The sequence below is a fragment of the Callorhinus ursinus genome, unplaced genomic scaffold, assembly GCF_003265705.2.
Source record: "Callorhinus ursinus isolate GAN/ISIS: 27379988/994484 unplaced genomic scaffold, GSC_fseal_2.0 scaffold7, whole genome shotgun sequence".
Classification (NCBI taxonomy): domain Eukaryota; kingdom Metazoa; phylum Chordata; class Mammalia; order Carnivora; family Otariidae; genus Callorhinus; species Callorhinus ursinus.
In genome coordinates, this window is record NW_027397069.1 from 53,255,267 (window position 1) to 53,327,355 (window position 72,089).

Genomic DNA, 72,089 nt, shown 5'->3' on the forward strand with positions numbered 1-72,089 from the left:
TAAACTGCCCTATTTTTTTAGAGAGGAGGGGGAGGGGCCGAGGGAGAGGGAGAGAGAGAATCTCAAACAGACTCAGCGCTGAGCATGGAGCCAGATGTGGGCTCGATCTTATAACCCTGAGATTATGACCTGAGCCAAAATCAGAAGTCACACGCTTAACCAACTAAGCCACCCAGGGGCCCCTAAACTGCTTTTAATAAACCAAGTTATTTCTGGTAAATCCAACTGGGGCTGCTCTACATCAAGAGAAGTTTCACAGTCTGAATAAAGCCTCTTATCTCCTTCACCCCCTTGTCCAAGTTACATCATGGAGCCTTCATCAGAAAAACTTAATCCTCCTCATTCTAAAACACAACACAACAAAAAACTTCTACTGTCCAAAATTTCTCAATGTTAGTTAAAATCATTAGCTCCATGGAAAGCATGGCATTTGTCTTTAACTCCCTACATCCTTAGTCCTTGAGAATAAAAAAAAAATAAAAATAAAAATAAAAAACCAGTTTAGGTTAAACATCTTATTCTCTTTAAATATTTGTGGTGTGGTTTCAATGGAAAGGTTTTCTAGAATGAACAGACCTTCTATAAATAAAGTCTTGTCTTCCTGAAATTCCCCAGGCATCACTGAAAACTAACTACTTCTTAGTAACTCAAAGGAAAGGTGGGTAACATTATTGGCCTTCTTTCATAGATTCATTTATTTTTTTCAACAAATATTTATTAAGCCCTGTTTACATGCCAGGGACCACACTACATGCTGGGCCTATAAAGGTGAACAAGACAATAGTGGTCAAGGAAGTCTTCCTGGAGGAAGTGAAAGCAGAAACTCCTAAGAAAGCAGATGGGGCAGAAAGACTGGCAGGTATCGATAGAGGAAGGAAAAACTAGAGTAAGGAGTTAATGTCAGCTAGAGAATGGTTAAAATATCTCATCAACTTTTTTTAAATTTAATTTAATTTAATTAATTAATTTATTTGTGAGAGAGAGAGAGAGAGGGCAAGAGAGCAAGCTGTGGGGGGTGGAGAGAGGAGCAGAGGGAGAGGAACAAGTAGACTCTGTGCTGAGCGTGGAGCCTGGCGCAGGGCTTGATCTCAAGACTCTGAGATCACAACCTGCGCTGAAACCAAGAGTTGGTCGCTGAACCAACTGAGCCACCCAGGCGCCCCTGGTTTGTGTCAATTTATGACAGCAGTCCTAGGGAACTCATACAAGCTGGTTTGAATGAGTAGATGTTTTCAATTCAGTTCTAAGGAGATAGGAGTTCATTTCTTCTCATACAAAAAGCCACTTGCTAAGTGTTTCTTGGGCGCCTGAAGATTCATAAACTGAGTGCATTCATATTAGCAGCATTGATTTGTGCATCATGAGCTGAAACAATTAAAAACATGTTGTGCTCATTAGTAGAAGCCCAGGTTATGGAACAAAAGCTGAAAGAGACCTGAAGCCATCTGCTCTAGTCTGACCCCAGCCTGGGATGAAACATTTTCTGGTGGAGGAATGCTAGCCTCCTCACCCATCAGCCATTTTCATTTATTTTGAGCCCAAAGGTACATGAAGATAATTTTCACACATTGGGCTTAACCTGTCTTCAGAGTAATAAGTAATACATAAGTATTACATTTAATCTGTCTTTCACAGAACAGACTGTCAAGGTCTTTTTTTCTTTCTTTCTTTCTTCTCAATGTGAACTGTATTTATAGAATTAACAAGGGGAAAAACGGTTATGTTTTCAAATATGCATTTCGAAATTCTCAGTTTTAGATTTCAAAATAAAACCTGAATAATTCACTTTTTTAAAAAAGGGGCTAAATATTATGCTGGATATTTATATATAACTATTATTTTGTTCTAGTTTTATTGAGATACAAATGACATATAATATTCTATAACTTAAGGTATACAACATAATGATTTGATTTTTGTATATATTATGAAATGATTGCCAGAATAAGTTTAGTTAACTTCCATCACTCAAGTTTCTCTCTCTTTTTTTAAAAAGATTTTATTTATTTATTCATAAGAGACAGAGAGAGAAAGAGAGAGGCAGAGGGAGAAGCAGCCTCCCTGCTGAGCAGAGAGCCCAATGCAGGACTCGATCCCAGGACCCTGGGATCATGACCTGAGCCAAAGGCAGACGTTTAGCCATCTGAGCCACCCATGCCCTCAAGTTTCTCTCTTAACTATGATCTCTTAAAGTGTTTTTTCTTTTATTATAAAAGTATAAAAAATAAAGGCAACCCAAAAGAAAAACATGTTCGTCTTTAAAAATCTGGAAAACATAAAGAAAAAATAAAATTACTTGTTAACCCACCATTAATAGACACATATTGTCACCATTTTACTGTATTTCCTTCCCACCTTTTGTTTTCCATACCAATCATCCCTAGTTCCTTCAGTAGCGCCTCATTTAAAAGGGTTTCTGGGGCGCCTGGGTGGCTCAGTTGGTTAAGCGACTGCCTTCAGCTCAGGTCATGATCTCAGGGTCCTGGGATCGGGCCCCGCATCGGGCTCCCTGCTCTGCGGGAAGCCTGCTTCTCCCTCTGACCCTCCCCCTGCTTGTGTTCCCTCTCTCACTGTCTCTCTCTCTCTCTGTCAATTAAATAAATAAATAAAATCTTAAAAAAAAAAAGGGTTTCTAGATGTTTCAGCACTCTGATTACTGTCTCTTTCGCATGTTCCAGTTGGCCCTTCATAAAATGTAGCAATTCAAAGTGAAGATGATGCTCCAGCTAGTTTGTCTACAGCTGAATAAAATGGGACTTCTCTTATGCTCTGGAGAAGCACTGCAGTAAAGTTAAGGGATCAGAGCCTTTGCAATGTTGTAGGACTCAGTTCAAATCTTGATTCTATTGATTTATGGCCTGTGCATTTCAGGTTCTCCATCTATAAATGTTGATAATTTTACCCATTTGAAAGCTTGTTGGAAGGCATAAAATAATATATATAAAGTGCTTGTTACATGATATGTGGAAACATTGTAAGTTATAATAATAGCTAACGTTTATCAAGCCAAGTACTGTTTAATGCTCTATAGGTACAATTATTCTCCCTGTTTACAAGAAAGGACGCTGAGGCCCAGAACGTTTAGGTAACCTAGCCCAGCTCACACATCTTGGGAGGTCACAGTCCAAATTCAGAGCCTATGTTCTTCACCACTATGCTATATTGTACAGCAACTAACATTATAACTGCTTTACCTCTCTCAGTGCATACTAGAATTGCAGTAACTTTTTTGGAAGTCATAAAATTTTTGCTGACTCATTTTAAGTTTGCAATTTATTAAAACAATTTTTTAAAATTTTATTTATTTGTCAGGGAGAGAGAGAGAGAGAGCACAAGCAGGGGAGTGGCAGGCAGAGGGAGAAGCAGGCTCCCCACTGAGCAAGGAGCCTGATGTAGGACTCAATCCCAGGACCCTGGGATCATGACCTGAGCAGAAGGCAGACGCTTAACTGACTGAGCCACCCAGGTGTCGCTAAAACAATTCTTAAGTGGAAACAACCAATATGTCTTTCAATATGTTGAATAAGCAATAGAATAAACAAACATTGGTATATCCATATAATATATTACTATTTATCAATAAAAAAGAATGAGCTATCAAGCCAAGCAATGACATGAAAGAATCTTAAATGCATATTGCTAAGTGAAAGAACCCAGTCCAAAAAGGCTACATTCTGTATGATTCCTTTTATATTACATTCTAAAAGAGGCTTAACTATTGAGATGATAAACAGATCAGTGGTTGCCAAGGGCTCAGGAAGTGGGGAGGGTTGAAAAGGTGAAGCACCAAGGATTTTTTTAGGGTTACAAAACTATTCCCTATGATGTTGCAATGGTGGATACATGACGCTATGCTATTGTAAAAACTCATAGAACTTTAAGACACGAAGAGTGAACCTTAATGTATACAAATTTAAAAAGTTGTTTAGGAGGTTGGCAGACCCTAGGAGGGAATGCAGAATGTGATAAAATCATCTAACTACATTATAAATGTATGAAACAACCTCACTGAAGGGGGTGAGTATAAAAGGTGCTGATTTAAGTAACTTTCATCTGGCAAAAATAAATGATATATAAACACTGTAGTCTAGTTAATAAAGGCTTTTTTTTGTCAAGTGAGTATAGGTTAACAATTCTGATACCACTATACACGTATATTGGAATTGAACAGGTAAGTAAATAGAAGGCAGATGTAGGAGCCAAATTTCTCACTATGGGGGTAGGATGTTATAAACAAGCAAGGTGACAAGGCTAGAATAATCCATATGGTAGTGGATTAGAGCGGGACACGTCAGTGTGAACTCATGTTTACTTAACAGAGATACAGATGGTTAAAAAGAGCAATATTTGTGTGTGTGTGTGTGTGTGTGTGTGTGTATGTTTGTGTGTGTATTCTGATTAGTACATACACATATATTTCCTTGATCCGTCAGCTGGAGAGGGCCTAGAAAGCAATGATCCCTTTCCCCTGGTAGCGACAAGCACACTTAGGGTCTAGATCTTGGTTCTTGGTTTACAATACCATTCTTCATTTCCTTGGAGAAATGGCTGATTCTAACACTGGGACAAGAAATATACAACATGAACCTGGGCATCTATTTAGTGCCAGGGGAATTGTTGAAAAGAAAAGAAAAGATCTACAATGGTGAGGTATGTCAAAGGGTCATAAGAGCCAACTGAAAGAGTTCCCAGTGACGAAAGGTGGAAAAATTTGAGTAACAAAATAAGTAACACAGTATTGAGTTATAACCTAAAATATAAAATAAGTATCCATGAGTCCATGCTGATGTAAATAAATGATTGGATAAATAAATAAATTGGAGAGGATTGACAAATCTCTCATGTAGAATTCTAAGTAACTTACGTAGCTACTCTACCCTCAAGGAGTTGGTGCATAAACTCCCTGCTCCCTCAGTGTATGCTATTCATGGAAACTTCCTTCCACACAGTACAGTATGGAAAGGGTTGGGGGGGGAAGAAACCTCACAGTTGAGAAATCTGACAAATACTATTTCAGCCAGGTGATCAAAATTAATATCAGCAGTAATAAGTCGAGTAGGTAGTAAGTACCCTTGATATAATGTGATGAGAATGGCATTTTACTGTTGTGAACTTCCTCCAAACTCATAACCTCATCAAACAAATCCAACTGAGGGACATTCTACAAAGCAACTGACTTCTCCAAAATGTCAAGGTCATTGGAACCAAGGAAAGTTTGAGAAACTGGCACAATCAAGAGGAGCCCTAGGAGACATGACAACTAAATGTAAGGTAGTATCCTGGATGGATTCTGGAACAAAGAAAGAACACAAGGTAAAAACTAAGGAAATCTGAATAAAGCATGGGCTTTAGTTAATAATAATGTATCAGAATTGCTTCATTAATTGTGACAAATGTACCAATATAAGATATTAATGGTAGGGGAAACTAGTGTGGAATATATTGGAATCTTTCTACTTCTGATTCATAATATTTTCTGTTAGTCTGAAATTATTCTAAAATAAAAGTTTATTTCTAAAACTTCTGGTGGTGCCTGGGTGGCTCTGTCGGTTAAGTGTTCGACTCTTGATTTCAGCTCAGGTCATGATCTCAGGGTCCTGAGTCGGGCTCTGGCTGAGTATGGAACCTGCTTAAGATTCTCTCTCTCCTGCTCACTCTGCCCTTCCCTCCCCCCGGTCAGCCCCCCCAGGGGTGCTACTCTCTCTCTCAAAAAAAAAATTTTTTTTTTCTGATGTTTTTCAGGTAAACTACCATTAAACCATGTTTAAGTGCTCAACAATGTTTACAATATCATAATTTATATAATTGTCACTCAGAGCAGAACAAAGCAGGATATTAATGTCATAATCTCTTCTTATACAGCTTTTAGTTTTTCCAGTAATTTCTATTTCTTTTTCTTCTTGTAATCTCTTACAATAATTCTCCATTTATTTTTACAAAAGTTCCAATGTATCAGATAGTTTTCATGCCCCTTTTTTTTTGTGGAAGCCTTGTCTCCCAGAGCCCTCTGGGGCCAACAAAGACAATTTTGTGAGAGGCTAACTTAATATAGTCTTCTGGTGGTATAACCTGATTTAAGGATAGAATTTAAGGTAGCTGGAGGAATGAATGAATTACATACACTTTAAATGTTCTTTCCTGCTTTTCTCAGCTAGTGTTTGCTGAATAAAGTCAATATAATTTCAATCCAAAGCAAAGATATGTGATATTTCAGTTAGCCTCAATAGCCTTAATGCATTCAAGAATCTTCTGGGATGGGGTGCCTGGGTGGCTCAGGTGGATAAGTGTCCAACTCGGTTTCAACTCAGGTCATGATTTCAGGGTTGTGAGATTGAGCCCTGCATGTGTCGGGCTCTGGGCTCAGTGGGGAGTCTGTTTGAGATTCTCTCTCCCTGTGCCTCTCCCCCCCTTCCACACACACTCTCTCTCATAAATAAATAAATAAATAAATAAATAAATAAATAAATCTAAAAAAAAGAAGAATCTTCAGGGATGCAGCTGCCATCATTCAACAAACCAGTGCTGCTGGGTATGGCCAATTAACCAGATACAAATCCACCTAAATATACCATTACCCACATGGCTTCAGTTGGTACACAAGGAATCCATAATAGATTTTGCCAAATTCATGAACTTCAAATATAACATTTTTAAAAAAATTCTTCTATATCTAACATCACTAAACAACAACAACCCCAAAAAATGTTTGAGGACAAAGGAATATTTTTTTGCTTGGAATAATATACGTTTAAATTTATTATTTATTATGTTGGCCATGTCTTTTTAACCTCATAGAACCAGTACCTACCACATAGTAAAGTTTCAGCATTTTTATTGAAGTTGGTTGACTTTCCTAGTATCTTAATGTGAAGATCAGTTTTACGTTCATTTTAACTTTTCTTTTCTCCAAGATCTAAATATTTGTTTTGGCTAGATTAAGGGAGATTTCCCAGAAAAGTTTCCTTTTTGGCTGTTACAAAGTTAGTTCTCTTCCTGTCTCTAACTGTGGAGACAATTCAGAAAAGATTAACTGTAATCTCCATGCTGCCGGTTTGTTTTTCATTTCCTTGCATTTCAAATCCTGTTCATTTTTGTGTGTTAGCCCCTCGTATGATAGGCAGATGCTTGATAAATATTTACTGATTTGATTTAATTTAGGAAAAAACCTTATGAGCTAAACCCTATAGTTCAATTGGCAAAATTGGCCTCAGATCACCTTAACCTTGTCTCTCTGAATGTTTATCACAATCCAGAGAGTACTGTATGACCCTGTGTGCAAATGAGTCACTGTATCCCCTGCAAAGGCAGAGTTAAATATCAAAGTGCCAGGAAATGAAGAATTGAATCCACCTCAAAACCACCAAATTTCTAGCCCGTTGAGCCTTCTTAATAGAACTACATCATCATTCTTTCCCATTTTTCCATTTACGTTCAAGTACGTTTATCCTTATATTATCTGATTTCAACCCTGGCCAGAAGATTTTTACCATTAAAGGCATATGGATGAGTTTTCTGCTAAATGTTTGAATAAAAGCAATGAGGTTAAAGGAGGTTTCTTGGCTACTCATCAGGGCGGAACAGTAGCTTCTTTGTCTTTTCAGATTCTCTGGTGCTTGGCCCTTGCCTCTTCTTGGATAACTTGTTGCTCTTGGACATGCTGGGCCTCAGCCAGGTCTGGTCCTCAAACCAACCCACAACTTATTCCCTTCAGGCAGCCCAAAGCCGGCCATGAGCACAGAGACCCTCTGTCCTCAGCAGTCAGGCTTCCAGAGTGGCCGGCCCATTTTGTGAATCTAACACCTGATATAAAATTTCTAATTACAGACACCAAATTCTCTTGCCTAGGAGATCTGAAAACGCAAGCTCCGCTCTTTGTTAGGACGTTTTATTTTCATTGGAAAGCCCCTGCCAAATGTTGGCCACATTTCACTCTGTCTGATCCATGCTTTTTATCTCTTCTCAACCAGACAAACACATAATGCTTCATTTGCTGGATGACCAGGCAATCCATCCATTTCCGAGATCAACTGGTACGCAATGCTCCTGCCGGGCCACTGTGCTGTGCAAAGTGCTCCAAAGGTATTTCTCAGGTTCTGGCAGGACTATCATTCCTCAACAAAGGCCTTACAATTTCAAAGGGAATTGAGATCATTCGGTTTCAGCTGCATCAGTGGTTCTTCCCTGAGTCTTTAGACACCAATGCTAGATTTAGAGATAAAATGGTGAAATGGGTTTGATGCCAGATTTAGAGATCAAATGGTGGAATGGTGGTATATAAACATTTGACAAGTGGCCATTCTGACACATGCATATTTAAATCTTTTTGCAAAATTGTACCTTTTTGGATGGTTTACATCCTAAGATATTGGTCAGTCGACTTTCCATCCACAGTACTAATGGAGAGCCTGGCCCATGTCTGTGCATCAGGGACAGTGAGACAGGAAGAAGTCCAAGGATTATAAAGCTCTGACTAACCCTCTTTCTTATTCCAAGTAATGCTTGATATTCATGCAGCTTCTGTTGCACGTGCACCCCAGGAACCTGGGTAGTACTCAGAATGGCCCCAGCCAACGGGAAAAAAGAGACTGCTGAGGTCTGACACTGCCCTGGGCTGTCAGGACAGAGGGTCAAGGTCAGAAGTGGGTCAGGGAGAGATGAGGGATCCTGGAGGAGTCTGCTGGGAAGAGCAGATAGTGTCCAGGCCTCTGTCTGGGATAGCTGGCATACATTTGGCAAGACTGTCTCCTTCTTGTGTTTCTTTTGGGAAACAGTATAGTAATGGAACGCTGAAGAGGATTCAGATAAAAAAAAAAAATCCTGCATCAACTCTGGGCCCAAGCCTTCACATTCATCCATTCATTCGTTCATTTGTTCAGTGATTTATTGAGCAACTATGGTCATAAGTACTATTCTAGATTCTTACAATACAGCAGAGAATGAACCAAATGAGTCCCCTGCTCTTTTAGAGCTTACCTTCTAAATGGGGATGGCAGAGAACTGACAAGCAAACATACCAGATAATTTTAGTTTATGATAAGTATTATGAAGGAGTGGGGGCCATTTTACAGGGAAGGACTCTCTGAAGAAGGTGATGTTTTTGGTAAGAACCAAAGGACGTAAAGGGGGACCTCACTGTGCAGTGATCTAAGGAAGAGAGCTCTAAGCAGAATGAACAACAAGTGCAAAGGCCCTGAGATAGGAAACATCTGGGGTTATTTGAGGGATTGAAGAGGCTGGAGCAAGCATAGTGAGGGAAACCGTGGCTGGGATGAGCTGAGAGTGTCACACAGAGGCCTCATCTGGTGAGCGCTTGCAGGCCATGGCAAGGAGTTGGTATTTTAGTTTTGTTACAATGGGAGGGCAGAGGGCAGTCACTAAGTTGCTTTGGGTTGAGCTTCCCAGGATTCCCACAACCTACTAGTCATTTAATCTTCTGGGTCACAAAGACAAATTAAATTTTGCGTAACTGTGTTAAATGTTTCAGTCATGTTGTCTAACAGGACCACAGCCCCTACTAAGGGAAGCTCCCCTTCTCACATACCTGCTTAAGACACATTAGTTAGAATAAAGGTACATCCATATGTCATGAACTGACCCTGCTCCCAATAACTGATAGTATCAGTTACCTGTGGTAGGCCCTACACTCATTTATCGAATGTTTATTAAGTGACTGTTATATACCAGGAATACAATGGTGAGCAAAACTGACACATTCTTTGCTATCATGTGTCTTACACTTTACCTAGAAAGCCTGACAATTAAATAGGCCAGACATCAATTGTTCTGCTATGATAGGGAAAGTTATGGGAGCATCTAGCAGCATAGTCAAGTAACCTGATCAAGGAAGACTTCCTGGAAGAAGTGATGTTTAAGCTGAAGGCTGAAGACTAAGTAAGAGAAGGACAGCTGGAGAAGAGGAAGAGTTTTCCAGGTGGAAGGAAGAACATATAACCAGAAGTAAGAGAAAACACAGCCTATTTTAAGCAACTTAAATAATTTCAGTACGAGGTGAGGGAGAGTACGAGATTGAGAAGTAAGACATGAGGCTGGTGAGGTACCTAGGGACCAAGTCATGAAGCTAGAACATGAAGTGTTTTATAAGGATGTTAAAGTAGCTGTACTTTATCATGTAGGCAATGGGAACTCTCTGAAGGATATGGAAAAATGGATTGGGATTGGAGGAAGATACTGGCAGGAAAATCATTGTACTGATTCAGGTGAGAAATGATAAGTCATTTGGCCAAAAATAGTAGTCATAGAGATGGAGCAAAGTTGACTAATTACAGATACATTTATCCACAGCTTAAAAAGATAATGGGGCGCCAACTCTCTTTCTGAAAAATTAGAGGGAAGTGAGCAGAGAAAGAAAGAGAGAATGAAACTAACAGAGAGAAAAGCTGAAGAGGCCATGATAGATTGTGTAAGCCAAATTTATAATGCAGTAAGAATATGTAGATGCTATGAAGAAAAGGAAAGATATGCAGAGTATAGGGAAAGAAAAGTACGTGTGACCCACGAGAGAGGGAGGGAGGGCTGGCCCAATTCCTGACAGTTCCCTGGTTCAGTTCCCAAAAGCTTCAGCTTTCTCATAAGCTCTGTTCCATGAATTCCCATGATCTTCAGATCCCTTAATGTTGCACCTAAAGGATCCTCCCCCTGCCCCCACACAAGCTAGTTTGATTGAGTTATAGTTCTTGCAACTTAAGGAATCTGAATAAATCAGAAATAGTTATACAAACTAATTCTTCAAGGGGCGCTCGGGGGGCTCAGTCAGTTGAACCTCAGACTCATGGTTTCGGCTTAGGTCATGATCTTGGGGTCCTGGGATCGGGCCCTGCACCAGGCTCCAGGCTCCGTACAGATTCTGCTTGTCCCTCTCCCTCTGCTCCTCCCCCTGCACTCTCTCTCTCATAAATAAATAAAAAATCTTTTAAAAAACTAAGTATTCAAGAAGCTAATTAATTAATACAGAATACAAATTAATGCAGTTATAATGAAAAGTATAACTTCTGAGTGATCATAGATGTTCTTTTTTATGGATCAACTACTTTTCAATATAGTAAATCCAACAACAATCAAAAAGTGGCTTGACGAGCATAGATTCAGAACAAAAAGTATTGAATGGCCATGATGTCTGATGGGCCCATCTCTCTGCCACTCAGTCTCTAAGGGGTGATGCTGAATCACAAGAAATCACTTCTGAGGCAAGAGAACACAAACCCTGAGGTGGTTACTCACAGAAGATGAGGCAAAAGAACCTGGATGAGAAGCTACCTCTTGGTTAAGAAGCTCTCCAGTTTATACCGGAGAAGTCAGGTCAAACATCCAGGGCGAAGTGAAGGGATGATGGAAACCCAAGATGATCGATCATGTTGGACATCAGGAGGATGGGTTAGAATGGGACAAGGCTCCAAGTGTGGTGACCACTGGGAGTCCAGTTTGGTTGGGTACAGTACAAGAAAATTAAGTAAACTACCATGTTTCAGGCCTGTGTGGGAACAAAAAAAAAATGTGAAAATCTGGCCCATGTTCTTTTTTTTAAAAATATTTTATTTATTTATTTGACAGAGAGAGACACAGCAAGAGAGGGAACACAAGCAGGGGGAGCGGGAGAGGGAGAAGCAGGCCCCCCGCCGAGCAGGGAGCCCGATGCAGGGCTCAATCCCAGGACCCTCAGATCATGACCTGAGCCGAACGCAGACGCTTAACCGACTGAGCCACCCAGGCGCCCCATGGCCCATGTTCTTAAAGGACTTATGGTCTAGTGAGAAACACAGACATGTACACAGATAACATAAGGTGGGAAGTGAGAAGACAGGTAAGTACAGGTGGTAGGGGTTTACAATGAGGTTCAAGATAATAACAGCTGAGCTCAGATAGGAAGGTCGAGTCATAGTTATGTAGGAATGTCAGGAAGTGCAAAATTTTAAGTATATTTGGAAGGAGCTGAAGCACCAGAAGCAGGCTGTATTAGTGGTATGTAAAAAGAAAAGTAGGGACTAGCAGAAGAAAAGCCTGGAGAGTTAAAGGGAAGTCATATCATGAAAGACATTTTTATTTCCAAGACTTTTTAAAAAAAATAAACAATGGTAAAAAGTTTTTCAACAAAGAAGTTTGCTCAGTTGCAAAAATGAATGCTTAAAATATATCTTAAAAAACCTAAAAAACAAAAACAAACCAACAAACTAGAAATATAAGGAAATTGACAAAACACCATTATAACATAGCCGTTGGTAAGTAGATTTTTGAATTCTAAATATCAAGTAAACACAAAATAACAAACATTCTGCTGAAAAAAATAATCGAACTCAATTTAGTAGAAACATGTTAAGATATGGACACTACAAATAGGGAATATAAACTTTTCTCTTTGTGAACTGGAGACAAAAAACATACACTCTTTCCTATTTTGATGTAGCATCTCTTAATAGTGGTCATGTGTTTAGCTACAAAGAAAATCTTAGCAAGGTATCTTACATAGAGATTTTATAGATTTTTTTTCTGATTAGATTCAATTAAGCTAGATATCATAATAAAATTGGACTTGGTTTTATAAGAAGTCACTGAAAGATTTTTAAGCAAGAGAGTGACACAACCAACCATGTAGCAATGGGTTGGAGGGGAGTTAGGAGAGACTGGAGGAGGGAAATCAGGTAAGGAAATACTGCAACAGTCCTGGAAAGAAAGAATGTGGGTCTGAGGCAAGATAGAAGTAGTGGGGAATGGAAAGAGTAGACAATTTAAAATACATTCAGTAGATAAAGAACAAGGACTGGCTGGCTGATTGAATTTAAGAGAGAGAGAAGTGGGGGTGGGGGGATGGAGAAGAGTTAAATGATTAAATTAGGTGGTGACCTGGTAGAAGTAGTGTCATTAATTTAGATGAGGAAGACACATGAAGGAACAGGTCTGGGGAAATGGGGAGTTCGTATTTGGGCTTGTTGGATTTGAGCCCATAGTCCAGTTTAAGGAGACAAAGAAAATTGTAAATTGACATTACCAGGAAGGTTATCCTTTTTCATAGAAGAAATTCAGAACTAAGGCCATGATTGGGGCGCCTGGGTGGCTCAGTCGGTTAAGCGGCTGCCTTCGGCTCAGGTCATGATCCCAGGGTCCTGGGATCGAGCCCCATGTCCGGCTCCCTGCTCAGCAGAGAGCCTGCTTCTCCCTCTCCCTCTGCCTGCCACTCTGCCTACCTGTGCTCTCTATCTCTCTGTCAAATAAATAAATAATAATAAAAAATCTTTAAAAAAAAAAAAAAGAACTAAGGCCATGATAGATGGGAAAGCATCAGGGTTCCTCTTTTATTTGGTGCCCAGTAGGGGATGAGGGTGGCTTATCAATAGTATTTAATAAGACTTAACACCGCCTACCTCTTACACCCAGGAACAGTTAAGACATGTTTAGGAGTATCTTAAGATGGGACAAAAAATGTCCAGTCCAGTTGGGAAGACAAGACTAGGGACTATACAGCCAGTGCCACAAATGTCCACTAAAGCAAATGTCCACTATTGGAAAAGGGGGCAGGACTGTAAGTGAAATGAGAAAAGGCCTTGCTTTTAATAAGTCATGGGGAGAAACCGACCGCTCTCCGTGCGCGCACACGCACACACACACACACGCACGCACGCACACACACGAGTCGTGGGGAGACACAGAACGGGCATGCTGGGGAGCAGGAGGGATGGAGGAGGGACCTGAAGCCTGGGAAGGAGTTGGAGCTCAACAGGGCAGACAAAGGGCGATGTGGCAAAGATTGTGTCAAGAAGCTAGAGTTACTTCATGGCTCTTACGTAAATTAAAGCCATTAAAACTAATTTTGCCCTGTAAATTTTCCTGAGAATGTTTCTACACTTCTTTGGATAATTGATATCCAAGACCAATGAGGTTCAGGAGAGACTTTTATCTAACACAGACACAAAGATAAAGCCTAACTTTTTGCTTTCACATTTGAGGATTAAAGGATCTTGATTACTTGAGGGGGCTTAGTAAGTGTTGATTACAATGATTTAGAAAATCCTTAGGGCGTCAGATGGTGATGCGACATAAGCCTTCTCAAAGAGTATATTTAACGACTTACTGGTCTAAAGCACGTGCTACAGAGGGCCCGGACAGGGGAGAGGCAGACCTGCTTGGCCATTAAGTGGTCTCGAAACGACATGACCTCTTTCATCTGTGGTTTTCTGACTGTCTTAGGGTCTGTTTTCTGACTTTCTTACTGTCTTTTTCTGACTGCATCTTTCTAGACTGTATTAAGATAGGAACTGTAATTTCTTCATTCATTCAACAAGTGTTCTATGAGTGTCCACTGTGTACCAGGCACTATTCTACTTACCTTATAATATTATTTTGAGAATTAAATGAAATAACATAAGTGAAAATACTTAGCAGAGTGTCTAGAATCTATCAGGTGCTAATTGTAATCATTCTTCTATACAAGAGGATTTTTTTTGGGTATTTGAGCCATTATTGGGTCAGGCCCACAATGGGCCAAGACACTCAGGGTGTTTATTACAAATACCAGGGTGTTTTGCAGAGCAAAAGAAATGACTAAATCGGGGATCCCAGAATGAAAAGACATTTAACTTTATACATTTTTGAAGCAGTAGGATGAAGAGCAAAATTTTGCCCTTGGGAAAGTGAAGCAGGTTTAAGTCAAGGCTATTCTGGGAAACCTGTGGAGGGTGCAGTGAAGCAGCAGGGGTGCTCCAAGTTAAAATCCATTGGAAATATGAATGCCCTACTAGGTCTAGAACATTTAGAAAGAACTACAAGGTAGTTGCTTCATCAACATGTTCAGAGTTAAGGTGCATGACAAAATAATTGAGACATCTTTAACTGTAAACACTGCAATGCACCCACCGAAGCCTGGAATGTGAATTTGCAATTCAGAATAAATATTTTGAATTGACCGGGTAAGGGCCTTGATAACTCAGATATTAGCATTTCCCAGTGCTCCAAATAAGTCATTTGAAAAAAGAAAGGAAGACAGGCTGACTCAAGCTGGAAAACATGTTTTCTCTCAGTATTACTTTTGCTTTTGAAGTGAGCTGGTTTCATTATCAAAGAGTGTGGCATTTGCCACTTCCCTTTTATAAATTGACCTTTAGCCCTGACCTTGAAGAGCCTAATGAGGTTGGTCAGAAGTCACAATGAGATGGAATATGCCTGATTCCCAAAGAGAAAATGGCAAGATTAAGGTTATTTACATGTTCCCCCTTAGTGCCCAGAAAGGCAATAACATTACTTATTACAATATGTGATAACTATAACTGTCTATTTATTTTTCAGTCTTTTCCAAAAGACTAGAAACTCCTTAAGGGCACAACCTGTGTATTATTAATCATTGTAACCCCAACTGCTTGAAAATCTCCTTGGAGGAGAGGCTCTGTAAATGCTTTATAGTAAGCAAGCGGATCAATGAATGGAGAGAAAGAGGGAAGGAGGAATGAATGGATGGATGGATGGATGGATGGATGGATGGATGGATAGAAGGATTCCTGGCTGTAAAGAAAAATGCCATAAAAATACAGGAAATGGTACTGAAGTAATGGGAAGACAAGATAGCCTGATTGACTTAGACCCGTAAGAATCACTGATGAGGGATCTCATCCTAGAGTCATTGGGAAGAAGAAAACTTGGATTCGTTTTTCCTGTAGTTTCTCCTAATCCATCATCCCAAAATTCTGCTCTGTTCCTCCAGCAAAGCAAGATTCTATTGGATAAATAAGGCTACCTTGTGAGGCCCAAGAACACGTAAGAGCATCAGGACTCTCTGAGAAGGGCACAAAGTTTATCTATCTCATTCCTGTCCATGGAGTAGCTATCCTGAGAGGCAAGGGCTCCATCTGCCTGAACTAGACTGGATGATGGGTGTCTTGGGCCACTGAGATGGATAGACTCATAATGGATAGACTATGGGGGAGTGAGGGGTGGAGGAGCTTTAGGAATGGAGTCAGCGTAGCCTTGCTTGCAGATTTCAGAGTGTCAGTGGTGAGTTCCAGGGACCATATTTGCTATTTAGGGATTTGGTAAGGTCAGCACCATAGGACACCCACAGCAAAATCCATCTCCTGCCAGGGCAACTCAGACTGAGACTGACAATATTATTCCATCCTGGAATAATAAGAGAACAGTTAATTCATTGACCCCCTCCAAAAGATGGAGAAATGGCTCCCTGGCAAAGGCCTCTGCAGACGTATGAGCAGCCAGGAGGAGACAGCACATCCAGGAACTGAAAGAGCTGGGGGGATGGAGGGGCCTGAGGTTCCCCTCCCTGAGCAATGCTGACCTTCGGGAGGAGGTTGTAGCACAAGAATGGTCATCAGACAACGTAGTCTTTGCCATTCTACTGGCCTGTGGAATTTGGGAACTCTCAACTAACTGCATGGAAAACAGCCCGGGGACTCACTTGCACAAGGGTGCCACCTGGGGACACGATTCACACAAATTCCAAGCTTATAATTCAGGCATTCATCAAGGTGGGTATGTTGGGAGGGAGGGCCAAACATATGGTACAAAGGGAAAGCTTGATTCGTAGAAGATTATTCTGCAGCAATTGCCTCTGACTGTTAAGGAGGTAGCAGAGCAGGGTGTTGGGAGCATGGACTTGGGAGCCAAATGCTAGGGCTTCAGTCTTCTCTTGATTTCTTTTGCTCCAAGACTTTGAGTGAGTTTCCTCATTCCCTAGGTCCCTGCTTCTTCATCTGTTGAAGGGGATAATAAGAGCGCTTACGTCACAGAGTGGGTAAGAAGACTAATTAAATAATCCAAGTCAGAGCTGTCATATAAGTACTTGATAAATATTAGCATACATGCAAAGTATAACCTGACATATAAAATGTGAATCATATCTTATGTATCCAAACACAGGGAAGGTTCCTACGTAATTGCCTGTAGAGCAATAGTTGGGTATGGAGTGGTGACTGAAGAAGATGAACCGGGACATGAATCAAAAGCATACTTTGTGATACACTCTTTTTTTTCTAAGATACTAAAAAATCCCTTGTTAACCTAAAGTATTTAAGGAACATAGTTTGGAAACCATTGCATTATTGGACCAAAAATAAAAGCTCTATGTCCTAGGGGCGCCTGGATGGCTTAGTTGGTCAAGTGTGTGACTCTTGATCTCGGGGTTGTGGGTTGAAGCCCCATGCAGGGTGTAGAGATTGCTTAAAAAATAGAATCTTAAGGGGAAAAAAAAGCAATATATCCTAAACCGATTATAGTGAGGTCAGGTGTACTGCCCATTCTTGCTGGAATAACCAGAGGCAACGTTTAGAGCTGGGCCCACTGAAGACATTCCTTCTGACATTTGGGGCCTATGCCAACAGGTGTGATCTTGATTTTATTTAAGGGGTTTATGATTGACAATGCCAAGGAAAACATTTAACAGGACCCCAGCTTAGAGGAAATAAAGATCTGTTATTTGAGGTTAGTGAATACACACAGAAGCTTCTAAAACATGTATAATAGGACGTTGGTGAGATAGTGAGTAAAAAATCTAAATCTAAATGCCTGTGAGTTTCACATACTAATACAAATAATAAAGTTTTAAACAAAGGACACAAAAAGAGTAAAGAGCAAGTTAGGAAACATTGACTAAGAAATTAACAATCACCTCAAATTTGCTCCGCGCCATAAGAAGTGGCCAGGGTTTTTGTTAAGTTATTTAGGTCATTTAAAACTGCCACATGAACTGTAATTTCCATTTCTGTTTAAAAAAAAAAAAAAAAAAGGCTTTGAAAGGTAAATTGTCATTTGAAGATGACTAGAGCTTAAATCTGAGAATCATTAATGTTTATGGCTTGTGGTTTTTTAAAATATTACCCCTAGGTGGTGACGTTGAGGGAAAGGCCTGGGGGAAAATCATCTCTGGCCTCTGGGAATTCTTTGTCTCATCTACCCTCCCCTGGTCCTTTCTCCTCTCCATTCCTTACCTTTATCTCCCCGGGGTAGCAAAGGATTAGGAGGTGAGCTTCATGTATTTAATTACACACACCTGGCAGGAAAAATGCCATGGACAAGGCTGTGATCAAATGATAAGGCTACAGTCAGCGACTAATTAAGAATGCCAAGCATGGGGCGCCTGGGTGGTTCAGTTGGTAAACGACAGCCTTTGGCTCAGATCATGATCCAGGATCCAGTCCCGCATCGGGCTTCCTGCTCAGCAGGGAGTCTGCTTCTCCCTCTGACCCTTCCCCCTCTCGTGTGCTCTCTCTCTTTCTCAAATAAATATATAAATAAATCTTAAAAAAAGAAAAAGAACACCAAGCATATGAGATAGTTTCATTATTTCCGAATAGTCTAATAAAGTCAATGTTTTATATATTTAATAATATAAACTCTATATGATTATGCCGATAGAGAACGAGGCATAACTGGTATATGCAAGTTATACTTTCAGAGTTTAAATCTTCTCACTTTTGGTCTGCACAACAGTGTCATCAAGGCAAAGCAGAGTTGGGGCGAAGAGAACCAAGGCCAGAAATGGCTGATGGAGCAGAAGACACATGAAAAAAGGCCCTGCGTTCCTGGTAATTAAAGGTCTTGGTCTAGAGTAGGAGGAAATAAGGATAAAATACTAAGGATGAGTAAAGGAAAAGTTGTTCGTGTTGAGATGAGAAGGAACAGACTAGGGATGGAGATGGATTTTAAAAGAAGGAATGGGTTCTGGTCAAATAGGTAGACCTGTTCTTAAGCAGAAGACAAGCTGTAAATACTTACACGCAGGTTCCTTCATATATTTTTGAGGCTAACTGAGATTTTTCCTGTTCTCATCTCTCACCTTCCCCTACTCCCTCAAAATATTTATGGTATCCGAGCTTCTTTGAACCGAGAATCAAGTTTTCCATTCCACAATTAGAGACAATGCTTGATAAGCAAACTAGCTGGCCCAGGTAACATGAAACTCTTTCTCACTAAAATGTTAATAGCTGATGCTGGATCCTTTGCTCTTTTGATAGGAAGAGGAAGTAAGAATGGGAAGGCCCTGGCATGAAAAGCCTTCCCAAAGAAGGAGAGGAAAAACAAGAGAAACAAGTCATGTTTATGACATACTTATGTGTCAGGTGTTCTAAGTGCTTTGCATGAATTAACTTGTCTAATCCCCACAGCAACATATTTGAGGGACATCCTATTACTAATCACCATTTTACGGACGAGGAAACCGAGTCATAGAGAGGTTAGGAAACTTGCCTAGGGTCATACTGGTAGGGCCAAGGTTTGAATTCTGGCATTTCTAGTCCTAGTACCCATACTCTTGGCCATGGCGGAAAAAAAATTGGCTCAGAGAGAAGATGGCCCAGGAAGCAAAACTTTCCTATGTGAATGATGTTCCCTAAAGTCAGCTTGTTTACTCCTAAGTGTCAGGGGTAAGGAGGAGTCCAGTGCAGAGGTGGTTTATGTTGCCACAGCATTGTGAATCTGCTACTTACAGGAACACCAGCAGAGGTTACTACATTCAGTCCTATGGAACATTGTGACACCCTCTCGGTCCCATGTGTGTACTGGTTTGCCGCCTGAATTAGTGATCCTGTTGCAGTTATTAAAGCTTCCTGCGCCTCTGAGTCCACATTTGGAAACTGGGTTATTTCCACTTGTCAGCTCTCTGACTCAGGGGAATGCAGAGGGCTAATGGGCTGATAACATGCAAAGTGCTTTGAGCCATAAACCAGGACTAACTGAACTTTTAGAGAATAGTATGACTTGGAAGTGGTATTTAAATTGACATAAATGGCAGAATATTCTCCTAGTAGCTCCTTTGGATGTTCTTGGTTGAGCTGCCTGGTCCACCATGGCTGCCTGAGTTCTTCTCTAGACTTTCACACTGAGCAGCGTTAATGGAAAACTGTCTGGTGGACCTGGACAATGCCCCTATGGCCTGGGATTGTACAAATTATGTGGAGATAAGGATTCCTAATTCAAAATAACAATCTTCCAGTCAGGACCTTGACAGCCATTGCTTATCAAAAAAGATAAAAAGAACTGGATCCACTCCAAGGAAACATTTAACTTAATTGCAAACACCATAGCTTAGCATTTAATGCAAATGAGAGTGATCTAACTGACACCACCAAGGGCAGAACCAATTGCAAAACTTTAACAAAAATAATGATTTACAAAGAGATGTGGGTAAGGAGATACCTGAGACTAAATGAATGGGGAGAGAAGGAGTCTCAGCTGTAGCTATGATTAAGGACCAACAGGCACAAAACGAAATATAAAGCTAGGGTTTTTTAAAAAGAAAAATGTGTCTGATTAATCCACACCATCTAATGGAATTTCCCTCCCATTTTTTTACAGCATAGAAATATTAGTTGTCAACCTATGTTTTCAAATAAAACAAATGACAACAGAAGGGTGATCAAAATATTTTTAATAGATGCAGTCACCAACTCAATGATACTTGTGTCTTGTATTCATGTTTTTTAAGGGTCAGAGTCATACCTGAGCACAGTTATGCCCTTCCAGACCTGAGAAAGGAAGCAATCACTGTGAGCCAATAAATAAACACGACCAGCGGGAATCAAGGGGGAAATTCAGGAGCAGAAATGGGACAGCTTAAAATAGTTTGCAAAAGAGTTTGAGACCAAAGAGAGGACATTGAACAACGAAAGGAAGGTGGTAGATGGTCAAGACCATACAGTATTTAAGAAACTACAAATCCAAAACAAGGAAAATAAAAGACCGTTTTCCAGAGCGCAGTTGTGATTCAAGCCATTTCAGATAAAAGCTATGACAAATTTCCAAAAAAATTTAGGAGCAAGAAATTTGATTTTAAGATGCTAAGCCTTCCTTTTTGGCAGCATTTTCTCATATCTGCAGACACTTCCTTTTAAGTACTCAAGGCCCTACCTATTACTCACCAAAGGGAAAATATTGATGCGGATTCGTTAGTGTGAGAGTTAAGACAGGCATAATATTCCCAGGAGAATTTACAGATTAAAGCTCATCTCTAAATGAGAAGGAATTTTTAGATGGAAAGCTTGTGGAAGAGGCATGAGACCCTTCCTCACGTCCCTTCTCCCAAATCTCACTGAAGGTACATTTTGTGTTTGCCTCTGTCTTCCTTGGTCCCATTTATGACAGTGGTTGTTATCCCGTTCATAAACACATCTTCACGTTGTCTTTGCCCGGATGGAAAGGGTTTCCTTTCAACACAGAACAATGGGATTTGCGTAAGGAAAAAGTCATTTAGGTAAAATTGTGCTGTGATATTTTGCTATGTCCAATCTCTGATAAGGTCACTGAAAACCCACTAATGAGCCATAAAGTGTAAGGGAGACCAGTAGTCATTTAACAGTCCCATTTCATGTACAAATGTTCATTGCTTTTGCTGAGAATTGGGGCGTAGGGCTGATGTTCCAAGTCTCTGCGCCAAAGCTTGTTTACAAGGGGGGGAAGGATAGCTTCCTTGGCCACACTCTGCGAGCCGCCCTACTCTGCACTGCACTCAATAGGAGGAAGGGTGGAGTTAGGCACACAGGGTTTGGACAATGCTCTAGTTCTTTGCACCCCAAATATTTACTGAGACAGGTCATTCTTCGGAGATGCCAGGCCTAACCTACAAAAGGTGGCAGAGGGACAGGAGTAGAAAGAAGAGCTCCCTCTGTTCGGTAAAGATGTGCTCACTGGGTCGGGCGCCTGGGTGGCTCAGATGGTTAAGCATCTGCCTTCGGCTCAGGTCATGATCCCAGGGTCCTGGGATCGAGTCCCCCATTGGGGTCCCTGCTCCTTGGGAGCCTACTTCTCCCTCTGCTTCTCTCTCTCTCTCTCTCTCTCTCTCTCCCTCTGTCTCTCATGAATAAATAAATAAAATGTTTAAAAAAAAAAAAAAAGATGTGCTCACTGGGTCTACAGTGATTGCCAAAGCAGCAGTATAGAAATACAAGAATTGTCCAACACACCCTCTTCAAACCGATCACCCATTTAAAAACTCAGCTTCAGGGCCACTCGCCTATGCACGTCCCACCCAGGCATTTCTGAGTGTCCAGGCAGCTGTTCCTGCTACCTGGAAAAGTCTTCTCCTCATCTTGAGTCTACCTTTTCTTCTGGATTCCCCTCTAGCTCTCTCCACATCCCACTTCCTGTTTCAAGCCTCTCCCGGTATCCCAGCGCACAGTAATCACTTTGTGCTTCAGCCTCCTACACCACTCGCCCAGCACTGGTAATTCTGCGGCCGTTACCTGTTTACTGCTTCAGCTCCCCATCCCCAGCACCAGACCTGCCACGTAATAGTCAACCTCCACTCTGTGCCTAGAAACGGTGACACATTCTTATTTAGACTGGTGTAAGCATCCCTGTCTCGAGTTCATGTTTATGTAAATTTTATGTAATTTTTAAATGCCGATGAAAGGTTTTTCCATGGTCAACATGTTTGAAATGTAGTACATCCTTGATATGTAGTCATTTTCAGACATCGTGGGTTTTATTAGGATGCATAAGAAACAACACTCTGCCGATCTGGGAAAAAAGGAAGAACAATCACCTATAGAGAGTGAGAGGAGCAAAGAGGATTCATACAGTCCTAACCCCACACTGGTATGACCAACTAGTCCAGTTTACCTGGGACTTTGCCAGGTTTAACACTGGAAATCCCACGTCCTGGACAACCCCTCAATTCCAGACACACCGGCACAGTTGTTCACCTACGGGGTGGCCAGTGAGCATTTTGACAAGAAGCAAATGCAAGTTTTAAATGCTGGGCTGAGTCCCCTTTCTCCTCTCTTACCTCAAATCCTGGTGCCACAAGCTTCTCCAAGACATTCTACTCTTCGATGACAAGTACCCAGTTCCCAGGAAGGAATCCCGGGTTTATTCAATTCTCTCGACTTCAGAAGCAGTCTCAGGCCTGGGAGGACAAATGGTCAAGGGAAAAAGCTTTATACAGAGTTCTCACAAAACAGAAACTAAAAGGAATATTTGGAACAGGAAACAGTGACCTTCATGGCATGAGTCCCAAAGGGAAAGTCAAAGGCAGAGACTCAGGAAGGCAGATGTCCAGAGTCCAGGAGAACTCCAACTCACAGCGAACATTCCATACCAGGCCTGCTAATTGGAGAGCCAGAGCAGCTGGTGTGATAATGTTCCTGTGCAATCAACCCAACTGTGACAATTCGAGTGACTACATTAACGAGAAAACTAGAACCTATGATTACAAACACATCTGAATGTTGTCACATGTAGCAGAAAGTAGTGATATATTCTGAGCGACAAAAATCTATGCTACACAATAGACACATTCTGAAAAAAAAATGGACCTCAAAGAAGCGTAACAATAACAATACCATAAATAATGGTGTATTCAAAAATCAACCCCAGCTCTGTAGTTTGCAGAATGACAGGAATTTTTTTCCGTAATAGAATGATAGCACATTTAATAATTTCAATCTGCATAATGTTTAACACAGTAACTCAGAACAATAAAACAATAAAAATGTAATTGGGAAATGGAAATTTTATTGTTTGTATTTCTATACTATCACTCAAGATAAAGGTGGAGTTGATTTCTTTAAGTATAGATCTCTAGGGGCACCTGGCTGGCTCAGCAGAGTCCGTAGAGCATGCGACTCTTGATCTCAGGGCTGTGAGTTCGAGCCCCATGTGAGGCGTAGAGATTAGATCAAACAAACAAACAAATAAATAAATAAACTTCCTGTGTACTGAGGTACAAGTGCAAGTAAGGCAATTTGGCTTAGAGCTGAAATTTAGGGTACATGGTGCAGGATATAATCTTACCACCAGAGGGTATTGTTTCCTCTTCCGGATGGTTGGCAAGTTTATGTAACCAACAAACTAACCCTAAACCAGCCCCCACTAAAAATGGGCCAGGCCAGATCACAGCAAAGTGGATTAATCTGTAATATTCCCACAAATTCCCTCTCGTCTTCTCATTTTAGAGAGAGAGCAGTTTTCTTTCGGTTGAGAGAATCAGGCTGGCAGCAAGCCAACTTACACACACTGTATGTAGAAAACAGATCACACCCCTTGTGCTGGTCAAAACAAAGAGAATGGCCACTTAGGAAATTAGCCCAGGTGGCTAGTTCTGATTACCCCGCGAGGCAGGAGTTTCAAGGGAGTCAGAGCTCTGCGGCTAGAATGAGTGAACAGAAGGGATTTCAGGGGCAGCATGGCGTCCTGCTTGAATTTTGATGTAAGCTGATTTACAACTGAAAAAGGTCCATGTCTTGTTAGAGACCAAAAAGCCTAGGAAAGTTACCAGAGAGATTTTGACAACTTCCAAAGTCAGCCAGGGCATCTGTCCCAGCCCATCAGTATACCGAATTTAGAAAGCAAGGCCCTGGAAAGGTGCCCCAGGAAGATGCCCAAGGGAGTCAGTGTGAATCCGGCTAAACGCTTACTCTTGAAAAAGGAAGGCTTTGTCCCCGCCAGCTCGCTCAGTGCCAGAGGCTCTGTCAGGGAGACAGGTTTGAAGTGCCGAAATATGGGATATTAGGTCATCTGCCTGGCCGAAGGCAAGTTCAACAAATCCAAACTTCGAGTCAATAAGTAATTTCCGTTTTTTTAATGACCAAAAATAACACTTGTTCATCGCTAAAACTTCAAACAACACAGAGGTAAGAGTAACAAGTGCGGGACTTCCTTCTCACAGGCAGCGCACTCCCCTCAGCCCCACGCGCCAGGAATATTCCCTGTTGATGATTTGCTCATATTTTTCAGGGCCTCCAATTTCTTTTTCTTTTCTTTCTTTCTTTTTTTTTTTTTTTTAAGATTTTATGTATTTATTTGAGAGAGAGAGAGAGAGAGCACAAGGAGGGAGAGGGGCAGAGGGAGAGGGAGAAGCAGGCTCCCCATTGAGCAGGGAGCCTGACATGGGGCTCCATCCTGGGACCTTGAGATCGTGACCTGAGCCGAAGGCAGATGCTTAACCGACGGGGCCACCCAGGTGCCCCCAGGGCCTCCAATTTTTGTGAATAATAAAAAAAATCGATCAGTCTTATCTGTCTAGCTCTCCATCTATCTATTCATCCCATGCATGTCTCAATTGCCCATTTGGTTTGGTCTTATTTTTGCAAAAAGGAGATGATAAAATACATGTTCTTCGGGCGCCTGGGTGGCTCAGTTCGTTAAGCGATTGCCTTCGGCTCAGGTCATGATCCCTGGGTCCTGGGATCGATCCCCGCATCGGGCTCCCTGCTCGGCAGGGAGTCTGCTTCTCCCTCTGACCCTCTTCCCTCTCATGCTCTCTATCTCTCATTCTCTCTCTCTCAAATAAATAAATAAAATCTTAAAAAAAAATAAAATACATGTTCTTCTACGTGAGTTGTTCATTCCGTAGATCATTGAATTTTTTCAAGTCTATCTCATTCTTTTTAATAGTGACACAGTATCCCATTGTACAGACGTCCCATAACTCTATTTAGCCCTTGCTCTATTGATGGACATTTATGCTGTTTCCAACTTCTTTTTCTATTACAAAACTGCTATAATAAAAGTCTTAGTTAAAAGAAATAGTTATTGGGGCGCCTGGGTGGCTCAGTCGGTTAAGCGCCTGCCTTCGGCTCAGGTCATGATCCCAGGGTCCTGGGATCGAGCCCCGCATCGGGCTCCCTGCTCCACGGGAAGCCTGCTTCTCCCTCTCCCACTCCCCCTGCTTGTGTTCCCTCTCTCGCTGTGTCTCTTTGTAAAATAAATAAATAAAATCTTTTAAAAAGAGTTATTAATGGGTATGTTGTGTTAAGGATCATACACTGTGCTAAGCCCTCTATAGGATATTAAGATGAATAAAATATATTTTTGCCTACTAGAAGTTCACTCTCTAGTGGGGAAGAACTATACATATCTCACATATGAAAAAAAGACCTAATAATAAGTCATTATACAAATAATATTTTCAAACAAAATTCCGTGCCTGGGGAGCTGAGAAAAGGGAGGCATCTAATTCTAATAGCTGGATTAGGAAAGGTTTCAGGAATTGACTTCATCTATGTAGAGATTTGCTTTAGTGTGTTTCATGTAGGGAAGTTGAGGTGGAAGCTTGTAGAACTCTTAACAAAGTCATTCTTTTCACCATGCACTGAGATACGATTTTTTAAAATAATTTTTTATTGTTATGTTAATCACCATACGTTACATCATTAGTTTTTGATGTAGTGTTCCATGATTCATTGTTTGCGCATAACACCCAGTGCTCCACGCAGAATGTGCCCTCTTTAATACCCATCACCAGGCTAACCCATCCCCCCACCCCTCTCCCCTCTAGAACCCCCAGTTTGTTTTTCAGAGTCCATCGTCTCTAATGGTTCGTCTGAGATACGATTTTTACTATCTGAATTTCCCTTAGCAGATATAATTTCAGAAAGGTCTGGGAACGCTTTGTCCTTCTTCTAAGCTTATTTTGCTGGGTTTAGTCTGAAACTGAAAACTCACTACCAATATCCAACACGGTAGCGCTTTCTGCTCTAACTGCAACATTTTCTGGGTAAAAGTATGCTTTCCAAATCAAACATGTCAGAGACTGTTGAATTATTCTTGTTACATGTGGTGTGACTGTCCAGAGGAGGATTTTATCAGTACACTAAATCCAACAATGTGTTTTAAAAAGAAAAACGTGCAATAACTCACTTGTGATAACAAATCTCTTTAGGTCGGAATCCTCCTGGCAATCTGTAAACATGCTGAAAGGAGAGTTTTTATTTTTAAGCAATCTTAATTAGCAGGTCTTTTTCTTATTAACGTCTTCAAAGTGCTTTGAGCTCCTCCCCAGATGAAAGCTTCTGTGTGCGTACAAATTATTATTATGCTCACAAAATACACACACTAAATGCAGGAAAAGTGCAAACAGTTTAACTCTGCAGCCTGCGATGCCCTTGCGACACTTTGATCTGCCAATATAGCCATCAATTATTCTATATCCTTTACTCTCTAAATGCATGCATCAAAGCATTCTCATGCACACCCTTGTAAATCCAGCTGTTTATTCCAAAATAGTTCCTCTTAATTAACCCTTGTTTCCTTCCCCTTTGTTGGCATCTGCTGAATGAGCTTTTCTTCTTTTGAGGAGAAGGTATATGTAACCTTGGCTTTGGAATGGAAAATAACTCACGTTTTTTCTCTACAAAGATGGTCATGACATAAAAGATGGGTATTAATAAAGATTCTTTGATGCCCTGGGAAAATGCATGTGATATAGTAAGTGAAAAAAAGCATGGTACAAAAATGGAGAGAATATTATCTCAGCTGTACTACCAATAATTGCTAATATGAATTGAACACAATAATTTAGCTCACCGACCTGAATGCCTTCCCTATGCAATATACTTTAATCTTCACCATGAGGTGAATTCTATCATCTCCCAGGTAGCTTGGAAAGGTTAAATGATGGGGTTCTGGCCGGCACTGTCTGGTTCCAAAGCTCATTCCCTTAGTGATGGTCATGCTGCCTTTTAACAATGACTGTCCCTGGGTAGAGAGATTTGGGATGATTTTTTTTCTCCCAACTTTTTTATACTTACACATTTTAAAAAGAATCCAAACTCGCATACTAACCACATGAATTAATCAAATAAAAATAAAGAAGGCATTATTTATGGGCGTGCTGCCTTGGGATAAACATAAGAAACATGTCATTAACCTCAGAGTTCTCTGGGTCTTTACCTCTTCATCTTTAAAATGAGGGGATTGAACCAAGAGATTTCACAGGCACCTTTCAGCTCTAATGTTACTTTAGTCTTTTAGTTCCTGATTATGCCACAGAAATGGCACTTTCCTTCAAAAATAAGTAGGTTCTAGTTCCCTAAATTTGCTCAAAGAGCTCTGTTAAGCACTGAGGGAAGAACCACAGAACTGAATGTTAAATGAATCCAGGTCGTGATTCATCTTTGAACACCAAAGAAGAATAAAGACTACTTTTGTTAATGATGAATACTGAATAACTAATGTAAAGTTATTACATAATTAATAAATTATAATCACAAGTGAAGAATACGCACATTTTTCTGATCTAATTCCAGAGTAAAAGACAAGTTGCACTGAAACTCAGGGCCAGGTCTTTTTCTGACCAGGGTTTAGTTTGGACATGTCTGGCATGCAGGAGTGAGAAACCCTTTGAAACAACATGGAGAGTGGGTGTTTCCAGCTGAGAGGAGCATTTGATCTTTTCTTGGAAAATAACTACCTGCACTACAAAGGAAGGTTGCTCGTCCCCACAGAGGGACACAGGAAGCCTGTGGCACCAAGCATGAAGAAAGGACAGGACCATTTATAATACTATAAATGTTAAGATGTCTGGGAAGCATGAAGAATGTTTATTTCTGGCCACAGAGCATTATATTTATTTGTTATTCCTATTTCTGAAAGTAGATGAGTCTTTACTTTCTTTACTTGGAACTCTTCCATGCCCAGAGTCACGGTTTTCAATGAGAGAAATGTAAAGATTTAGCATATAATGGGTGTTCAAGAAATACCAACTCATTGAAGGAAGCATATTAATAATTAAACTTCAATAAGAAGTAGAGTTTGTTTTTTTTTTTGTTTGTTTTGTTTTTTTCCAAAAGCACTGTTTTTATTTATACAGAGTCCTAACCACTTCAGCGGCAGGGCAGTAGTGGGAGAGGTTCCTTTTTCAATCCAGGAGCCTCCATAATGTTGGTCTGTTGCTACCAAACACACAGGCAAGTGGCGTCATGGATTTGGTAAACTAACTACAATGTTTAGCCTCTCTCTGCTAGAGCGACAAGGTGAGCATCAGTCTCTGCTTCTGAAAGAATCCTGAATTTAGGGTTTTCAACTGTAACTACTCCAACTTCTATTTCTGAAGGTTGGAAATCAACTGATAGAACAGTAGATAGGCATGTATTGCAGTTTCCACTGTCTGTTCAAATGTCCAATCAAATTTCTTCTTCACTTTTTTTTCAAGGAAGCTGGTTGACTCCGTCTGTTTAACTCCTGCTGCAGTGGCTTTAAACCCACAGTAGTAACCTGCAGGATCACACTTGTACACCTGAGGGCCTTGTTCTTCATCTATACCAACTAAAATCATACAACAACCAAGAGGCCTCATTTCAGCATTCTGTGTTGTAGACCTGAGAAATATCAGCAATTCTTTTGCACAGCATGTCCACAGGAATCTCATAGCCATACTTGTATTTCCAATTAGCTGCCTCATAGGATGCCCTCTGTACCTGGGATCTGCTGTCAGCTGTCATTCCTGTCATCACACAGCCAATGTTTTCAGTTATCTTGAATAAGTGAGTCACTGTGCTGGAATCCAGTAATTTGTCAGGTACTTTCTTCTGTGTGACAATTACTGCACAGTCTTTCCCTCTGACAGCTACCGATGTAAGGCCACCCTGGTTAATAGCCTTAAAAGCATATTCTACTTGGTAGAGCCGGCCCTCGGGTGAAAAAATGGTAATGTGGCGGTCAAAACCAGCGCTGGAACCACGGGACATGTCGGCGCACCCACTCCTTCAAGCACTGTCTCTGAGCCCCCAGAGTTTGTTTTTTTTTTTTAAGGGGAGACTTAGGAACAGTACTCTTTCCTTGTTGAATGTCTGGAATTCCATCTTCTACAGTTGGTAGAATCTTCATGTAAACCATCAATTAAAAAAAAAAACTTTCCATACTATGTGGATCAAAGATTCAAATATAAAAAATGAAATCATGATAAAGTTAACAATATAATAATATAAAATTTCAGTGTGGCAATAAGAGCAACAAAAACATACACACGTAAGAAGAAAAAAATGGATGAAAGGGGTCAAAGTTTACAAACTTCCAGTTATAAAATAAAGAAGTCTTGGGGATGTCATGGACAGCATGGTGACTATAGTTAATAACACTGTACTGTATACTTGAAAGTTGCTAAGAGAGTAGATCGCAAAAGTCCTCATCACAAGGGAAAAATAATTTTTGTCGCCATGTATGGCAACAGATATTAACTAGACTAGTTGTGGTGATCCCTTTGCAAATGTATACAAATATCAAATCATTATGTTGTAAACTTGAAACTAACGTGATGTTAGAGGTCAATTATACCTCAACAAAAAATAATACTAAAGAGTCTAAGAGATAATAAATAAATAAATAAAGAACAAAAAAAACAGATAAAAAAGATTTGCAATTCATATCAAGATAAAAATGCCTCTACCAATGTATAAAGAGTTCCTAGCAATCAATAAGAAAAGGACCAACAACCCATTAGAAACAAGAGGGGAAAAAATGAACTGAGAGTTCACAGAAAAAGAAACACATATGGCTCTTAAGCCTAAGAAAAAATGCTCAATTTAACTCATAATTTGAGAAATGCAAGCTACAACTGTTCTAAGTTGTTTTGCCCTCTCCAACAGATTGGCAAAAATCTACAGATTTGATAACACACTCTGCATTCAAGACCTTGGGAAAGGAAGCCTTTGCATTATGGCTAGAACAGTAACTTGGTATAATCACTATGAAGGGCAATTTGGCAGATTTACTGTGGACTAATGAAGCATAAAATTCGGGACTCCTCACTTGTACAGACCCCTTTTGAGGCCCTGAGAAAAGTCCCACCAATTTTTCAAAATGTTATTTTTGAGAACTTTTCAAACTAAGATATTTTAATCACAATCGATTAAGCCCACTCTTCCCTTTCCACTCAGACTTCCTCTCCATCATGCTTTCCTTTGTGAAGTGTAGCATTGCAATGGCATCAGGAACTCCTGAAATCAGGTAAAGAGAAGCAGACTTGGAGATACATTCAGCTTGGATGTCGTAGGATATATTTATGTGGTATGCAGTCACTTCCATGAGAGCCAGCTTATTGCTAGGCGTCCTGGGATTGGACTGGTTTCCACAAATACTCCTACCACTCACTCTGCCAACCACCTGCTAGTCTGACTACGAGCTACAGGGCCAGAGCTCATACTGAAATATGAATATGTTTTATGGCGCCTGATATTAGAATTATGTAGGTAGTGGAAAGGAAATGAGCCTTGAAATAAATGGAGCCAGAAACTAATCTGTGGGCAATTACTTTAATCATTAGATATGTAAAATTATAAGCAGAACTCTTTTTGCTTACTTTTTACAGATATTTGATTAAAATGGATATTTTTGCCTGCTAGGATATACTTGATAATGTAGCAATTATAAATGCACCATATATTTATAATCTTTTTTTAAACGGGAATCAGGTGAGATAGAATTTATCAGAATTTCTGAGTTGTAGGACACAAACCTGTAACAGCACTACACATTGTAAGCATGTTCGTGTGAAATTGGATGCTTTATGCGTCCCAACCGTCAAAAATTTTAAAAAAGGAATTTCAACCAACCATGCTAAAGATTGAATTATCTTTCTGCTTTCTGTCTTTAAAATGATATTACAGGGGTGCGTAGGTGGTTCAGTCGTTAAGTGTCTGCCTTTGGCTCAGGTCATGATCCCGGGGTCCTGGGATCGAGCCCCTCATCCGGCTCCCTGCTCAGCGGGAAGCCTGCTTCTCCCTCTCCCACTCCCCCTGCTTGTGTTCCTTCTCTCGCTGTGTATCTCTCTCTGTCAAATAAATAAATAAAATCTTAAAAAAAAATAAAATAAATAAAATAAAATGATATTTCAAAATTCTGGCCATAGAAGAGGTAATCAGTGTATATAGCCAAAAAAAAGGGGTGGGGGGAGAGTGAGAAAAGCATTATAGAGATATGTCGGGTAGTTCATTAGTAAAGATATTATCTTATTTTTCAAGAATCTGTGATATTCATGGCATTTTTCAGCTTTTTAACCTTTATTTATTTATTTATTTTTTAAAGATTTTATTTATTTATTTGAGAGAGGGAGAATGAGAGATAGCACGAGAGGGAAGAGGGTCAGAGGGAGAAGCAGCCGACTCCCCACTGAGCAGGGAGCCTGATGTGAGACTCGATCCCGGGACTCCAGGATCATGACCTGAGCCGAAGGCAGTCACTTAACCAACTGAGCCACCCAGGCGCCCCTCAGCTTTTTACCATTTAAAAAGCTATTGTGATTTCCTTTCATATTCTACATAAATATTCATTTCCTTTCATATTCAAAAAATATTCATTGTGTATCTACTTTGAATTAGATAATTTCATATCTTTTTTCTTAGTGAAGGCCCACAAAATTATAATCTTCAGGCTCCACACAACCAGAATCCATCTTTGTAATTACCCAAGCCCTAGAAAACCTTACATGTGGGAATTTGTCTTACAGTTGTTCTTCACATGTGTGAAATGATGTGTGTATGATTATTCAGAGCCAGGTTGTTTATAATAAAAAAAAGGTTGACCTCAAGTAGGTTGAACAGATCATGGGGTACAGGCACATAATGTAATACTACACAGCTCTAAAAAATGAGGACACACTGTATTTTGATATGGAAAGGGCTATGTGTGACGTTGTTCAATGAATAAGCCGTAGGGTAGGACAGTGTGTATGGTATGTTACTTCTTTTTTTTTTTTTTTCTTCTTTTTTTATTGTTATGTTAATCACCATATATTACATCATTAGTTTTTGATGCAGTGTTCCATGATTCATTGTTTGTTCATAACACCCAGTGCACCATGCAAAACGTGCCCTCCTCAATACCCATCACCAGGCTAACCCATCCCCCCAGGTATGTTACTTCTTATTTTAAAAATAAGCAGGAAGAATGAGATCATATATTAATATTTGTTTATCTTTCATAAGTATGTTCTGAAAATTAAAAGAAGTGATTGCAGGGAGGGAGCATTGAGTGGAATGGACACAGAAGAGGGAATGAAATTTGCTCACCCTTTACCTCTATAAGAGAGATGTATAACAACTATTCAGAAGTTAAAATTTAAAATACTGGATTCCACGTTGGTCATATTCATGGGGGTGGGGGATGGGCAAGGGGCATCCTTTTGACGCCTCTTTGAAACACTAATTTAGTTGCTCATTAGCCATCAGCTTTACATTCATACCTATTCATTTTAGCATTATTTATATATAGTCAGCCTTCAATCAAAAGAATTGTGAAAATAACCTGGCTGAATTTACTGTAAGCATCCAAAAAATTGAAATGAAAATATGTAATTACACGAAAAATTTAAAATTAGCATACTTCGAAAGAAATAAAGGCAAAAAAGGGATTTATTGTCTTTAATATCCCATTCATATAAAGCAAAAGAAGCTCTCAAAACTACCAAATAAATATGAGCAATGGACAGGAATACACTAGTCAGAAAAGGAGGAAAAAAACCATAAAAAGATTAAACTAGGAAGTCATCATTCATTTCACCCTCTGCTACAACCCCATATCCAGTATATTGCAAGGTGGTGTCAATTTTACCTGCTAAGTGTCTTCACCATCATCACTGTCATCACCCTGGTTGGTTAAGACTAGTACAGTACCCCTTAAGTGGCCTCCCTAATTATATCTCGACTCCACACACAATTAAGACCCTTCCCTGACCTCCCATTACTTATAAGGCTAAGATCAAGATCCTTTAAGGATCCTTCTCATTTTAGGGCCTTTAAACACTGATGTACCCTTCCCCCTCAACCTAACCCATCCATTCACTCCCGTGAGCTAGCCAATGTTTGTTCACCCTTCAGATCTCACCTGAAAGCTCACTTTCTCAAGCAGAACTCCCAGGCGAGGCCAGGGGTTCATTACAAATCTGAGAAACACCCATGCGGCTCCTTCCTGGTGCTTAACACAGGTATAATTCCAGTTCATGGTGTGAGAAGTGAGAGTGGGTAGGGACTGCCCCTACCAGTGACTCCACCAGGACACCGGCTGTCCTGTGTGACCTCCTAACCCCAGCACCAAGCGCGTTGTCTGATCGCTGGGATGACATTTAAGCATTTGTTGAACGAATGAATGAACATTACTGATAATAAAAGATAGGGACCTCAGAACAACTAGATACTGATTTAGCCTGTAAAACTGGTAGAAATTAAAAAGGAAAGCCAGTGTCTACTTTTCATTAGCAGATGTTCAACACCCTTCTACTTAAAAAAAAAAAAAAAAAACCAGTGGCAAAAAACACAATGTAAAATTTACCATCTTAACTATTTTGAAGTGTACAGTTCAGTAGTGTTGAGTATATTCACACTGTCGTGCAACAGATCTCAAAGTTTTTCAGCTTGCAACACTGAAACTCTGTACCCATTAAACAATAATTCATTTCTCTCACCCCCCAGCCCCATCCATTTTACTTTCTGCTTCTGTGAATTTAACTACTTTAGATACCTCATGTAAGTGGAATCATACAGTACTTGTCTTTTTGTGACTGACTTATTTCACTTAGTATAACGTCCTCAAGTTTCATCCATGTTGTAGCATACGATAGGAACTCCTTCGTTTTTAAGGCTGAATAATTTTCCATTACATGTGTATGTTATTTTTCCTTTCTCCATTCCTCCATCAGCGGACATTTGGGTTGCTTCTACTTCTTGGTATTGTGACTAATGTTGCTATGAGCATGGCGTGCAAATATCTCTTTGAGACCTTGGTTTCAACTCTTATGCATATATATACCAAGAGAAGGATTGCTGAATATCTTTTGGGGGGGATGAAATTCACACATACCATCAAATTAACCAGCATAAAGCAAACAATTCAGTGGCATTTAGTACATTTACAGTGTTGTACAACCACCACCTCTGTCTAGTTCCAAATCATTTTCATCATTCCAAAAAGAAATCCCATCCCCATTAAGCCATTGCTCCCCATTCCCCCAGCCCCTGGCAACCAACAATCTATTTTCTGTCTCTACGGATTTACCTATTCCAGATATTTCATGTAAATGGAATCATACAATATGTGGTCCTCTGTGTCTGGTTTCTTTCACTTAGAATAATGTTTCCAAGGCTCATCCACATTGTAGCTTGTCTCAATACTTCTTTCCTTTTTTATGGACGAATACTACTCCACTATATGAATATGCCCCACATTTTGATTTATGCATTCATCTATTGATGGACACGGGTCTTTCCCACATTTTGGCTATTGTGAATAGTGCTGCCATGATTTCCTATCTTTATGATGGGTGTGTAAACTGGTACTGAATAGACTGACCACCAAGCCTGCCGGGTCCTCATCTAGACATGGTACCTGGTAGGGATACTCCATCATGGCACATTCTCTGGAACTGAATGGTCAGTGCCCTGCCACTGATGGTTAAATATTTTGAAGAATTACAAGCAAATTACCACAAGATCAATGCAGGAAAGTCATGTTCTGTTTCCTCTAACCCCACAAAGGATTGTGACAGAAATGGGCACTTAGCCAAGAATAGCCAAAGATAATCTGTCCAAGCAACCAATGATGAAGCTTGAAGTAAAAATTCACTCTAAATAGGCATAATGACGATTGGCTGAGCCAATTAGATTAGTTCTGTGTTGAAAATGAACTGAAAATAAGATAGAGAGTCGAACAGTTGGTGATACAGGCAGAAGATGAAATAGACCAGTTGTTAACGGTGGATCTCTAGGGCAGAGCCTCCTGAGCTGTGACTGCTGATGGGTGACAAGGTGATAGGCTGGTCCCCAGAGCTCCCTGCATCCTGAATGGCCTTCAGTTGCAGTCTGCATGGCTCAGCTAATTCTTTTTCATTCTGTGACATTACATGAGGCCTGGCTTTATGGTTTGGATTCCTGCCCTGAATATTTCTCCAATTGTCATTCCTATAAACCTCTCAGTGACTGAAGTGACTTGAGTGACTCCTTGCATCTAAAGGAATTTAAGGAAAACAGCGCTGAAAAGAAGTTAGGTTGTATATCAAGAGCTTTCTCTCTGGAACTCCAGTTTAAGACAATAATCCCAAGTCAGGAAAGCCATATGCACAAAGAAGTTAATCTCGATTTCAGTTTAATGCAAGAAATTGGAAATATGTGTCCAAATGTAGGAAGATGATTTTAAAAAGGAAAAAATAAATGAAGTTACTTAGATTACTTATTTATTCAGAATTATACATACGAAGAGTTTTGTATTAACATTGCCATATTGTTATATATAATCTTAATTTGAAAAAAAGCAAGAAATATATATTCATGAGAAGAATATTCAATAGAAAGAAACATGATAAAATATGAACAGTGATTGTACCAAAAATCTTTGGATGGTTTTTCCCTATATTTACATTTTTTAAGTGAAATGTGCATATGTTGTTTTTATAATGAGGAAAAAAAAATAGAAGCAGAATATAATATGGCTTTTAGACAAAATTAATCACTCTATTCTAAATAGTCTAAAAATATTTACTGATTGAAAAAGAGGGAAGGACCAAGACTTCAGTGCAAGTAGAAAACTGAAAGAAAAAGATCATGGATTCTTGCCCCATATTCCCGGGGGAACCAGATGGGTCTCTGCTTTTCCAGAAGGTACAGTATACTGCCTTTTGTAGCAAGGACAAAGAACGGTTGGGGTAGCTGAGAACACCACCACTCTGACAATTCTAAGCCCTTAACGGCTGAGAAAGGCCAAGACACAGAGCTTATTAGAAAAAGCGAGCGCTATTCCAGATGGCAGTTCCAACCGGCCAGATTTATAATTTTTCCATGTGGGTCAGAAACATATGCCCAGGATGTAGCATTGGCATTGTAGCAAGACTATAAGAATGTAGCCTATGGAAACTATTTGAATATTTGTTTTATATGAATTTTATTTGCTTTTCACACACTCTACTAAAGTATGCCCCTCAGCTGCTGAGCAAGCATTTATAGCTTGTATAGTGGCCGAATGGGCCAAAAGCTTAGTGTCGTGACCTGTTTTAAAAATAAAGTATCTTGAAATAGTTTAAAAAGAAAGCAGACAAACAATGGTGGCAGGGAGAGATCGAGTACTCAATTAATGGATGAAACATTAAGTTACTGAGTGTTTACTATGTGCCGGACACTGTAGTGAGCCTTGGGGATATTAATTCCTGCCCCTGGGTGCACATATTTTCCCGGGTAAGGTTGCAAAGTAGGGAAAGGGGGATACAACAAGTAAAAAGAAGAAGTAAGTTACGTAGCATGTTGGAGAGCTATGGAGAAAATAAAACAGTGGAAGGGGTTAAGGAGAATCAGTCACCAGATACTTAGAGTTTAAAGAAGGTGATTAGGAAAGCTGACGCAAGGATATTTGAGCAGAGATGTGAAGAAGACAAGGAGGAGAGCTCAGGAAAAGGGTTCCGGGCAAAGGGAACAGCAGATGCAAAAGCCCTGGGAGCAGGTAAGCAAGGGGAGAGTAGTGAGGGAGGAGAAGTGATGGGGGAGGGCCAAGTCACCGACAGTCTTGAAGGGCATTGTAAAAAGAAGAAAGGGGGTAGATGCATCAGCAGATGCTGATTAGCTGTGGAAGGTAATAAAGACATTCATCACTCTAAGATCTTTAGCCCATGTGACTAGGAGGAGGCAGTGTCATCAGCCAAGACAGGGAACACAGAAAAGGGACATATTTGTGCCAGCGGGGGCATGAGAGGAGAGAAAGGGGAGAAATTTTGAGTTTGTTTGGAAGGTATTTCTTTTAAGTGCCAGTGGGGCCCCCAGAAGTTTGAGCTGCAACCTCAGGAAACAGGTCAGGTTGGAGATGCAATTGGTGAATTACCAAGAGAGAGGAGTGCTCAAAGTTACGGGAGTGAATGGTAAATGCTAATAAATGGTTGTTGAATCAACCCAGTGAAACTGCTCAGGGAGGGTCTTGGTTAGGTTCTTGTCATGTGAGGAAAGATAAATGACCTCAGATATAGATGGAAAGCCAGAAGACATTCTTTAAAAAAAAAAAATTATTTCAAAGAGCAGGGAGCAGAAGGAGAGAATCTTCAGCAGACTCCCTGCCCACTAAGTGCAGAGCCCTACGCAGGGCTCAGTCTAGGACCCATGAGATCATGACCTGAGCCAAAACCAAGAGGCAGATGCTTAACTGACTGAGCCACCCAGGTGCCCACGGAGACATTCTCAAATAGCAGCAGGACTCATGGAGCCTGAAAGGTCATGAGGATACAGTGAAGTTGTTGTGACCAGGCTACGTGTCCATCCGCCCAGCACGGGCGTCCTTGTCATCATCAAGCACTCTCTGTCCCAGCTTCTCCTGCTCTTGATACAGTGTCTCTCTCTCATGCTCCCTTCTCACTCTCTGTCCACATTCCGCAGGAGAAATGAGTTAATTTATTTAGTTGGTTATCACCCATCGCAGAGAACACCCAGGCCAACCCAAAGATGCTGCCTTGGGATCAGGTGCTCGTCTCTTGTCCAGTCAGTTGTGGGCAAGCAACACATGGGACCAGGCGTGGAAAGAATTATTCTAGAGTCATCCGGTGGGGGTTGTGTCAGAGAAGGTGCTCAGAGGCATTCCAGGGGCGGCGAAACTAGAAGTGTATGGCATCGAAAAGGCCAGAAGAGGAGGCAATGCTCACAAGGAGCACATGCAGCAGAGAGATGTAATAATTAATAGCAGTAATAATAATAGCAGCCATCATATCTGAGGGCTTACTATTGCATCAAATGCTATACTTAGTGCTGTACATAATTATCCCCCTTAATTTTTACAATAATTCTGTGACATTGGTATTCCAACGCCAAATTAAGCAACTTTCCCAGTACATCTGGTAAGCAGTGGAGCAGAAATTCAAAGCAACGTCTCTCAATATCCAGAGATCAATTTACTGATTTATTTTCAAACATCATTTGTTGACTATATATTTTTGTACCAAGCATTGTTCTAGGTACTTTCCTGGGGCTTACATTCACAAGAGGGAGACAGGCCATCAGTAGGTAAACAAATAATATAATTTAAAATAGCAATAAAGGCCGCATGAAATAAAACAGAACAACAGACTATGAATTGATTGAAAGTGGATGGGGGGCACTCCCTTCCAGACAGGTAGAGATCTAGCAGTCTAGATCTAGATCTCTAGACTTCTGTGGGGAGGTGACATTTGAGGTAAGGCTTTAGGATGAAAAGGAGCCAGCCATACAAAGATCTAGGGGAAACCTTCCAGGCAGAAGGTACAGCAAATAATAGAGCCAGGCAGGAATTAACTCTGGTATTCAAAGAAACAAAATAAGGCAGGAGTGAGGGGAGAGAAGGAGGAGAACTTAGAAAGGCAGGCAGGAGTCAGATCAAGTGGGGCTGAAGGAAGCCTGGATTCTGTTCTGATCCCAAAGGTAAATCACTGGAGGGTTTTAATCAAAGAAGTGTCATAACACAGTTTGAGTTTTTAAAAGACCAGTTTGGTACCATGTGCAAAATAAAGAGTTAGAAGGAAGAATCTAGAGCAGAAGTCTAGTTAAGGGATGATCGTGGCTGGAACGGGGTGGCATTGCAGAGAGTGGGGAGTGGCTAGAGGGCTGACATCACTTGCTGATCAGCTGTGAAAGATGAGGAAGAGAGGAGTCAAGATCTGTTCATTTTGGTAAGAGTGGTGATAGTATCATAGATATGCACAAAAATGCCTTTACATTTTAGAGTTGCAAACCGAAGAATTTCAGTTCAATGTCACAGTGACTGTACTTTAAAATACTTCACCTCAAAAAACAGTTGAAACAAGCATGATAGATGCTGGATCAATTTATTGGTGTTTATTAGACTATTTGCTCTACTTTTCAGTATGAGTTTTCATAACAAAAGTTTTTTTTTTTTTAATGACTTTAGGTTTTTAGTCTGAAATGGAAAAGGTTGGGAGGAGCAGGTTTGAGGGTGACGGGAATCAAGAGGTTTGTCCAAGTTTAGTATGAAAAGCCCATTAGGCATCCAAATGGAGATATTATGGACATCAAGATATGTAAGTCCACAGCACAGGGAAAAGTCAGGGTTAGTGTGGCAGAGACTGCTAGATCTCTACCTGACACCCACTCTCCTCTTCTTCCTCTGTAACAGAACCCTGATATTTAGCTGGGCATAGTGCCATATCTGAAATAAAGACTAAATTTACCAGCCTTCCTGGTAGCTAGGTGTGGCCATATGACTAAGTTTTGAATAATGAGATGTAAGTGAACATTTCGTGAAGAAACTAGAAAGCCTCCTTAAAGTGAATTGACTCCACTGGGAAGTGAATACTTTTGTCTTCCTGCTTTTCTCCTATCTGCAGTCTGGAATGTGTACGATATGGCTGGATCTCCAGCAGCCATCTTGAAATAATGAGGTACCCTTGAGGATGGAAGCCAAGGGCTGGGATCGTGAAACAGATAAGGGAAGTTCCCGGGTCTCTGATGGCAATCAAGCCACCATACAAGTCCTAGTTTGCTTTCCTTTAAACTTATACATCAAATATATTTCCTTATACACTGAATAAATATCCCTGTATACTGAATTTCCTCATGTATTGAAATAAAAGCACAAACTTTTGTTTTGTTTAAGCCACTATTATTTGGGTTTTTTCTGATACATGCAACCTAATGTGAGCTAATCCTAAGGGCCAAAACTAGAGACATTGATTTGAGAGTCAATATCATATAAATGGTATTTAAAACAGTGGGATTGATGAGATTACCAAGTAGAGCTTGTAGAGAGATGGCCTGAAGTCAAACCCTGGAATCAATCAATATTTCAAAGTCATACCTAGAAGGTGGGACCCAAAAATGAGTGACAAGGCAGAGTGAAATAAGTGGAAAACCAGGAGAGCTGTGGTGTCAACAGAGGCCCAGAGTACAAGTTATTTCTGGAAAGAAGGAGACTGAACTATGTCAAACACTACTGAGAAGTGAAATGAGGACAGGGAATTGACCACTATATTTAGCAAACTGGAAGCCACTGATGATCTTGATAAGAGTCCTTTCAGTAGAGTGAAGACAGCCCTACTGAAGCCAATTGAAGAGTACTGGAGGGGAGAAGGTGGAGGAGGCAAATACAGGTATCTCTTTTGAGATCTTTCTATAAAGAGGAGTGGAGAGGAGGTAATGGGTTTAAGGAAGAGCTTAAGATGTGCACTATTAAGGTGGGTTTGCAGACTGATGGGAGTGATCCACTAAAGGGGAGAACTGCTAATGCAGGCAAAGGAGAGTGATGGCAGAAGTCAAGTCCTCGAGAAGGAAAATGAGATGGATTCCAGGCCACGCCAGGAAGCGTGCCCCTGACAGACGCTGACCTATGGGAGAAGGAGTTCCAAGAAAATGGTGGAAGCAGAATCCGATTGAGTGAGGTTCAGGAGTGAACGTGGAGCTAAAAATACACACGAACAATGACATACTAATAGTGGCTGTCTCTCGGCAATACAGGATTTGGGAGGACTTTTGTTGTTTTTTTTTTTTCTGTGCTTATTTATGCATTTCTGTGACTTGCAAATTTCCTAGGAGTACTTACTCCTACCATAACTAGAAAAATCTTGGAAAAAGTGAAAGAAAAGTGAAGTCAGCAAGTGCGTTGATTTCTATCTGTCTGGGCACCAGGCCCACCCCTGGAAATTAGAGGAAGTATACAGCAAAAGCAGTTCGACACAGAAGGCTTTATGCATGATGAAATCGTTCCTTCTTTTTTAATCTCTAGTCCCCTCTCTATTGAGAGCTACTAACCAGAAGCATTCCAGTAGGCAAAATGCAATGGTACAGTCGATGTAGTTGTTCAGTGTTGTGACTGGCCCAGGCTCAGCAGATGGGCAGAGGATAGGAATGGGACATCATTAGCGTGAGAACCTTGGAAGTTTAGGTCGATAGGCAGTTAGCACTAGAAATGCCTACCTGCAAGCAGCCAGCCAACTCCAATTCAAAAGCAGGACCGATGACGTTAGTGGTGGGCTTGGACTGACAAAGCTAAGCCCCAGTAGGGCCCATCATGATGCTCCACTTATCGGAGACGTCCTCATAAGGAAGGCGCTCCATGCTGGTTATTGCCAAGTGAAGTTTCATGTACATTACAGAGCTGCACTCAGAGGATCGAAGGAAGAAAACGCTCCTCATGCAGCTTGGAACATGCCTCCCATTACCAGACCATTCATCTGTCATGCATTATGCATTAAGATATTTATAATCCCTAATTATACTGGAATTTTAAAAAAGATATTTGTAATCCCACAATTACCTTATAAGCAGCACAATTACATTGCATTATATTTTTGTTTTATAATCACTGAGTTTTTAAATGGAGATATTTAAAATAAACCACATTTAAAGTGAACACTGTTTTAGTATTTATTTTCTTAATTAATAGATTTTACTTTTTAGAACAGTTTTAGATTTATAGAAGAGTTGAGCAGATAGCACAGAGCTCCCATATCCTCCCCTCCCTCACCTGTACACACAGTTTTTCCTATTCTTAATATTTTGTATTAGTGTGGTATATTTGTTACAATTGTGGAATCAGGATTGACACATAATTATTAACTGAAGTCCACAATTTACGTTGAGGTTCACTCTTTGTGTTGGGTTGATCTATGGTCTTAGCAAATGCATAGAGTCATATACCCACCTTTACAGTACCATACAGACCAGCTTTGTTGCTTTAGAAGTCCCCTGTGTTTTACCTGTTCATTTCTCATTCCTACCCCTTGGGCCCTTGGCAACCCCTGATCTTTTCAGTGTCTCCATAGTTTTTCCTTTTCCAGAACGTCATGGAGTTGGAATCATACAGTATGTACCCTTTTCAGACTGACTTCTTTCACTTAGCAATATGCATTTAAGGTTCCTCTATGTCTTTTCCTGGTTGATGTCTCATTTTTTTTTATAAAACAGAATAATATTTAATTGTCTAGAGGTACCACAATTTATTTATCCCCTCATCTAATGAAGGATTCCGTGGTTGCTTCCAAGTTTTAGCAATTATGAACAAAGCTGCTATAAACATCCATGTGCAGGTTTTTGTGTGAACATAAGTTTTCGTCTCATTTGGGTAAAATCAAGGAGTGCAAATTTTGGATCATATGGTAAGAGTATGTTTAGTTTTGCAAGAAACCATCAAATTGTCTTCTAAAGTAGCTGTGCCATTTTGCCTTTCATCAGCAATGAATGAGAGTTTTTTTTTGCTCCAAACCCTTACCAGCATTTGGTGTTACCAATGTTCTGGATTTTAGCCATTCTCATAGGCATGCAGTAGTATATCTTATTTTAATTTGTAATTTCCTAATGACATATTATGTTAAGGATCCTTTCGTATGAGTGTTTGCCATCTGTATATCTTCTTTGGTGAGGTATCTTTCCGGATCCTTTGCCCACTTTTTAATGGGTTGTTTGTTTCCTTGTTTTGAGTTTTAAGAGGTTTTTTGTTTTTTGTTTGTTACCTATATCTTGGACACAAGTCCTTGATCAGATATGTGTTTTGCAAATATCTTCTTTGGTCTGTGCCTTGGTTTTTCATTATTTTAACATTTATTTATATACAAAGAGCCTCCAAAATTGCACGTGACTCGGCCTTTCTTGACTTCTAAGAAAGTAGAGATGAGATAGGACATCCAGATAAGAATTTCTGGACCTGTTTGGCCATGAGATGTGTGGGGTGTTTAGCCACACAGACCAGTAGTCACTGGGGGACAAGTAAGAAAAAAGAAATAGTATCACCCTACCATAGGCCAAGCACAAGGCATTTTACATACATTATTCCACAACTACCTTATGAAGTAGATCAGCTCATTTAGATGGAAAGAAACCTATCAAATCTATTAAGGATCAAACAAGTTAAGCAAACTTCAGGATCTCACATCTATTATATGTTAGGATTGGAACTCAGATAACCACATGATACCACAGGGCCAGATGGAAGGCTGACCTGTCTCAAGGAAGGTCTTCCAAAGGGTGGACAACACAGCAAACCACTACACCCAGAGGTGCTGAAGCTATTCTGGGCAGGTGTTGAGATCCAAGGGGCTCTCATCTCAGGGGAGATCTTGCTCCATCAAGATGGATCCAGAGGGTCTGCTTGGTTTGGAGCAGGATCTCAATGAGCAGCTGTAGATATAGAGAAGGGGATCTAATCCTTGCGTTAGAAGAAATGCATAAATGAAGAGGGAATTAAAGCCTCAGACGAGCAGGCCAGGGCCAAGTTTAAGACTGCAAATAGCCCCGGGGTCTAGAGCCCAAATGCAGAAAGCCGAGGTACACAGCCATGTGCTACAATGTCATGGGCATTCGAGATAGTCCATAGTGAAGGGGGTGTGGGTGGCCAGGCCCTCAGAGGATCCTAGCTCAGGAGAACAAGTCATTCTGAAGCCACTGGTTGGTGGGTCTGAACCTGTCTCTTCAGAACCTGTGTTGCTCAGGTTCTGCTCATGGCTACGGTCTCAAGTTAAATGTCTGAGAGCCTGCCGTTGAGGAGCAGTAGAAAGCTCCAAGGAAGGGAGCACCTGGGTGATTCAGTCAGTTAAGCATCTGACTTTTTGATTTCAGCTCACGTCATGATCTGAGTGAGCATCATGAGATTGAGCTCAAGCCCAGAGCCAGGCCCTGGGCTGGGCGTGGAGCCTGCTTAAGATTCTCCCTCTCCCCCTCCTCCAACCCTTCCCCACTCTAAAAAAGAAGAAAAAAAGCTCCAAGGAAGGCAGGCACCCCAAGCAGAAGCTCAAGCTGTAGGCCAGCACTTGGGGAAGAAAGCCAAGATCCCAATTATGGGAAGTGAGTACCAAGGTCAGAGCTATCTGATGCTTGTTCTCAGTGCTGAGCTGGGGATTCTGAAACTCCTGTGACCTCAGGACTCATCCCAGGCATGAGTGCAGGGCTGAGCCTAAAGGTGGGGCCAGGTGGGCACAACCACAGACAAGGTTGTGGCCAATAGCACACCTGGTGCTGGGACACCACCCAGTGGAAGACCTGGGCAACCGAGTCTACAGACCAGTCAACTTTGTTTTTCCTTCCACTCAAATTTTCAAACTGAAAGCCCAGCTTCATCAGGATTTGGGTGCACCATGCTTGATTCACTAGAAATGCTCCTGAAAAATAATATATAAACTGAACTTTTGTGCATTGACCGATATTTTAAGAGACCTAGAGGGATTTGTTGTTGAAAGGGAATAATACAATGAATTACTTTGTAATATAAATAATTACCCCTTAATTATTATTATTTGTAAATCTGGTTTCAATCCATTGGGTTTCCTTAAATAGAACATCCTTTTAATCTGATTTTTTTTCTATCAGAGTAATATATAAGAATAACATTTATATGTTATTAATATATATTAACATTTTATATATGCTATATAATATATATAAAATATGTATGTTAATAATATATAAGAATGTATGTTAATAATATATAAGAATCTGACATTTCCAAAAAAGTAATAGATGCTACTAATACATCTTGATTTTAACAAGGTTTCAGTTTTAATCCTTACAATATATTCATTAAACTAAAAAATATGATCTAAACCAGTAGTTCCTAAACTTGACTATACACAGAATTAAACGGGAAATTTTAAAGAACACAGATTCCTGGGCCCCACTTTGAGCTTCTGATTCACTGGAGAACATAGGAAGGCACCAGGGACTTTCCAATGGAAACTTAGAGCGCAGAATCCTTTGTGCAGCCACAGAGATTGAGAACGGATTGGTTAACCCAGGGATGAGTGTATAGTTTCTGTTCTAGGCCCACCCTCTCCCAGTGCCCATGGGAAAGAGATTTCCAGCTCACACTGAACACAGTGATCCCAGACTGGGGGCTACTGGCCTAACGAGGTGGTCTCCAGATCCAAAGGGTGGACAATTGCCCTGCAGTCGGCTATGGGAGGCCCTGGTCACAGCAGGTCCCTGGGCGCCGGGAATCAGCCTTTAGTTCTAGTAGAAGGCAAGATATGTCACTATGCCTAGGGGGCTGTGAGCTCTGTGTAGAATTCTAGCTGAGGAGTTTTATATCCACTCATATCTTACCTAAAAATTATTAGGAGAAAACTGAATATTCTCCTGTGGTAAGCAGAATAATACTCCCCACTCCCCACCCATAATAATATCCAGGTCCTACTCCCTGAAATTGGGACCATGTTAGGCTACACGGCAAAAACAAATGATTTTTTTTTTTAATAAGTAGGCTCCACGCCCAGCATGGAGCCCAAGGAGGGGCTTGAACTCACGACCGTGAGATTGAGACCTGGGGTGAGATCAAGAGTCAATGCCCAACCAACTGAGCCACCCACTCGACCCCAAAACAAATGATTTCTAATCAGCTGACCTTGAGATAGGGAGATTATCCTGGATTATCTGCGCAGGGCCAACGGCAATCACAAATTTCCTTAAAAGCAGAAAGAGGGAGGTGAGAGAGAGAGAGCCAGAGAGGTAACAGCATGAGTGGACTCCACATTGCTGGGAAAATGGGGCCACAAGCCAAGGAATGTGGGTGGTCTCTAGATGGTGGAAAAGGCAAGAAATAGAGCCAGAATGCAACACAGTGCTGCTGGCTTGATTTTAGCCCAGGGAGACCCATACCAAACTTCTGGCTTCCAGTACTCTAAGATAATCAATCTGTATTGTTTTAAGCCACTACATTTGTAGCAATCGTTTTTTTTTTTTTTACAACAGAAATAGGAAACCAATACAGCACCCATGACAAGTTTAAAAACATTTTTTTCCCTTTAGAATTCAAGAAAAGGAGAACTAGAACTTAAAATCAGATAGTCCATCACCTCTTTGTATTACAAGATCCTGCAAACTCTCTCTAATATTTTCCTTTCCTTCTCTTCGAAGAGACAAAGAAGATTCTGTATCTAAGGTGACCAGGCTCACTTATTGGGCCGAGTTTTAAACCTAGTAGGATAGGATTGCTGTAAGATCCAGGATCCATATTTTAAAACTCTCCTCCAGCGTCTCTAGCATGCAGCCAGGTTTTCGAACCACTGGTCTAAAATTTAAATTCTAAACCACATAATTACGAGTGGCTGCATGCCTAGAGAATGAGTACAGTGGATTCTTATTAACCTGGGAGGACATAAGAAATGCGGTGTCCACAGAGGTTGGGGCTGGTGATGTAACATTTCATCAGTGACCTGAATAATGGAATGGCGAGCATGCTCATTAAATGTGAATGTGGTACCAAAATGGAAAACAGGCGGAGAAGGGCATTTTAATTAATTAATGAGGGTTGTTAGGATGGAGAGCATATTGATTCAAAGGACAGGTGACAGCAGGGTGAGGAGGTACCAGAGGAATTGCTCAGAACTGAATGAAGCTCAGTGAAGGCAAAGGCAGAATTAATACACATTCCAGAGAAGGGAAGGAGATGGCACAGTAACAGGCAGGGCGAGGGGAGATGGTAAAATTAAGACCTTTCCTAATTTCCCTGGGTAAGGCTGAGCACAGAACGGGCAGGAGCTGGGGTGAGGCGGTGGAGAGGCAGTGGAGGGAGGCAACTTGGCCTGGGCCTTCCGTTGGCCTCACAGAAGCCCTGAAATGTAAAATTCTGACATCACTTTGGTATCTGATAAAGGTATTCCTTTATTAATACAAACATGTATGGCTCACCCACAGTTTTAAATCCCATTGTTGCAACTTTTCCTTTCACAATCTCTTGGGAGCCTCAAAAAATGAATGTCTCTACGGCGCCTGGGTGGCTCAGTCGGTTAAGTGTCTGCCTTCGGCTCATGGTCCCAGGGTCCTGGGATCGAGCCCCGCATCGGGCTCCCTACTCCCCGCGGGAAGCCTGCTTCTCCCTCTCCCACTCCCCCTGCTTGTGTTCCCTCTCTCGCTGTGTTAAAAAAAAAAAAAAAAAATTAATGTCTCTGGTCAAGATCATGGTGGGTCACAAGATTCAATCAGGACTGCAGGTTATGAGGCAAGCCTAAGTGTACAGCTGTAGAATATTTTGGAGGCGCTCACAAGGAACAGCGAAGGTCTCTAGCAAGCAGAGCTGTGGGAATTAGAATCCAGAGAGGAAAGGAGATGGACTTTTTTCTTAAATAAAATATTAATAGGTACTTTTTTGATTTTCTTTTTGTCCCCAGAGTTAGTTGTACATGCACATAATCTACAATGTTCAATAGTTCTATAAGGTTTGTCATAAGAAACAACAATCCCCTACCCCTCCTTACCATTTTCCACACTTAAGCCTCTTTTGGTATTTGTCTCCAGGTTTCCAAATTAACAAGCTTGAAGTGCTATTCCTTGCTCTATCAATGTTAGCCATTATCTGGTTTGTCTCCAGGATAGAAGATAAGGATTTGGTGTCTTTCTTTTTTTTTTTTTTTTAAAGATTTTTATTTATTTATTTATTTGAGAGAGAGAGAGAGAGAGAGAGAGAGAGAAACAGCATGAGAGGGGAGAAGGTCAGAGGGAGAAGCAGGCTCCCCGCTGAGCTGGGAGCCTAATGTGGGACTCGATCCCAGGACTCCGGGATCATGACCTGAGCCGAAGGCAGTCGCTTAACCAACTGAGCCACCCAGGCGCCCCTGGTGTCTTTCTTCCTGCTGTTCCCACCATACATGTTCATCCTTCCCCGTTCTCCATTCTTGCAGTTCCATTATGTTTTCATCTGTCAGTGTTTGTGTTACGGTGACTATAAAACACTATTCACTCTTCAGCTAATAACTCTCTTATTTTTTGTTTGCTTCGTTTTCTACACATTTATATTTGTCATCTGCCGATGTCTGCTCTCAAGACATCCAGAATATTTTTTTTTAAGATTTTATTTGACAGAGAGAGAGAGGGAGAGAGAGAGCTCGCACAAGCAGGGGGAGGGGCAGAGGGAGAAACAGACTCCCTGCTGCGCAAGGAGCCCGATGTGGGGCTCGATCCCAGGACCCTGGGATCATGACCTGAGCCGAAGGCAGACACTCAACTGACTGAGCCACCCAAGTACCCAAGACATCCAAAATCTTTAGGTACTCTTAACAATTTCACCAATTTCCCCAAAAATCTCTCCCAACACCTTCTATACACTGCAAACTGGACCCAAGGCAGAGCTCCCGTCTTTGGAATCTCCCCTTATGGTCATCCCAGGGTGCTTTCCTCCTGGGTGAGCTCTGGTGTCCTCTTTCCTTATTTGCTTCACGTTTTGACACATGTACTGGGGACTTCCTGAGGTAGGGGCATGGGAGATAAATTCTTGAGAATTTGCATGTCTAAAACATTTTTAATCTCTCCTGACACTTGATAGATAGTTTGGACTGGGTATAGAATTCTATTTTTTTTAATTATTTTTTTTATTTTTTAAAGATTTTATTTATTTATTTGACAGAGACAGAGACAGCAAGACAGGGAATACAAGCAGGGGGAGTGGGGGAGGGAGAAGCAGGCTTCCTGCCGAGCAGGGAGCCCGATGCGGGGCTCGATCCCAGGACCCTGGGATCATGACCTGAGCCAAAGGCAGACGCTTAACGACTGAGCCACCCAGGCGCCCCTGGGTATAGAATTCTAAACTGGAAATCCATTTTCTTGGAGAATTTTGAAGGCTGTTGCCATCTGGCCACCAGGGTTGCTCTTGAGAAGCTTGAAACCATTCTGATTCACCATCCTCTACGTAGGAGCTATTTTCTCCTCTTCTGTGGAAGCTTGTGGCATCTTTTCATTGTCCTCCTTGTTCTGAGATTTCACACTGGTGTGTCTTGGTATGGGTCTATTTTCAATCCTTGTGTAGGCATTTGGTGGCCCTTTCATTCCAGAAACACATGTTCCTCTGCTGTTATTATGTCATTAAAGACATAATTCAAAAATATTTCCCTGGTTTCTCTGTTCTCTCTTTTTGGAAATCCTATTTTCATGTATTAGATCTTCTGTTCTGGATTTCTCTTTTTTCTTATCTTTCATTTCTTTCTCTTTTGCTCTAATTTCAGAGATTTGTTTTTCTCAATTTTCTAACCCTTTTATTGAATTTTAATTTTTATTATCCTATTTCTAATTTCCAAGAGGTCTTATTTGTTCCTGGATTTCCTTTTTCTAATGTCATATACTTATTTAATGGTTACATAACTTAGCTCTGAGGATATTACTCAGAGGGTATTGAATATTTTCTTCAACCTGTGTGGTCTCTCTTTTCTCCAGGTTGCTTTCTTCTGTTCATTCTGGTCTCTGTATTTCATGTAAGAGGCTCTCCTCAGTGTCTGGGAAACCTTGATTATCATGCTCCTATTTAAGAATGGGGGCTGAAAAGCTGAGTGGAAGTTCTGAACCTTAGGGGCTTATTGACCAGAGGCTCCACTATACATTCTGGCTGGGCTGTTTGCTTGGAGAACCCTCAAATCAGTGCCTTTGTTTTGACTCTTGGGGAGACCAAACTCCCCAGAGAGGACTCTTGAGGGCTTATGCCCAGAGACATCACTCTGGCTGTAGGCACTGAGGGAGTGCAGCAGGGAAAGAGCCTTGGGTCTCCATCTTCATCATTCTGTTTTCAGTACAGCACCAGTCCTCATCTCTGCCCGATGTCCTCCAATCTACAGTCCCCTGATCCAGTCTCTCTGTGACGGGGAAAGGGGTACTGGCCTGACTGTGCAGAGAGGGGACGGGTGGATCTGGGAGTCTCATTGCTTTCTAAAGAGAGTTGGAACCACTCCTTGTGGTTTTGTATGACCCCACCTCACTGCCAGAGGTCTCTGGTGGTGCCAATTCCTGAGCCTTCGGGAAATTCTAGTTAGTTTCTTGAATTTCCCCACTGCTGGCTTAGGATTCAGTTTTCCCCTGTCTGCTGTGTCATTGGCCACATTTCTTACTTTTCTGCTTTCAAAATTTTTTTTAATTGCTATTATTTCTTCCCTTTAAAAAATTTGTTTACCATCATTTTACTGAGGTTTCAGAAAAAAGCAAAAGGAGATGTGTGCATATTCAATTTTCTATCTTTACCTAGAAGATTTACTTCTCACTCTTCACTTTTTCCTATAGTTTTATTTTTTAATCAATACTTATTTACTAATTATTATTCATTGTTTTACACTAAGATAATCCAGTTGCTGTTTTCAAAGCAGCTGTAGGAGTTTAACACGTAGGAACCACGAAATAATGATCAGCCTTTTGAAGGCTTTGAGAACTTCCAAATGCTGACGTCTGTAGTTGGGGCATGTATGTGCATGTGTATTTACCAAGGACAGAGCTGCAGCCTACCTGGGGAAGATCATACACCACAAATGATGACCCAGGACCAGTAATTTAAGAGGGAAACAAAGTCGGTCAAAATGAGTCATCATCCATAGTGTGACGTTTCTCTATCTCAGCCTGGAGAAAAATTTCTAATTTGGTTGGACACTTGAGTTATCCCACTTACAATTAATTCTCTGAAGCAGTTGTCTCCTTTTTTTTTTAATTGTACATCCTTATAAAAAAAAGTCTTTAACACACCCTCCAATATGTAAATTTATTTGCAAATTATACATGTCTTATGATATCAATATTATATACAGCATTAATACACATACAAGTAGAGATTTTTAAAGGATGCCATAGAAAATCAGTAAGATTAGAAGTTCTAATATTGTGAATTATCGTGCACACCATGAAATTCTCAACCAGGATGAGTATCAGAACACCTGGGAAGGTTTTTTAAAAGACTCCTACCCAGGCTCTAGGTCGGTATTCTGAATTAGAACTTCTGAGGGTGGGGCCCTGGCAAGGATATGTTGAAAAAAATTCCCTGCTGAATCCCACATGCGCCTCTGCTTAAGAAATACAGCTCTACAGATTTAAAAATTAGAGGCCTTAAAAAACCGTAAATAGTAGTCAAATGGGTACCCTTAGTGCAACGAACAGGCGATTAAAACAGGGAAATTCATAGCTTGATTAAATATCTGCATTATCACATGCCTCAGAAAACTTTGTCTCCTTCCCTTGACTCCACTGTTTCTTCCTCTGTGTGTGTCTCTTCCTTCCCTTTTTAGTGTGACTTTAACTTTTCTATCATAAACAACAGTCATCCATTGTCAAAAGTAGAGATTGGCAAAAAGAACAGAAAAACTCTTCTATAATTACACCCTCCCGAGATAACGCTTAAAATTTCTATCTATGGCCTTCCAAACCCTTATGCCAACAAATACTTCAAAGGGGGATCATCCGTACAGGCTGTTTTCAACCTGCCTTTTTTTCTCACTTGGTAATTACATATTTTTTCATGACAATAAGAATGAAAAAGCTCCACGAGAGGAATGAACGATCCAAATGCGAATGCGCAGAGCAGAGAGTAAGGCTGGAGGCTTCCTGCGCCCAGATGACCTGCTAGGTCCCCCACTCCCATTCTTTCCTTTCCTCCTTCTGGTTCTCCCTTAGCGTCTCTCACTCTGCTTTCTACATGCTCTTTCTCTTTCTCTTTTCTTTTCCCTTCCACCCTCATCTCTCTTCACCAAAGCAACCAAGGACAAGGGTTAATATTTGACAGAATTAAACATCCTGATAATTTGACAGGGGATGCATACCCAGGGATATGGAGAGACAGCGGCACCCCCTCCGCAAAGGGGGTTTTCTGAGCAAGCCCAGACAAGAGCTCTGTTCTTGATGACTATCTGTTATTTCCACTTGGGAGCCCAAACTAAAGGTGCTTATTTGCCTTGGAGGCAAGGTGTGGCCAGAGGCAGTCACCAGCCCAAGTTGTCAGAGAAGAAATTGCGCTTCGGGAATTGCAACTAAGGGAGATGGAACTATACATTTGACACAAGGCAGGGACTGAGAAGGAGGCAGGCGAGATGATCCAGGACAAACCAGCTGCCGCGCTTCCAGCTGGAGGGGAATCCGTTTCCCCACTGGTGTTATAAAACCGGTTACAGAAAACCAGTTCCTCTTGCTTTAGGTGGCAAGGTGGCAAGAATCCTCCAAGGGCTGGTTACCCTCTCACGGCTCCTCAGCCTGCTGCCAAAGAAATTTCCATCTGTAGTGATTAACCCGCTGGTAGCGAGGAGAGTTTCTGAACTTTGAAAACTTCTTTGGGCTGGTATGAAAGAAAATAAGCACTTGCCACCACGATAGAGCCAAACTGTGTTTTCTAGAAGTTGTGGAAAGTTAATGTTTTCATGAAATGCAAATCACTGCCTCCAAACCAACAATGTTCTTGGGACTGAAACTGTCATTGGCTCTGTGGACTCTGAGCGGTTACAACAGCCAGTTCTCTAAAGGCACCCTGCGATGGAAGGTTCTAAAAAATAAGTAGAAAGTGAATTGTTTTCCACCCCAAGTCCCAGCAGCAGTTTATCAGCTCTCTGTTGGAGTGGGGTGTAGCATGCTTGCGCTTAGTCTCTGAAGACTTGTCAGAGGACAGCAATTAAGTGCTTCAACAGAAGTGTTAGTCACAGTGGGTGGGACACTCCCTGTCCTGCTCCTGAAGCAGAGCCAGAGAATCTCACGATGGCTGAGGAGAAGGAGGGCCCCCCAACACAACCTCTCCCTTGTCCCAGCAACAGCTACTTGATAAGTAACACCATGTGTACAAGCTCAGAAAGGAGGTGAGAAATAGGGGGAGAATATTTTGATGTAAGTATGTCTACAAAGGATCTCTTATAGGAAGAGCATCTCTGACCTGTGGCAGAGGTGAAACAAACAAACAACAAAAACAGCAACAACAAAAGGAAAAATTCTCCCCTCCCTGCAGGGAAACAAATCTTTATGTGGAGTGGCACCTGACCTCCCATCAATAGTAACTCATTCCTTTGTGTATTACAGGCAACCTGGCTTTTAAGAGGCCTCTATCAAAATGCAGATACTTTCTATGAGGGCAGCCAGGGATTCTTACTGGAGTCAGAATCCTTGAGAGGACTTTTACATGCAGAATCCTGGCAAACATACATACTCCCCCCCCAACCCCTACTATGACCATGACCTTTAGCCAGTAGGTGGTTGTCCAATTCTCTGGTGTCTTAGTCATCTCAGTCTGCTATTATGAAATACCATAGGCTGGGTGACTTAACCAACAGACATTTATTTCTCACAGTTCTGAAGGGTGAAAGTCCAAGATCCAGGTGCCAACAGACTCAGTTTCTTGGTAAGAACCCTTCCTAGCTTGTGGATGACCACTTTCTCACTGCCACTTCATATGGCCTTTTTGGGGGGGGGGGTGTGTTCACAGGGAGAGAGTAAGATCTCTCTGTGTTCCTCTTCTTAGAAAAATACTTATCCCGACGTCATAAGGGTCCCACCCTCATGACCTCATTGAAACCTAATTAACTCCCAAAGGCCCTAGCTCCAAATACCATCACACTGGGGATCAGGGCTACAACGTATATGAATTTGTGGGGGACACAAACATTCAGCCCTTAACATCTGGCTTCTGACAGAACCTTGCAGGAGTTAACTTTAGTTCCTGCTTTTGAGGTTAGAAAATGATTTCACTGAGGATGATGATTTGGTTGCCTCAGTCAAAACCAACAGTTAAGAATGAAAGCAATGGAAAATTGGAAGTAGTTGTTTTAATATTTTGACACTTCAAGGGGGTATATATACAAGAGTCAACACTGTTGCTTTTCTCCACTGAACCCCTGGCCCCCTCCTATATCCTGTCTCTCTCTCTTTTCTCCCTACTTCCTCTGCTAATACATTCCCTTTCTTCTCCTCTTCAAGAGGCCAACATTTAAGAATGTGATCTGTGTTTTAGTTATGCTTAATGGTTTTGTCTTCTCTTTACATAACATAGGTTTAATATTTTACTTGAGGGTGTAGTTATTTCAGTATGTTGGCCATTTTTACTTGATGGGTTAGTGGCTGTAACAGGAGAAAAGGTCCTGACCCCTGCCTCATGACCGTAAGAGTGAAAGAATCGTGTATCAGGTACTAAGAGCCACAGGACCTTTTGACAAGTAATGGTGAGTGTAAGAAGGCAGTAAGAGGTGAGTTGGGGGTTCAAAAAAACAAGACAAAGGACAAGATTCCTCTACCTCCTGCTTTTACAAAGAATAAGCTTCTATTATGCTAAAATCACCCCTGGTCCATAACCTACTATGGGGAAACAGCAACCAAAGAAGCCACAGATGTCTATTCTGAGATTTCCCTGGTGGGGTAAGATGTAAAATGGAGCCTAGTCATTCTATGGGTTTGGGACAACACAGTGTGCCTCTCCTATCCGCTGGCCTCCTTTTCCCCACCTAAACACATGTTGGTAAAATCAAATTGAACTTAACACTAACGACCCCACAAAGGGTTAAGAAGCTACTCTGGTGCCACATAGGCAGAGTATGTAGACAGAAGAAGGGGGAAGGCCATCCCAGATTCTCTAGGTATTGAGGGGTGCTTTGGATGATCCAGTTACTTGTATTTTCAAGCCTTGGCTGGCCAAGGCTCCTTATCCCCGATGTGGGGATGCCAATAGGTAGCCTCTTGCCTCCAAGCTCCACTCTGCAGCTCAGGACCTCATTCTGTGGAGAAGGGGCAAACAAAACAAAAAAAGGACCCGCACGGGAAAAACCACCAGAAACAAAGCCAGCTGCCTGGGCCATTCACCTCCTCAGACCAATAAGGCTTTGTCGGCTGGTCTGAGACCACTTCTGGAGATGAGCATGTGACACAGTCACGATCTCCAGTCATTCTGTCAGCTATCTTGCAGTTCCTCCTTTTTTTCCTTTCCCCGATCTCATAAACAATGACTGTAAAAAGTCTCACTGTCTATAGATGCTGAGCCAAGATTAGCTTTGGTTAGGAGGAACCTCTTCATTCTCCAAAACGGTGGTCAACATGTTTTTTCAGGAGTGGAAATTTACTTGTTCTGAAAGAGATTTTTTCATATGTTATTCACCATTCCTGTTTTTGTTCTCTGTAGCTGTAGTTCATAGCAAAATTGATGTTACCCAAGAAATAGACAAGGAACTTCTTGATAAAGGGAGGAAGTAACCAAGTAGTTGAAAACAAAAAGTAGCTTACTTCTGCAGTTTCTGCAGTCATTTGTATGACCTCCCCCGGTCAGGAAAAAAAAAAAAAAAAAAAAACAAAACGATAAGAAGAACAAAATCAACACATTGTATAACTGTGTTTTCCAATTGCCCTAAGAACTTGTGTGTTCCCTGTCCTATCCCTGCCACATATAGAATTCTTAATAGGAAATTAAAGCAAATGGAGAACTCTACCGTGTCAAGCAGGTAGCTATATGTTTCTACTGTCACTTCCCAAAGACAGCAAGGGCCAGCTCTCTTTGGTTTAAATGGCAGGTACCAACCTTCCAATTTTCACTTCTATAAATTAATGTCTAAAGGTGGCATTTCAAAACAAGAGGAAAAAGTGGATTGCTCAACACATAATATGGAGGCAACTGTACGCCACATAGAAAAAATCATAAAAGTAGAACAAAATCCATATGAGGAAGCAATTTAAATGTAAAAATGAAAACATAAAGGTACTAGAGAAATTTGGGCTACATTTTTAATAGGTTTTGAATGATTTTTGGAGCGAGGAAGGATTACATAAAACCAAGAAACCATAAAAGATTCAACTATATAAAACTGGTAGATTTGACTGTATGAAATTTTTTTTAAAAACAAAACAAAAAAGACCCGCATGGGAAAAACCACCAGAAACAAAGCCAGAAGACAAATGACAAAATGGGAAAACAGTGTCTGAGGATAATTTCCTTCAACTAACAAGAACTGCTAAAATTTAATATTAAAAGTACCCCAAACCTGGGGTGCCTGGGTGGCTCAGTCGTTAAGCGTCTGCCTTAAGCTCAGGTCATGATCCCAGCGTCCTGGGATCAAGCCCCGCATCGAGCCCCCACATCGAGCCCCACATCGAGCCCCGCATCAGGCTCCCTGCTCCGCGGGAAGCCTGCTTCTCCCTCTCCCACTCCTCCTGCTTGTGTTCCCTCTCTCGCTGTGTCTCTCTCTGTCAAATAAATAAAATCTTAAAAAAAAAAAAGTACCCCAAACCCAATAAAATAAATGGAAAAAGATCCAAGGAGATAGTTTACCAAAAAAAAAAAAAAAAAAAAAGATACAGAAAGGGCCCCTGAACCTATAAAAAGATGAGCAACCTACTCACAATAAAAGGAAAGGAAATTTATATCACACTGATATACCATTTTTTTTCCCCTATCAGATCGACAAAGAACCAAAAGTTTGATAACATGCTTTGTGGACAGGGCTGTGAGGAAACAAGCATATTGCTAATGAAAATGTAAACTGGTGCATTATCAACAGAAGGCAATTTAACAACGCCCTTCAACTTCCAAATATACATAGACTTTGACCAGCATTTCTGCTTGTAGGACTTGGTCCTACAGATATATCCGTATATATATGCAAAAAAGAACTGTTCAAAGTCATTCACCATAGCTGCTTGTATGTGAATGGATTACCATGCAGCTATAAGAGAAAATGAGGTTCTGTATGTACTGGTATGGAACCGTCCCAGAAACGTTTTGTTAGATGAAGAAAAGCCAGGCTAAAGCAGTGCGTGTGTGTGTTTAAAAGTATTCTGAGAATTCATTTATTTAAGAATTTTCAGAAAGGGGTGCCTGGGTGGCTCAGATGGTTAAGCATCTGCCTTTGGCTCAGGTCATGATCCTGGGATCCTGGGATCGAGTCCCGCATCGGGCTCCCTGCTCCTTGGGAGCCTGCTTCTCCCTCTGCTTCTCTCTCTCTCTCTCCCTCTGTCTCTCATGAATAAATAAATAAAATCTTTAAAAAAAAAAAGAATTTTCAGAAAGTATACCAAAAGATCCATTATCCTGGGTTTTCTCCAAGGAAGGAAATTGGATGACTGGAGAACAGAAACCGGAGGAACACTTTTTACTGGATTTTTTTTTTGTACCTTCTGAATGTAAATGTGTTACCTTCTCAAAAATAAAACATGATGATGAATAAAGAGGCAATAACCATGAGCTTGAATAAACTTCAAAAAGGATGAGTATGATGGTGAATTTTATGTTCTGTGAATTTCACCTCAATTAAAAAAAAAAAAAGAGCAGGATTCCCAACAGGAAGATAAAAACCAACCCTGTTCCTCCTCCAGTGTGTCTGTCTTGGGGCCCTTCATGTGCTGGTAAAGGTTTAAAGATGGATTTCTAGAGGAAAACACTGATTTGTAGCATTGGCTATTTTCTGTGAAATAAATATTCCCATCATTTAATACAGAATTGGGACAGCACACAGACAGTTTGCTCTCATGAGCCAGTACAATCCTGCTCTAGTTTACCACTGGCCTCTACACAGTTACTGAAACCAGACCGTTGGAAACATCCTTGGTTCCTAAACCCGTGGTGTCCCCTCTCCTAACCACCCATTGTGTCCTTACTAACCAGTCTACTCTTCCTCCACCGAGTAGAAGTCTCATAGTTTGGGAATGGATCCTTTCCCTAGGGGCTGGTTCCTAACTGGTCTACCCCAACATGCAAGTTGCTACAACCCACTGGTGTGTAAAGATATTTATCCCTTGAGACAGCCAGGCAGACCCTGGGAGGTCTGGAGCCCCAAGGTGCTTGTTTTGAGCCATTCTAGTCTGTCAGCCATACGGGCATCATTACTTGTGAAAGAGGTTGGGAGGCCCTGATCTAAGGCAATCATAACCTTCCCTTCCCCTCACTACTGACTGACTCTGGCTAAGTCTCCTAGTGCCTAGTATTCACTAGTCACAAGATTAACCCAAATATGGATCCAATTCAGGCCAATGAGACTTGAGAGGAGTTTTGCTGGAGGCATTTAAAAAGTTCCCCAGTCTTCAAAGAGTAATTGGAAGATACGATTTCTCTCTTTCTCATGCCGACGAGGCCTGGAACTGCTGCAGCCACACTGGGAAGCAGCCTGAGAATGGAGTCAGCAAAGGATGGAGCCATACAGATGGCCAGAGCCAAAGCACTCCACCCTATTCTTGGTTTTCTTGTGTTGCAAACCAATCAATGTATTGTTCAAGACACTTGGGCTTAGATTCTTTGTTTCTTTCCATTGGATGCATACTTTAGCAACATACTTTAGTAACATATTTTAACCCTCTTTTTTAAATGGTTTTCCATTTTACTATAGCTTGTCGATCATCTGTATTTTGTATTGCTCTTGATATTTTACCCTCTTGTGGTAGTTCACTTTATGCTCTAGTTAGGCTAGAGTACTCCGTCATCCAATCAAACACAAATCTAGGTGTCGCTGTGAAGGTATTTTAATATATGTGATTAAAATCTACTTAAATTGATTTTAAGTAAAGGGGGTTATTTTTTGATAATCTGGGTGGGCCTCATCCAATCAGTTGAAAGGCCCTAAAAACAAAACTGAAGTTTCTTTGAGGGAAAAGAAATTCCAACTGTGGAATTGCAGCATCAGCCCCTGGCCAAAATTCTCCAGCCTTCCCTTCCTGCCGACCTGCCCTACAGATTTCAGACTTGCCTAGCCAGCTCCGGAACTGCATAAGCCGACTCCTTGTAATAAACCTGTCTCTCATAAATAGATAAATATAAATACATAACACACACACACACACACACACACACACACACACACACACATACACACAGACACTACTGGTTCCAGTAGAAACCTGGATGATAGCAGTTCTTTTTTCCTTTATGTACCTGATATATCAATTTGAGATACTTTGCACTTATTTATATGTGTGTCAATATTCTCAGTTACACTGTAGGCTTTATGTGCATATGTGAGTAATTCCTAAAGTGTAATAGCTGGTCGAAAGTTATGCACATCTGAAAGATTCAAAATGTTGTTCAATTACCTTCTTTAGAGATTGTACCTATTCATACTCTTACTCCACTATAGGTTTTACATCTTTGTATTACTATGCGTTCTCAACATATATTAAGTGCTCAGTAAGTATGAGCAGAATTCTAGAAGAAACATGAATTAAGGTAGAAAGACATGAAGGTGTGCTAGACTGGAGGGTTATTTGACTAAACCATTTTTTTTTTTTTTAGTTGCCCTTTCTTCTATAGGTGACATGAGAATTTGGAATGACTCACCCTCATGGTATTTCCCCTGCAGCAGCAGCAAGCAGAGCTCTGAATTTGAGGTCAGACCTGCGTCTGAACACTCTCCGTAACATTCCACTTTGCGACCTTGGGCAGATGCCTTAGCATCCTCAGTGGTGATCCTCAGTTTCCAAATCTGTAAAAGGAAGGTGATGACCTTCCAGACTCGTGTGAAGATCAAAAGAGATACATATGTAAAGAACCTGGTCCATTGGGGTTATAAAAGGTCTGGAACATGAAGGTTATAATAAGGTCCTTTCTCCAAATCTGGGAACAAGAAGCAACAATGTCTCAGAGCTAACCTATAAACAGCACAGAAGGCATCTGAGCCGAGATGTGAGGTGACCTTGAAAGGACAAGACACCAACCAGGCTGACTTGAGTAAAATACCTAACGGAGGCTATACCAACCAGAAGGGGATTAGTTAGAGATAAAACCTAGAAAAAGCAGAGTCAGAGACAAAGTGGAGCTGTGCCACTGAAGCCTTCTCTCATTAGGCCCCAAAATTCCAGCTAAAAGGTAATTCCACTCATAGCAACATACCCATCTGGCTGCCCAAGCTTAGTGTCGTTCAGTCTTTCATGGCTTTTTTACGTTCTGTTTCCATGCTGAGCAAGACCTTTCTGATAGTTTGGGTTCCTCTATGGCCTGTCTATAGGAAATAGTCTCTGGTCGGATTCACCTGGCCAGCCAGCTCTCTCAAAACCAACATCCCACTTAAACGCTTGTGTTCCTTTTCATTCTAGGGGTCAGGCAGGACAGTCTGACCCAGATGGCAGAAGAAAGAGCAATCACATTTGTGTCTAATTCACAGTTCTAATTAAGATGAGAAAAAGAAAAATAGAGCACGAGGAGAAATTGTCTGAGAGCTGGGAAATTATGAAAGCTCCCACATCTCTATGGGGATGGCATCCTTGTGAACCTTGCTTTCATTGTTAAGCTGATCTCACACCATCACTGTCAGGAAAACAGTGCAAGAATTTGTCCTGCTTGTTCCTGAAAAGGCTTAAGGCAGGCAGGCAGGCATTAACGGCTATCCTCCTTGACTAATGATAAAACCAAACTGGTAATAAGAAGATATTTGTCCAGGATCACATAATTTTTATATAGAAGTCTAGAAACCAAATCTTCATGTTCTCAGTCCAAATACAAAGCTCTTGCCAGAGAACTAAAGTAAAGATGAGAAAGGAAGGACATCTGATCTAAACAGAATGCCAAGTTGGAAACACTTGATGATGGTTGTAGAGTTCTTTTAGATTTTTAGATTTTAGAGCTCTTGAGTTGTTTTAGATTTCTTATTTATAATATTGAGTGTACCAAATTGTAATAGAGGAAAACTTTTGATTCCAGCCATAACAGAGTAGCTGGTACTGAACCAACTATCCTGCTGAAAACAACTATTAGCAGATGCACAGAACATGAAACACAAGCATTTGAAGGCACTGAAGACCAACCAATGCAGACCATTCCTAAGAGGAGGTAAGCACACCAAGGTGAGCTCCATAGTCTCCCTGGCCCAATTCACAGGGCAGGGAATAGAGTAAGTGGCGGTTACTCTATTATTCTACTGGGCTGAGGAGACAGATTGGAGTTCAAAGCCGCCAAAGTGGCTGGAACATAGGCGGTAAAATTTCACAGAGGAGGGAATTGCAGACAAGTGAACCGGGAAGGCTAGAAGCAATCCCCCGTTGAGATGTTTGCTAACTCCCAAAGGGAGTTAGTGACTATAGGAAAGCTAAAGGAAAGCCACAGCTGGGTGGCTGGCTGAAGTGCTGTGCAAAGATTTTGCCGGAGAATGGTACTGAAGAGACTGAGGCTGGACTTCAGGTTTCACCAGCATGGAAGAGCAACGCCCAAACCTCTGACTGAGACTCCAGAAAGACCATATCTTGGTAATGAAGGTAAACCCAAAAGGACCAACCCTAACAAAGCCTAAAACCAACCCTCGACAGGATTAAGGTGATTCGCCCGTACCGTCTGCCTCCCTTTTAGAAAAAAGATGAAATAATCCAGAACCTCTAAAAGCTAATAACCAGTAAGCTAAAATAGGGGGAAAAAAAATAGAATAATAAAAAGAATGCTTGATTCTTCTCCCAAAAAAAGACAAAAAAGGAGAAATAAAGGACTAAAGAAGAGAAATAGAAATATAACAAGATAGTAAATATAAATGTTTCAATAATTACATCAAATGTTAATAGATTATTACTCCAATTAAAAGACCAAAATTGCTTTTGGATTAAAAAAGCAAAATCCATGTGCTGTTTACTAGAGACTCAACTTAATTATAAAAACACAAAGTTTTTATTTATTTATTTGACAGAGAGAGACACAGTGAGACAGGGAACACAACCAGGGGGAATGGGAGAGGGAGAAGCAGGCTTCCCGCTGAGCAGGGAGCCCGATGTGGGGCTCGATCCCAGGACCCTGGGATCATGACCCGAGCCGAAGGCAGATGCTTAACGACAGAGCCACGCAGGCACCCCAAACACAAAGTTTTAAAGAAAAAAAAAATGAAAAAAACGTGCCATGCAAACACTAACCAAAAGAAAGCTGGTATAGTTATATGTTAATATCAGACAACAAAAGCTTTGGGGGAAGAAATATTTCTAGAGATTGAAAAGGGACATTGCATAATGATAAAATGTCAGTTTACATAAAATAAAGCAGTCCTAAATTTGTATGCATCTAATAATTTGTAATGTAGAAATAATTTGTGGGAAAAGTAGCATAGTTCCAATATATATTAAGGGAAGTTGACAGAACTAAAAGAAGACATAGATAAACTAACAATCATTACAGGAGATTTTAGCACCTCTTTAAATAACCAATAGGACAAGCAGACAAAAAATCAGCAAGGATATAGAAAACTTGAGCAACACAAATAACCAAATTGACATAATTGACATATACAGAACCTTATACTTAACAACTCCCACATACATGCTGTTTATGTGAGCATATGAACACTTATCAACATGGGCCATCTGCTAGGCCATAAAGCAAGACTCAAACAATTCCTAAGGAGTGAAATCATACAAAATGCGTTCTTTGACCACAGTGGAATCAAACTAGAAATTAGTAACAGGAAGATAACTAGACAACCTCCATGTGTTTGAAAATTAAGCAACACATTTTTAAATAGCTTCTAGGTCCAAGAAAACATTGCAGTGAAATTATAAACTATCTTAAACTGAATAATAATGAAAATGTGACATATCAAGATACTTGAGGTACAGATAAAGCAGGGCTCAAAGGGAAATTCATAGCTTTAAGTGTATATACTTGAGAAGAACAGAAATTGAAAGTCCACGTGATTTTAGCTTCCATCTTAAGAAGCTAGAAAAAGAACAGCAACATAAACTCAAGGAAATAGAAGCAAGGCAATAATAAAATAAGAGTAGATATCTTTGAAACAGAAAACAAATATGCAATAAAGAAAGTCTACAAATTCTAAAAGGGACTTGAGGTGCCTACCTTTGTTTCTGAGTAAAGATTTGTTGTGGTGCTTTTTCTCGCTCTGTTTGCCTTTTATTTCCTTCTATTGTCTTATTGCACTAGCTAGAAGTTTCAGTATGTTGTTAATTAGGAGTGGTGAGAGAGGACATCTCGACTTTTTCCTGACCTTAAAAAAAGTATACAGTTTCTCACAATTAAGTAGGATGTTTGATGTAGGTTTTTGTAGATGCTTTCTTTTTTTATCATGTTGAGAAAGTTCCTCTCTACTCCTAGTTTGTGGAAAGTTTTCATAATGAAGAAGTGTTAGATTTTGCCAAATGTTTTTTCTGCATCAATCAATATAATCGTGATTTTTTTCTTTAGTCTATTGATGTAGTGGATTACATTGGTTGATTTTCAAACGTTGAACCAGCTTTGCACTTCTGGAATAAATCCAACTTGGTTGTGGTATGTAATTCTTTTTATACGTTGTTGGATTTGACTTGCTGATATTTTGTTGAGGATTTCTGCACCTATGTTCATGAGAGCTATTGGTCTGTAATTTTCTTTCTTGTAGTATTTTTATCTGGTTTTGGTATTAGGGGAATGCTGGCCTCATAGAAAAGTTAGGAAGTCAAGTTTTGTTTTTAAAAGTTTTCTTGAGAGTGCTTGCCTCAGCAGCACACATACTAAGATCGGAATAATACAGAGAAGTATAGCATGACCCCTGCACAAGGATGACTTACAAAATTTGTAAGATGGATGGTGGTGATAGTTGCGTAGTATGATGAATCTATTTAATACCACTGACTTGTACACTTAAAAATGGTCAAGACAGTACATTTTATGCTATGTATATTTTGCTACAATAAAAAGTTCCCTTGAGCTTGGGTTGTACTAAGTGGTGGTCTGTGTGAGACCTAGGCCTTAATTGAAGGATCCAGAATGATCTGGTGGAAGTGGAGCAGAAAACCAGGTAAAGACTCTGGAACCAAGGATTGTAGGGGGTAGCTATGGTGGTTTGCTCCCCTGCTAAGCAAAAATCTAACTGGGAAGGTTATATACACAGTTATGAATATTAAATTAACAATGGAAGACAGTATATTGGCCAAAAAACAACTCAGGGACTAAATGATGTAGGATTTGAGAAAGGGATGTTGCTAAGTCTTTTTCTTCTCCTAAACTAATGGTACTTTCTTTAGCTCTTGCCCCACCTATGTGGCTGGGGCAGGTTGTGGGGTGAGGGTGGGTATGGGACACACGGCCACAGTTACAGGAAAAGGTTCAGCATTTTACACTCAGGGAAAAGGGATGACGGATTGAATTTCAAAAGCATATTATTCTATACAAGGTTGACAAAACATACCTTTGTAATGTGGAGACAGAGACAGCTAATCAAGTTAACATGTAGGCAAAATTATGTTGCAGGTAGAAACAGGAGCAAGGAATGGTCTAGACTTAGAAAGAACAGACACCTCAAGCCCATAAGAGTTGTGGTTAAAGCTCCATTACTAGAACTTTACCAGTTCGGCATTTGTGTCAAATATTAGTGCTACTGCTGAATTTTACTTTTACTAAATAGGATTTTTTTTTTTAAAGATAAAAGAGTGTTTTATTTTTTTTAAGATTTTATTTATTTATTTGACAGAGAGAGAGAGAGAGTGCACAAGCAGGCTCCCTACTAAGCAGGGAGCCCCACCTGGGACTCAATCCCAGGACCCTGGGATCATGACCTGAGCCAAAGGCAGACGCTTAACCCACTGAGCCATCCAGGCACCCCAAAAGAGTGTTTTAAAGGCTTTCCTTCCCTGACATCTCAAAACACAATTAAATACAAATTAGTTATATTTTTATGAAATATTTTTATTTTATAGACTATTGTCTATTTTAAGACATCACCAATTATAGTTCACTGTTAAAACACTATTTTTACTAAACAAACTGTTTTTAAGCCACGTAATTTTAAAAGTCATAAATATGAAAAATGTCCATCTTAGAGTCAAAGAAATCTTGTAGCCCAATTCCCCCTTCCTGACCTGTACAAGCCAAGTGCCAGCTGGACACATCCACTTCTGTGTCAACACCCCTGAAATTCAATCCGTCACTCTTGTCAATCCCTGCACCCAAATCTGCTTCTGTTTCTGTTGTCCATTTCTGCTTCCATTATCAAAACCTTATTCAAGTCAGAGAACTTGACTCCTCCTCCCCCTCCCTCATCCTCCACCTTCAGTTAGTCTCCGGGTTCTGCTCACTCCACCTCCTAAACCTGTTTTGGCCACATCCGCTTCCCTGGATCCTGGCTGCCCCCACCCTTGTTCATCCAGCCAGCCTCCCTCTCCTGTGGGACGGTAGCAAGCTCCCAACTGACCTCTGCCTTCTCCCTGCAGCTCAGCAGTCTGCCTCAAATCTTTTTGTTGCCCAAGGCCCTTAGAATAAAACACCAGATCCTTATGATCCTTAGATAAAATACCAAATCCCAGGCCCTTTGTTCTCCGGCATCACCTCACTCCACTTGTTTCTCTGCTCTAGAAACTCCGGCTGCACTGCACGGACTTCTCTTAGTTCCTCAGGCAGTCATGGAAGGCTCTGCCCTGCTGGAGGTCTCCCTCCTCCCTTTAATGTAGACCACATATGCATGGCCTCCAGGCTTTGGATAAAATGTCCCCTCCTCACAGAGGCCTTCTCTGAGCTCCGAATGAGCCTTGGTCCCCTGCTCTATGCTCCCACCCCACAGTGTTCCTTCATCTTCGTAACACACAACCCACTGGTGATCATTTGTCCAAACCCATCTTCCCCACTAGAAAGCAAGCTGTGTTCCTGCCCTGAGCTTCACCCCTGGCACACAGTGAGCGCTCCTTAAATTCCGATAAGTGTATTAAAGAATCATGTCAGTAAAAAACAAATGTGATTAAAGAATAAACATTCACAGATATGCTGTCTGTGAGCATGGAGTCTAGAAAGTCGGCTGGGTTCATGTCCCAGCTTCCCCAGTTATTAAGCAAGGGGACAAGCTCCTTAATCTTTTGGGATCTTAGTTCTCCCTTTAGAAGAAAGCACAACAATGCTACATATGTCTTCTAAGTTGGGGCAGTTATGAGGACTCAATAAATTAGTGTGTGTGTGTGTAAAGCACTTAGGACATCGTCCGGCACGTTGTCAGCACTCAAACAAGTATTTGTTATTATTATTACCTCATTTTTCTGTCTTAACAACCTTAGGAGTAATGGGAGTTGGTAAATTTGGGGCCATATACAGTAAAAGTCTCCAGAAGTTGAGGATGTGGTGGGGAGAAGTTTACCATCTTGGGATGGAACTACCCAAAGTCAATATAAAAAAGCCCCACATCAGCCCTCTGCTGAAGCAGCCCTTCCTTCAGCGACAGACGCACTGCATGGAAGCTGCTTCAGACAAAGCTTGGGATCCATCCAAATCAGCGGAGGTCACAGATACGTCTTCGAGCCCAGACTCCAAGATTAAAGGAGATAATGCACATTAAGAGCACTTAGAAAATCATAAATTACGATATAAACATTTGTGGTTGTGATTACTGTTACTGTTAGTAGCAGAGTAATTCTATTACTCAATCGACGGTACTGCAATCTGACTGTCTGAAACAACCCAATGTCTCGTAATCACACAAACTATTAGTAGGCAGAGATGCTGAAGAGCTGGGGAGGAATGGGGCACCTGGGTGGCTCAGTCGTTAAGCGTCTGCTTTCGGCTCAGGTCATGATCCCGGGGTCTGGGGATCGAGCCCCGCGTCGGGCTCCCTGCTCGGCGGGAAGCCTGCTTCTCTCTCTCCCACTCCCCCTGCTTGTGTTCCTTCTCTCGCTGTGTCTCTCTCTGTCAAGTAAATAAATAAAATCTTAAAAAAAAAAAAAAGAGAGAGATGGGGAGGAAAAAATGAGTAATGTTTATCTGGCCCAATCTAATCAAGAGGGATGCTCATATGAGATGAGGGTGGTGAAGTTCATAGGACAAAGTTTCTCCTGACACCGTGCAAATATTTTGGTTCTAATTGTCAATGTTTATCACGCATGTGATTTTCCTTGGATCAGCTTCGCAGGCACCAGGAAAGGGAACAACCTGGAGGTGAATCACTATAAAGTGAACAAATGAATAGTCATTCATCAAACACTTACTGAGCCCCTACACTCTCCCTGGCACCATAGAGTAGTAAGTAGTTCCTGCCCTCAAGTTACAGTCCAGAGGGGAGACAGACAAACAAGTAATCACACAAATAAAACCACAACTACGTCTTGTGCTAAGTGCTGCATTAGACTAGAGGAGTAAGAGAGGCTTTTCTGATACTTTACGTGAAACCAGGAGTCAACCAGCTGATGGAATGAAGAGAAAGCTGTCAGGCAGAAGACAGCAAAGAGTTTGGTGTGTTTGAGGATGAGGAGAGCCAATACAGATTGGAAGGGGTTTAAGGGAGAGAAGGACCACAAGGAATGACCTGGGGAAGGAAACAGACCAGATCACAAAGGGCTGCAGAGGCCACTCAGAGATGATTTGGAGTTATTTTGGGTACAAAATATAAAGATAAGATGAGATATGATGACATTTGTGCTCTAAAAAGATCCTTCTGGTTGCTATGGAAAGAATGGGTTAGAGGGAGAATTAAAGTAGAAACAGACCAGGTTGGAGAATTTTGCAATAATGCGGCCAAGGGATAATGGTAATATGGACAAGAATGGTGGCAGTAGACAGAAGGGGACAGGGTTGTGATATGCTTAGGAACAGGATTACTAGACTGGATGTGCGGGAGGGGCAGTTCCCAGATACCAGCCTGAGCAACTGGGTGGAAGAGGAGCCATCCATTCACTAAAATGAACAAGGATGGACAAGGGATAGATTAGATGTGGCTCTGGGTGGGAATGTAGATGTTATGGAGTGAACAAGAGTACAGTTTGAACATATTACATTTGAGAAGCATGTGAGATCTCCCAGGGGGAATGTCAAGTGGCCATCTAGATTCATGGCTATGAAGCTTAGTAGAGAGATCCAGGCTGACACGGACATCTGTTGGTCACTGGTGTGTAAAGACAAACAGTGCTTGGGAGTAGAGAAATGACCTAGGAAGAAAATGTAGAAAGGAAGCAAAAAGAACCACCAGTCTCTTGTGAGCTATAATCTTAGGAGTCAGATTCTTACAACCCATCAACTCTGGGTGGGTTAATAAGATTGGGTTTCTTTCTTTCTTTTTTTATTTTTTTAAAGATTGTATTTATTTATCTGACAGAGAGAGAGAGACAGCGAGAGCAGGAACATGAGCAGGGGGAGTGGGGGAGGGAGAAGCAGGCTTCCCGAGGAGCAGGGAGCCCGATGCGGGGCCCGATCCCAGGACCCCGGGATCATGACCTGAGCCGAAGGCAGACGCTTAACGACTGAGCCACCCAGGCGCTCCAGATTGGGTTTCTAAACCAGAACAACTCCATAATCATTTCCTCATCCATGGTAACTCCAGTAAGGTAACTAGCCTAAACCAGCAGAAGACCACTCCATCTGTGACCACTGTATTCTAAAACAGCAGATTTTATTATTCCCATTTTACAGAGGGGAAAATGAGACTATTAAAGTTTAAGTGTTTTGGTTAAAATTACAGAAATCAGTGAGTGACAGACAGGACTGAGGCTAAATTCAGGGCATGTAACTGCAGCCAAGAACTCTACCCACCCTTCAAGGCTAGAGCCCCATAGTCATCACAAGCTTGTGAAGAAATAGATAAGTTCATGATCCTGGTGGGAAGACCATAGAACAAAGAAAGCAAAATTAGGCAAAATTAAATACAAGCCTGTGGGAAGAAGAGATCATCATGGACTCAGGAAGGTAATAAAGGGTCTGCAGGTGTGTGGACTGTGAAGGCTGGCAAAGAATAGGACAGGTGAAAGGCGGGAGGGAAGAGTCTCAGATTTAGGGACGCAATGAACCAAGATGCAGAACACCCTGGGGAGTAGAGAAGAGCTGATGGCAAATGGGCTTCATTCCTCAGGCCACCTCCTAGATGGGTGGTGGCCCAGTGTGGGGGGATTAACAAGACCGGTCAAGGGCAGCAGGCAAGGAAGCGGGGGCACAGTGACCTTTCCCAGACTCGAGAGTCTGTGCGGGCAACTAGGAAAAAACATATTTGGATAAGCTAACGTCAGGTCAGATGATTTCTGCCTTGGAAAGCCAGGCCGGAAACGCTGAATTTAGTTTTGTAGTCTACAAGGAGCCTGAAATCTAGAGGAAAAGTTAAGAGGCTTTTAGCTGGGAGTAAATCAGTGGCTTCCCAAACTTTCCTTAGCAGAGAATCCCTTCTAAAGATGAACTCCGGGCGCCTGGGTGGCTCAGATGGTTAAGCGTCTGCCTTCGGCTCAGGTCATGATCCCAGGGTCCTGGGATCGAGTCCCGCATCGGGCTCCTTGCTGAGCAGGTTGTCTGCTTCTCCCTCTCCCTCTGCCTCTCCCCCTGCTTTTTCTCTCTCTGTCTCTCCTGCAAATGAATAAATAAAAGTCTTAAAAAAAAAAAGACTATAAAAAATAAAAAAATAAAAATGAACTCCTATTTGAAATCCCAGTGTATGAAGCAGAAAAAAATAGTGGCCTCCTTATTAGGACAATTTATTTTATAGCTTTAAACATATAACATACGCTTTTAATAAAGGCAGCCAAAAGATAAAGGAGGCTGATTAAATGAACAGAGAAGTTTTAACTCTAAGATGATGCAGTAGAGTTGCATCTTGTATTAGCTTTAGCATCCAAATACCCAATTCATTTATGAATTTTACTGAGGTCTTACAATAGCAAGAAAATCCTCATACACATCAATCAATAAGTCCTTGTATATGGTAATTTTTGTTTGTTTTTGTATATAAATATACATACATATATATATATATATTTTTGTCTGCAATGACAGGGTACTCTTCCGTTGGACTGATCCAGAAGGTAGTGTTGTAGGAATTTTTCTTTTTCCTTAACAAAAGTACGAATAGCATAAAGCTTCCAGAGCTAAAAAAAGCACGTAGCCATCTAGAGGGTAGGATGATCACTGTTGGCCCTGGTGTAGGCTATCTGCTACGGCATGGTCACTGTGGTGTGAAGAGAGCAAGTAACGTGGAAGAAGCTCTTGAGTCTGGCCAGGCACCTCATCAGGCATGGTGTGCCTGCGCCATGGTAGTGGATTCATTTGTAATTTTATATGAGCAGTGCGCAGTGCAGAAGTAAAGAAAGAGCCGTGTACAGTTTCAGCTTTCCCAATACCAACGACCTTAGGTTTTGCATTTGTGTTTGAATCTGCTGGCATCCCCATTCTTATTTCACTTGGATTGCCCCCAAGAAGAGAAGCCAAGGGAGGGGAGGAGGGTAGCAGGAGGACAGGAAGGGGGTACCAGGTATGAGATATTTATGAGTCTCTGTAACTTGTTTAGTAACAGGCTTTTACAGATCAAGGGAGCAAATTCCATTTCATAATACAAACATATTCCATATCATATGCCTGATAGTTGAAGGAAATTTGCATGTGACAGGAAAGGTTAAAAGTGCTAGTAATTCCCTTCCTTAGATTAGGGAAGGATCTTGTGGATCATTTATATTCTAGAAATTTCAAGACCATAAGAAGCAAAGAGACTGTTGGCCAATAAGGGGTCATTTACATGTAAACATATTTAGGGTCTGTCTTTTGATATTATCAGAGGTTTACTTGTTTGTTTTTTTATGTCTTGGACAGAAAGGAAATCTTTAGGAGTAGAAAAAACTATTTATGCTTATTGGGATATCAAATTGATATTCCATTTTTTAAAGTTACAGGATTAAAAATCTAGTTTTCCTCGAGTTCAAATTAGTAATCTTATTATGCAAATGAAGAATAATTCTCTCACTTTTCTTTGATTAATATTTGGTTAGCTCATGGTAAAGAAACTAAATTAAACAATCAATATCATTTACAAACTTGGATGATTACATCCCCTTAAACATTTTAAACTGCGTTTATAAATTTAACAGAGTCAATTTTTATTTTAAACGTTTTAAATGCCTGCAGAGCACATTTATAACCTAATGAGTAAAACCTTCCCCAAGTACTTAAATAACTCTTATAAATCTAATGCATTATATGTATACATATGGCTAATTAAATTCTCTTAAACATTCCAATTACTTGGGAAAAAAATTAGCGTTCATACTGATAGGCATGGGTTCTTGGGAAGGAGATGTGACAGAGGCAAGCCGACGGAAGGCCTTAAAGAGGTGCCACAAGACATTGGACGAAGAGGTCTGGAACACACGTTCTCTGAAATCCAGGCCACAGGAGTCCCCACCCCAGCCTACTCCATCTCACCTGCTATGAATATTTTGAAAAGGCTCCCCGATGCCTGGTGTTGCCCAAGGGTCCCCAAACTTCCCATGTCTTCACCATACCCCTATCTTACATCCCCCACCTGCTTGTGAATAGTTGGCTGGAGTGCAGGGAAAAGCTGCTTCGAGAGATGTGGAGGGACGCCTCCACATGGTTAAGTGGCTCAGTTGGTTAAGCGTCTCCCCCCGGCTCAGGTCATGATCCCTGGGTCCTGGGATTGAGACCCACATTGGGCTCCTTGCTCAGTGAGGAGCCTGCTTCTCCCTCTTCCTCTGCTTGTGCTCTCCCCGCTCACTCTCTCTCATTCTCTCTCTCAAATTAAAAAAAAAAAAAAAAGAGGGAGAGAGAGAGCTGTGGATTTGGTAGCAATCATCTTGTCTTCCTCATAAGCAACTCCCATGGAACAAATGTTTATGGAGTAGAGCACTAAGGTTGGCGAGGGCCTCCATAGTCAGGGGACATAAAGGAAGGGACGCCTGAAAAAGAAATTATGGAATTCTATGTCTAACTATGTCTTAGACAAAATAATAAAGTCATAAAATTTACCTTTTGTACTTAGCACATATAAGAAGGTTTCTACTCCCCTTTGCCCTCAAATATATGTTTACTTATTTATTATCAAATACCTTAGGATAGGAATCTGGTGTCGAAAACCTACATTTGAATTCTGACAGAATGTGGTGAGGGTTTAATAG

At 41.0% G+C, this 72,089-nt stretch overlaps 2 long non-coding RNA genes, 1 other non-coding gene and 1 pseudogene across 3 annotated transcripts; 2 read left to right on the top strand and 2 right to left on the bottom strand.

The window, feature by feature from the left end:
* The first annotated feature begins 5,235 nt into the window (after nt 1-5,235).
* LOC141373118 (uncharacterized) lies at nt 5,236-10,218 on the top strand. The gene is made up of 3 exons (XR_012378803.1): nt 5,236-5,313; nt 7,968-8,079; nt 10,134-10,218. It is a non-coding gene; the product is annotated as an uncharacterized lncRNA (long non-coding RNA).
* Nucleotides 10,219-20,380: 10,162 nt separating this feature from the next.
* On the bottom strand, nt 20,381-22,887 carry LOC141373065 (uncharacterized). Its single transcript, XR_012378697.1, has 3 exons — nt 22,733-22,887; nt 22,188-22,464; nt 20,381-21,152 (listed from the first exon to the last, which is right to left on the bottom strand). It is a non-coding gene; the product is annotated as an uncharacterized lncRNA (long non-coding RNA).
* Nucleotides 22,888-28,516: 5,629 nt separating this feature from the next.
* On the bottom strand, nt 28,517-29,448 carry LOC112826427 (proteasome subunit alpha type-6 pseudogene; annotated as a pseudogene).
* Nucleotides 29,449-63,719: 34,271 nt separating this feature from the next.
* LOC112826944 (U6 spliceosomal RNA) lies at nt 63,720-63,827 on the top strand. Its single transcript, XR_003209087.1, has one exon. It is a non-coding gene; the product is annotated as a U6 spliceosomal RNA (small nuclear RNA).
* The last annotated feature ends 8,262 nt before the right edge of the window (nt 63,828-72,089 follow it).